This window comes from Ochotona curzoniae, unplaced genomic scaffold (assembly GCF_017591425.1).
Source record: "Ochotona curzoniae isolate NIBS_2020 unplaced genomic scaffold, NIBS_Ocur_1.0 scaffold_3890, whole genome shotgun sequence".
In the NCBI taxonomy this organism is placed as follows: Eukaryota; Metazoa; Chordata; class Mammalia; order Lagomorpha; family Ochotonidae; genus Ochotona; species Ochotona curzoniae.
The window spans coordinates 28,824,029-28,894,217 of NW_024467115.1; the positions used below are offsets into that span (position 1 = coordinate 28,824,029).

The following is a 70,189-nucleotide window of genomic DNA, read 5'->3' on the forward strand; positions in this document are numbered from 1 at the left end:
GCAGGAAAGAATTTTCGTGCGGACACAGTTTCGTTTTAAAGCAAGATTTATTGGAAAAGCTGAGAAAGGAGGCTCCGGTCTTAGTGATGGGAGGGGGCTTTGAGACAGAAAGAATCGGTACCTCCTGCCATAGTGGCAGGAGGAAATGTGGATAAAAACCCCATATTAATGGTGGGCAAAGCATCTTTCAAAGGTTTACTTCAAAGATGATTCTCCATAAACAAGGAGAATTCCTGGCTTCCATGGTGCCTGGCCTTGGGACAAAAGGCCCAGAAAGGTGTCACCAGCCAACTTCCTTGGTCCCTTTCTAATGATAAAGAGACCAGTCTGAGACCCTCCCTGTGGGCAATGGCCAGAGACAGAATGGGGCTGGCACTTCAGGTGGGGAGCTGGTATGTTAATGTCACCGTTGTCTCTTGGGGAAACATGTTCCTGGTATGTTAAAATATGCACTTGTCTCAGGAGAGCCGTGCTCTGGTGAATCCAAGACATGGTGGGGAAAATACCCTTTTATATTTGAGAAAAAAATGATGACTTAGGGACCCAGAATACTCTAAATGACTACTCTCCAGTCTAACTCCTCTCTCAAAACTGTTGGCAGAATCTCATCCTTCCAGGGACTGTTGGCACAACGACAGAAACAGGGGAATATTTTATATTGACATTCTTACTTTTAGATGTAGAAGTGATTGATCAATAAGTTTGCTCTGATGCCACTCCTACCATGCGACGGACCTGCTTGGCCGGGAGCAATCAGTCCGACGGGAACAGGACCCCGGGAACAGTGGGCAAGGATTCGGCGAGTGACAAATAGACACGACAACTCAAGGAAGTTGTATCTGAGTGCATTTTGCAAAAGCAAGGCATCAGCTTATATACAATAGATTATTGCAAAAGAACGTTTTCTTTGTTTATACATGTGGTTACATTTCCAGGGAGGTAAGCAGGTGTGTTGAGTAAAGATTGTTCTCTAATAGCCTGGTGACAGCCTATAGTTGCTATTTCTTGTGGACGCAGTTTGGCACCAGTTGCAGTTTTGTTTTGTTTTTTTTTTTAAAGATTTATTTTTATTGTTTTTTCATTGGAAAGGCGGATATACAGAGAGGAGAGACAGAGAGGAAGATCTTCCGTCCGATGATTCACTCCCCAAGTGAGCGCAACGGGCCGATACTATGCCGATCCGAAGCCAGGAGCCTCTTCCGGGTCTCCCACGCGGGTGCAGGTTCCCAAAGCTTTGGGCCGTCCTCGACTGCCTTCCCGGGCCACAGGCAGGGAGCTGGAAGGGAAGCGGGGCTGCCGGGATTAGAACCGGCGCCCATATGGTATCCCGGGCGTGCAAGGCGAGGACCTTTAACCACTTGCGCCACCGCGCCGGGGCCCAGTTGCAGTTTTAACCATTAAGTAGTTAGCCCTCATTGTGTTTTGTGCCTTAAACTGGTTTTAATATTAACTTGCCTATATTTCTAGTTTTTCTTCCTGTATGGCTTTTTAAGCTATAGATTTTTACTATAATCTTCTTTTTAGGAATTCTCAAAAATAGTCCTAAATAGGTTCATTAAAGCTAGTAACTTGATAGTTTTTATCTCAGACTGCTTGCTACCCTTGTCCAGTCTCCTGTCAGAAGGCTTCATAGAACTATAAAGGAACATTGAGCCTTTGCCGCACATAAATAGTATTATTCCAGTCATAAAGATAAGAGCAAAGAGAGTACAGCTAGGAACGTCAAGACCACTAGAGATGCAGCAAATTCCAGGAGGCAGCCTTCCTGGAATCAAGATATTGATCTCCATCTCTTAGAGCAAGGAGACTGGGCTCATACCAATCTCATCTCGGGGTCACTCTCAAAGGAATGGTGCCTTGGTTTTCCGCTTCTACTCAGGATTAGAGAAGGAAACCACAGGGTCACCCTTTACTTTCTGGCCCAGGTGGCAGAGCTCACAGCCCGTTGTGAATAAGTTTTTTCTTTCTGCCCTTGGAGTGATTCATGTGAAGCCCCTCCCTTTCCACCATTACTTCAGTCTTTCTTCTCTTGGAGTCCCCTCCTGCTGTTGGGACAGCAGCCTCTTCCCTTTGCTTAAATAAAGCCTGCTTTGCAAACTAGAGTGATCCGAGGATGAAACTTCTTTCCTGTGAGACAAGAAATGAGATTGTGTTGTGCCGGCTTCCAGGCAGCTGGATGGATCCACAGTCCCCCAGGCAGTGATAATCCCAAGCTGGGAAGCAGGTGAGCTGCGAACAAGCAGGGCTTCCTGGACCACAGCACAGCTGGCAGGTGAGCTGTGAATGGGCGGGGCTTCTTGGGCCTCAGCACAGCCGGCACCACAGGTGGGCGGCAAGCGTGGGAAGGTGGGGTGGGGTCTCAGCTCTTCAGGTTGCAGTTGGTCGCCAACAGCTCAGCGGGCACTAGCCCGTAGCAGGCCAGTCCGCATGCAGCTCTGCAGGCCTCTCGTCTCTTGCAGCTCAACAGCCGGGGACGACCTGTGGCCGTCACTGTCCACTGCTTGGAGCAATGGCAAGTCTCCACGGCTGCGGTCACGGTCATGGTCACTGCTGCTGCCTGCACCTTCGCTTCCTTCTCTGCCGCCATGACTTCTGCTGCTGCCACGTCTGCCACAGACCCCCCCCCCTTTGTAGTTGCCGCGGTTGTCATGGTCACAGTCACCACCGCAGCTGCTGTTGCTGCTGCTGCTACTGCGGGTGCTTCCCCGAAAAATCACAAGGAGTCAGAGGTGGACAGAAACGTTTATTCAGGGGTGCCCGAGGTCCGAAGAAAAGGAAGACTCCTAGCCTCCGAACTTTAGGGTTTTTATACAAAAATCAGCCAATCAGAGGGTTAGTTTTCAGTATGCTACATTTGTAGGGGACCTTTACACTATTGGTTAGTTCAAAAGGTAGGTGTGGGCTTTCTATAGGGATGATGTGACAGGTGTCACATAGGCAGGATAGTCCCCTCAGGGTCCCTGGGCAACTGCCCCTAAATTGCCAGGCCTGGTGTCACACAATCTCTTAGCAGAACAAGCAAAGCAGAAGTTACAGAAGCAGGAATACAGCAATTAGCAACGGGCAGGGGCAAATGGTAAGTGTTAGTTATTTAAGGTGTTGTGGGGCAGGGATTGGGAGGGATCCAGGGCAGGCCCCAGGGAATTGGTGCCTGCAGGTGAATGCCTGGGGATGATTGGTGAGTGGGTGGGGTTGGGCAAGGGGCTGGAAGATTGGGGGTGGGATTCTCAGGTGGAATGCCGGGTTACATCTGATTGGTGGTTGGCTAGACCAGTGCGAATTTCCTGAGCTGTGAGGAAGAGAAAATGGTGCCAGGTTCAGGGTAGGATATTCAAATAATTCCTTACATTCCTCCCTTTTGTTATATATAAAGGAAGAGGGGCATTGTTCTCTATGGCTTCTAGGAGCTGTTTTGTCTTGGCAGTGGTTGCAGCCTGGTGGGAGGAATGAGAGATGGAGGTATGCTTCTAGTCCTGCAAAAGAAACTGGTTAATGCTTTGATTAGAAAAACATTTTACATTTCAGTGGATGGGAATGGAGGAAGGGTTATTAAGAGTCCTTTTGAAAAGCTGGCTTGAGTTCATTTTCTCTTAGCCAGGCCTTCTTGTACTGGATTCTTCATTACTCCTGAATGGTCAATGCAGACAGGGGAGCTTCACCAGGAACCAGAGGCCCTGACTGCCTATCATCCTATCTAACTCCTCACATTTCCAAACAGAGGAGTGAACAGGGATAAGGGGGCGATGACCGCTCTAGCTTCTTCGAGCTGAAAGGGGGCGTTGTTGAGTAACTGCAACAGTAGGGGGTTCTAGAGGTTCCTGGTAGAAGGCAGAAGTCATCAGATGTCTGAAGTACTGCTTGGCACTTGAAGGCTTCTCTTTGTTGAAGTCTAGATAACAAAATATATCATAATTGTAATCTTTCCCAGCCTAGCAGGTCATGAGTTCAGTTAGAAACCCAGTTGGAATACTTGGGCTTTCAACTTAGATATAAAAGAATTGTCAGGGTTCAACCTTTGTCAGAGTAAACATTACATTAGATTAAAACGATGGACTAGATTTAGATCAGTTTAACTTAACTATGTCAAGTCCCAAATTTTGAAACATACCCAATGAATGCAATGGAACAGATGAAACCTTTTGGGTTGTATGAAATTGTTATCTGAAATAATGAAAGGATTAGTTTGTGGCATCAGAATATAAACCTGTCATAGGACAGGTAAATGCAAGCGTACTTCTTGACTAACCTTAAGAATTATTGCATTTGAACTTTGAAAATACTGTAGTCACTTTGAATCTAGCTAGGAAACAGGCAAGTGCTAGATTTTCTAAAAAAATTATACTTTACCAATCGTCGCAAGCCCTAAGAGTTTCAGGAAAACATCTAGCCTAGAACATAAAGCACAGCACTCAAAACATTTTGTTACAAGACCTGCTAGTCACACTGTAGATGGCACAAGATTTAACTAGTTTTCATTTACAATAACCCAGCAGTTTATAGTCTTCCAACACGATTTTACAGAGGCAAGCAATTTACTAACTTATAGGCTAACAAGCTATACACTGGCAATTGAAGAACACAAGAATCTTAAGTAGATGAGCTAAGAAGACTTGAAATCTGCCTCAGGGCAGTGAGGGTATCCTACTTCAGTGAAGTCTAGCAAAAACTGAAGAGGGAGATGGCAAACATGTCTATCAGGAACCTTGTCGTTGATGCAGGCTGAACAGTTCCAGGTTAACTAATTTTTCTCTAGAAAAGCTTCTTTTCTGAGCTTCTAGATTAGTCTGTCACCTAAGCTAACTTGGGGCTCCTGAGAGACCCTGATGGTCATTGTAGGAGAGGGAATAAGCCCAGGCTAGCTAGGACAGAGGAAGCAGTGTCCAGACGGAACCTCTAGAACCCCCTACTGTTGCAGTTACTCAACAACGCCCCCTTTCAGCTCGAAGAAGCTAGAGCGGTCATCGCCCCCTTATCCCTGTTCACTCCTCTATTTGGAAATGTGAGGAGTTAGATAGGATGATAGGCAGTCAGGGCCTCTGGTTCCTGGTGAAGCTCCCCTGTCTGCATTGACCATTCAGGAGTAATGAAGAATCCAGTACAAGAAGGCCTGGCTAAGAGAAAATGAACTCAAGCCAGCTTTTCAAAAGGACTCTTAATAACCCTTCCTCCATTCCCATCCACTGAAATGTAAAATGTTTTTCTAATCAAAGCATTAACCAGTTTCTTTTGCAGGACTAGAAGCATACCTCCATCTCTCATTCCTCCCACCAGGCTGCAACCACTGCCAAGACAAAACAGCTCCTAGAAGCCATAGAGAACAATGCCCCTCTTCCTTTATATATAACAAAAGGGAGGAATGTAAGGAATTATTTGAATATCCTACCCTGAACCTGGCACCATTTTCTCTTCCTCACAGCTCAGGAAATTCGCACTGGTCTAGCCAACCACCAATCAGATGTAACCCGGCATTCCACCTGAGAATCCCACCCCCAATCTTCCAGCCCCTTGCCCAACCCCACCCACTCACCAATCATCCCCAGGCATTCACCTGCAGGCACCAATTCCCTGGGGCCTGCCCTGGATCCCTCCCAATCCCTGCCCCACAACACCTTGCAGACAAATTGGGCTCCAAGGTGTGGCTCTCTTGTCTCTCTGTCTCTCTGTCTCTCTCTCTTCCCCTCTTTTCTCCTTTAGGCCTCCCTTCTCCTCTTCCCCTTCCACTTTTCCCCCTTTTTCTGATATCCACCACCTCCACCCTGTTCCTGCCCCGCTGGCATAAATCTCCTAAGATACCTCGTTGTGTCTGGGGTTTTCAGCTCAGTGTAAAGAACCAGGTCGCGCATAATAATATCGTAATATCGTATGAACTAGAACTCTACCACCTTTTAAAATAACAGATTTTTGAACTGTATGTTCTTCAGTTGCTGCCAAGTTTCACGCCAAATTCCCTGCAACTTTTGTCCCAGGCTTTAGCACCAAAAGTGGGAGCTGCAATGGGTGTGGGCCAGTCAGGCAAGGCTGCTGTGCAGTTTCTTGAGAGCTTTCCTTTGCAATCACTCTTCTCCTCACATTTACTCTCTTTTTGCACTTGTGCAATAAATTGGTCTTCCAGGCTAAAGAGAGAGGAGAGAGAGACAGAGGGAGAGAGAGTGTGAAAGAAAAATGCATGCTTAGATCAAACCTTACAGCATTTCTCTCATTCTCCCAAATCCAGCCCTTCTACAGCAGGGTCTCTGGGTCAGTTACCAGGGAAACTGACTCCTTCGGTAGGTTTGGTGCACATCCCTACTCAGCCTGATGAGGTTGCAGAAGACAGATGCTCCCCATGTTTCCCACGATAGGACATAGGAGTTCAGGTTCCCTAACGAGGGGGTTGGAGATGGTTGTGTAGGCAGACAGCTTACTATGAGCACAGCCTGGAGCTTCCCAGGGGTTCCCAGGAGTTCCCACATCTTAACAAGTGCTGAATATCCCACAAGAGGAAGCTTTGTGTCACATGTAACTTTATAACTGCAACCCACCTGTGGATTGCCAGCCCAGATGGGAAGGACCTTTTTGTAAAAAAGCTAGGCAACAGCCCCAGGTCTCCAGGGCAGAAGTTCTTCCCCAAGCCTGTCCACTTTCCTACTCCAGGGAGTGGACTTTAGCTGACAACAAGCCTTGTTTGTTCATTTTAGCCTCGATGACTCCTGTAGTTTTTTGCTGCCAGGGTATCGAGAACCTGGCCACATCCTGCTAGGACAGGAATGTAGCATGACCTGAAGCCGTAGGAGCTGGGTTGGCAAAGGCCTACTCTCCTGCTCACCCTGCCATGCACTGGTGATGACATCGCAGTGACACTGACTCATCATGTGGAGCTGCTATGGATGCTGGCTGCCCCACCTGCCCCATGGGACACACATCCCACGCCCCACTCAGCCTTTATTAAACGGGACTCCTGGCTAACACAGGACTGAACTGGTGAAGCCTTCTTCACACTAATATGCTAGGAGCTAGTTGCTGAAACCAAGCTTGGGAAAGGGTCTCTCTGCCTTTGCCTACACCAGCCTTGCCTGTGACAGCGAGAACTTCTCAGAACTCAGAGGCTGAGCTTGCATATGAATGAATGCTGTTGAGTGACATGTGGTCTGATTTTCCTTGTCTCATTTCTAGACTGAACAGGTGTAGTCCAGGAAATAGGGGGACGCTCAGTGATGTCCCTCTTCTATCACCCTCTTTGCTTCCCTCCTGGTGTAGCTTTCAGTGTACCACGCAGAAGAGATCCCTTTACATACCAGTTAGGATGCAGCAGACAAGGAGAAGGAAGAGAAGGGCCCAGGTGCTGCCATTGATGGTCATGGCCATGTCCTTGGATTGGACTGCTTTTGGGGTCATGGTTGATGGTGCTGAAATGGAAGCAGAAAACTGGAAACCCCTGTCCAGACCCCAAGCCCCAGGAGTTGCCTCCCCTGCACACAGCTGGCACTCTCTTATGTGCTGGGCCGAGGGTAGGAGGGAGGCAGATGGGTCCTGTCCTCAGGGAAACATGTGCCAGAAAGGGAAGCTGGGCTGACCAGGCTGACTGTCCTTCCTGCTGTAGCCAAGAGGAGCAGAGCCTGGGAATGGTGGTGGGGAGGGGCCACAGGAGCTGATGTTGTGGGAATCTGAAGGATCTCAGAGAAACAGCAGCTGAGATGGGGGAAAGGGAAGAGTGTTACAGAATGTCGGGAAACAAAGTGCAGCCACAGTATGGGGGCGGGCAGGAAAGGCAGTGGGAGGGACTGACATGCACATGAACACAGGCCTACACCCTCATGTACACACACATGCACATGCCACAATAACACACACAAAAACACTCACAGATACACACTCACAGTATCTGCACTTTCATGCACACACACGCAGAGCACACTCATGCAGCACACAGCACAACCGCACTCACAGCACACACATCCCAGCCCTAGTGAATACCTCTCCCTCCCAGCCCTCCTCCTAGTTACCTGTGGTCCCCAGCATTTCCTTCCTGGATGGCAAGAAACCCAAAAGCCACTTCTGACAGTCTCCTGCTGAGACTTTCTGCAACAACGTGGTCATGTGCTCATCATTCTCCAAGGCTGTCTTCAGCCATGTGGCTCCAGGATGAAGCTCTGTCCACGTTCTGTTGTCTGAGCTGAAGAGCAGGTTTATCTGTCCATTGAAGCCAAACTGCCAGGACATGTGTGTTTTCCCACTGGCTTCGTTTTCACAGCGCATCATGCCCTGCAGGGTGGGGACATCTGTCCCCATTGGGAAGAGATGGGCCAACATCAGTCTTGACAAATACTTCGTCCCACCTGCTATCCACTGCTTCTGTCCCTCTGGTGTTTCCTGGCATGCTCTGTGCTTCTTACCCTGCCCTTATCCCTGGCTAGCAAAAATGTTGCTTTGATCTATACACAATAAAATACCCATGTTTATAGGCTATGCCCTCCTCAGGGTGCCTTTTCACACTTACCGCTGGTTGGGAAGATCTCTGGCTTAGGGTCCAGCAGCTTGTTCCGAAGTTCCTCAGTAACATCTTTCAGCATTTCAATCTGTGGCTCCCAGGTCTTTGTGCTGTTGAGCTTCCTTCCCAGGGTTCCCACAGGGTTCACCTCACCACCACAGCAAAAGGAGAGAAACACCATCTGATCCATTTGCCCTTGAATTTCACGCCATGGCTGTTGAGGCTTGGGCTGAGCAGTGATGCTGAAGTTATAGCTCAGACTGTGAGTGTCTGTGAAAGAATAACACAGGTGAGTGTCACCCAGGCACAGGCTCTGTGCCAGCAGGAACATCCTTCTCAAGGGTAAGGGAACTTGAGAGCACTTTCCTGGGCTCACCTCTGCATCTCCTTCTGCCTCTGGAGGATCTTACTCCCCATATTGCCTCACCTCCACTCTGCCCACCAACCCGTGCATGAGCCTGCTAGGGCAGTGCCAGGCGTGGATGGCAGAAAATCTGCTCACATGGATGGCAGGGTGATGGGACAGTGCACGGGGGCTTCCTTGAGGGTGCTGATCACCATGGGACAGGGTTGGGACAGCACAACAGGCAACAGGGCTGATGAGCCCGCACAACATGCACTACAAAACTCACAACTTCCATGGATATGGAATAGGGTGGGAACACAAAACATCCCAGGGTGGAGATAAAATGAAGATTCAGGAAAAGATCCAGTGCTCTCTGTGCCTCCGGAAGGTGTGGAAGAAGCCTGTTCACCAATGAACAGAGAGGAGCTCTTCCATCATCAGAGGCACAGTCACAGCTCCTGCTCAAGCCTGGGGTTGGGCACTGTGGAAGATGACCCCAACGTGATAATGGAGTGAAAAATCTCAATACAAGGGATGCTAAGTACAGGTGCAGAACTGGGAAGACATCATGATTGCATTTCTGGGAAAGGCACCATGTCTGCCCGGCCCTGTACACAAAGATCTGAGCCTGTGAAATTCAGAGCACGGGGATCCTACAGGCCAGCCAGATGTGCAGACAACCTGGATAGTGCCTGATCTGAATAACAACAAGGTCCACAAAGAGAAAGCACAGGCGGTCAGGAGGCTGATGCAGCCACTCCAACAAGAATGTTGGAATCTCTGTCCCATTTCCAATTTTGGCCACCCCTCTGAGCCAGACCCCCTAAGCAGAAAAACTAGGCTCTTTTCCAAATGACCCATGGCCCACAGCAAGTGCATAGCTTCCGGTGGCCTTTCCCAGAGGACATAAGACCATCTGTTGGGGGAGCTACATGGCAAAAAGGAAAGTGCAGAGAAGTGGGTGTCTGAGGCAGTGCTCAAGCCTTGGCTTGGGCTGCCCGTATCCCACATCAGAGTGCCTGGGTTGAGACCAGGCTCTGCTACTCATTCTAGCTTTCTGGGAGGCAGCAGGTAGCCATCCATGTGGAAAACCCTACAATACTCCAGGCTCTTGGCTTGGGCCTGCTCCTACCCTGGCCACTGTTGGCCTCTCTCTCTCCCTCTTCTTCCCTCACTCCCCCTGCTTTCCCTCTCCCCTGCCTTTCTCCCTTTCCCTGCCCTCCCTGGGCCTCTCTCATCTTGTTCTTGCTCTGTCTGTCTCCTTGCCCTTGTCTCCATCTCCTTATAACTCTCCCTCCTCTCAGTCTCCCTCTCACTCCTCTCTCCCTCCCTCCTCTTCCCTCACTCTCCTGCTTTCCCTCTCCCCTGCCTTTCTCCCTCTACCTGCCCTCCCCCTTCCTCCCCTCCTCATCCCTTCCCTATTACCAGCTCAGGGCCCTTCTTCCCAACTTTCCCTCCTCTTCCCCTTCCTCTCCTTCTCCCACCTTCTCACTCTCCCCCGTCTGACTCCTTTCCTTTCACCTCCCCCCTTCACCTCTCCTCTCCCTCTAATCTCTCTCCTCTCCCACTCCCTGCTAAGCATCTCTCACCCACCTGCTCTGACCACTGCTCCAGCTGCATGCTCTGCCCCAGGACCTAGGCTGCTCAGGCGCCACCCTGACCTTGGAACAAGACCTGTGGTCCTTGCTGCTTTCACTCCCAGACACTCTGAAGAGAGCTCCCTTCTTCTCCTTTCTGGCTCCCCTGGCTTGCAAAGCTACTGAGCTGGACCCAGAGGGGGCTGAAGACAGGGTTGCACACACAACCAAGGTGAAAATTCCCTTGGGTCATATACTTACCTGCATGTGCCGCAAGGGGAAGAGAGAGCAGAACGCAAAGAAGGAGCTTGATGAATTCCCGAAGCACCATGACTGAGCAGTGCAAGAAGCCGTCCCCTCTTCGCGGCACAAGGAGGAAGAGTGGCTGATCAGCTGCACACCCAAGACTTCTGCAGCTTCCAGGACGGCCCGAGGAAATGCTGCTCTGGAAGGAATCTGCTGTCACAGGAATATTGCATGGAGCTGCAGGTTCATTCTGGTGACGAATATGAGTCTGCTTCCCTTTCCCTGCTCTCCATGGGCCTCTCTCAGAGGCTTCCTGCCCCCTTCCCAAAAGTGCACAAGCTAGTGCAGGTCAGGCTCTCCCTGGCCCCCGCAGGTGGTTACAAGCAACAGGACCTTCCTGCACCCCAACACCCTGGACTCAACTCTGCAGACGACAGGCTCCCGTCTACCTTGCAGTCATCCTGTAGGACAGGAGCAGGGCTCAGTTCACATTCCCTAGTCCAGGAGCAGGGCTGTTGGGGTCAGAAGCCACAGTACCCCTTGGACTCTCCTCACAGGACCCGAGGAAGAGACCATCCACATCACACAGCCTGGGGAAGCAGCAGAAAATGACCCAAAGCCTTGGGATCCTATATGCTTACAGGAGACCCGGAAGCTTCTGGCTCCTGATTTAGACTCAACTCAGCTCCAGAGATTGCTGCACATGGGGAGTGAACCAGCAGACAGATGTTTCTCTTTGTCCCTCATTCTTTTATGGGTCTTCCTTTCCAATAAAAGTGGATGCTTCTTTGTTTTATTGTTATTTTTTTTTAAAAAAGCTGAATTAATGATGCAACTGGGTGTGGTGCAGTGGCCTAGGAACACAAGTCCCTGCCTTGCATGCGCCAGGATAACATATGGGCACCGGATCTAATCCTGACAACCCTACTTCTCATTCAGCTCCCTGATTGTGGAGGACGGCCCAAAGCCTTGGGACCCCATGCCCCTGTGGGAGACCTGGAGGAAGTTCCTGGCTCCTGGCTTCAGATCAGCGCAGCACAGGCTGTTGCAGCCACTTGGGGAGTGAGTCATCAGAGGGAAGCTTTTCCTCTCTGTCTCTCCTCCTGTCTGAATTTGCAATAAAAATAAATAAATAAACATTTAAGGAAAACAAATAGTGAGACTCATAATAAGTGAATAACCGTAGTGTTATTTTCCTTGTAACTTGATGCTGTCCTCAGTATTTCCTCCAGAGGAGTGTGGATTTAGGGATCACGGTGTAGAGAAGGAAAGCCAGACACAGTGGTTCACACTCTTAGTCAGCATTAAAAAAAAAAAAAAATGCTTTAAAACATGGTGTGTGTTGGGGGGTGCTGGCTGCTCACTGTCAGAATTGGCTAATCCTGCTTATGGCCTGGGAAAGTAATGGAAGATGCCTCGAAATTTATATCCTCCTTTTCACTCTGTAGATTCTGCCACAGAGTGAGCCCATCCCCCTTCCAGCGTTGAGGCGGGGAGCCCATCTCGGGTCCTGCGGGGAGGGTGCGGGGAAGGTGTGGGGAGGCTGCGGGGAGCCCGTCCTGCTCCAGCGGGGAACGGCGGTAAGCCCGTGCCGAGTCGTGGTAACTGTGCCCTGTCGCGGTAAGCCTGTGCCTTTTCCGGCGGAAAGCAGCGGTAAGCTCGTGCCGAGTCGCGGTAACTCTGTGCCCTGTTGCGGTAAGTGCGTGCCGCGTCCGGTGCAAAGCAGCCGTAAGCCCCTGCCGTGTCTGGCGGGGAGCAGCGGTAAGCCCTTGCCCTGTCGCGGTAAACCCTTGCCCTGTCGCGGTAAGCCCCTGCCCTGTCGCGGTAAGCCCTTGCCCTGTTGCGCCCTGCTGTCGGTAAACCCGTGCTGTGTCGGCTAGGCACGTAAGCCCTGCCTGTCGCGGTAAGCCCTGTCGCGGTAACCGTGCGTGTCCGTAGCCGTGCCGTGTCGGGCTAGGAGCAGCGGTAAGCCCGTGCCGACCGGTAAACTGTCCGTGTCCCGGTAAGCCTGTGCGTGTCCCGGGAAGCGACGGGGAGCCGCTCACCAGTTGGGCGGGAAAGTGGCAGGGAGCGGCGTGGAGCCCCCCAGTGCACTGTGGAGTTGTAGCTTAAAATAGAAAACAAACAAACAAACAAAAACCCTCCAAAAACTAAACTGCCCTTCTTAAAACTTTGAGCCCTTCCCAGCTCATTCTGCCTGTAAGTCTCATCCCAGCACTTGACCCCTCCGCTTGCACTGATTCCAGCTCCTGCCCAACTCACCAGCGCAGACAGGAGGGCAGCCGTAGATCGGGGTCTTCCAGGCACAACCGCTCACTCCTAGCTGCTCTCGGCCAACACCGCTGCTGCTCGCCGTGCGGAGCCGCTTCCGAGTCGCAGGCAGCTGCAGGGAGGCCGACGGCGAACTGGACAGGACGGGGAATCCGGCAGGCAGGCAGAGAGCAGAAGTGAACTCTCTGGTGCGCTGCCCGGTGATATTTATATGTCGGGCTTACGGTGGTGAGAAGTGATACTTCCTTTCTAGACATGCTAACCGCAAACACAACCGCGGGCACGATTAACCACAAATACGATTTGCCTCTCGAGATCCGTTTCGGATTACTAACCCCATAGGAAATATTGGCCAGAGTCAAGAGCCCGAGAGAACAGGGGCCGGCTCACTACAATACCATTTCTGGCATCCATGTCGGTAGAGTAAACCGAAGGGAGCCTAGACCTGAGCAAGGAGCCCAGGCAGACCGGGCACGGCTCACCACGGAGACATCCTGTCTCACTATACTCACACGGAAAGAGGCATGCCTAGGTGCCTGCAACCCGTGTAAACCCGGGCACGGCTCACAACAAATACGAATTTTCGGACCGGTATCGGTATACTCAAGGAAAGCGAGCCCAAAGCCCGGCGCGCTGGCAGACCAGGGAACGGCTCACCATGGAGCTTCCCGGATCATTATACTCACCCGAAGGGAGCATTGGCTGGAGTCCGGTGCCAGGGTAGACCCTGGAAAGACTCACCACGGAGACTTCCTCTCTAGGCATACTCACTCGGAAGGGAGCATGCGCTGCTGCTCGCTGGCCGGGCAGAACTGGGACAGTTCACAACAAATACGATTTTTCAGATCGGTATCGGTATACTCAAGGAAAGCGAGCCCAAAGCCCGGAGCCTGGCAGACCTGGGAACGGCTCACCATGGAGCTTCCCGGATCATTATACTCACCTCAAGGAAGCATTGGCTGGAGAAAGGAGCCTGGATATATTCGCGCGAGGCTCAGCACGGAGACTTCATTTTTCGCATCTCAGCAGAAGGGTGCATCCACCAGTGCCCGCTACCCGGGCTGACCCGGGCACAGCTCACCACAGAGACTTCCTATCTCTGCATACTCACTAGAAAGGGTCATGCCTAGGTGCCTGCAACCCGTGTAAACCCGGGCACGGCTCACAACAAATACGATTTTTCAGATCGGTATCGGTATACTCGGATCGTTATACTCACTCAGAAGTGAGCATTGGCTGGAGAAAGGAGTCTGTGCAGATTCGCGCAGGGCTCACCTCCGAGACTTCCTCTCTGGGCATTCTCACTCTGAACGGAGCAGGCGCCGGTGCTCGCAGCCCGGACAACACCGGGGCCGGCTCACAACAAATACGATTTTTAGGATCGGTATCGATATACTCAAGGAAAGCGAGCCCAAAGCCCGGCGCCCTGGCAGACTGGGCACGGCTCACCACGGAGACTTCCTCTCTCAGCATACTCACTCGGAAGGGAGCTTGCGCAGAGCCCGCAGCCCGGGCAGCACCGGCGCCGGCTCACAACAAATACGATTTTTCGGATCGGTATCGGTATAGTCAACGGAAGGAAGCATTCACCGGAGAATGAAGGCCAGGCAGACCGGGCAAGGTTCACCACAGAGACCTCCTCTGTCTGCATACTCACTTGGAAAGGGGCATGCCTAGGTGCCTGCAACCCGTGTAAACCCGGGCACGGCTCACAACAAATACGATTTTTCGGATCGGTATCGGTATAGTCAACGGAAGGAAGCATTTACCGGAGCATGGAGCCCAGGCCAACCGGGCATGGCTCACCACGGAGACTTCCTCTCTCGGCATACTCACTCGAAAGGGAGCATGCGCCGGTGCCCGCAGCCCTGGCAGCACCGGGGCCGGCTCACAACAAATACGATTTTTCGGATCGGTATCGGTATAGTCCACGGAAAACGAACCCAAAACCCGACGCCCTGGCAGACCAGGCGCGGCTCACCACAGGGACTTCGTCTCTCGGCATACTCACTAGAAAGGGTCATGCCTAGGTGCCTGCAACCCGTGTAAACCCGGGCACGACTCACAACAAATACGATTTTTCAGATCGGTATCGGTATACTCAAGGAAAGCGAGCCCAAAGCCCGGCGCCCTGGCAGACCTGGGAACGGCTCACCATGGAGCTTCCCGGATCATTATATTCACCCCAAGGAAGCATTGGCTGGAGAAAGGAGCCTGGATATATTCCAGCGCGGCTCAGCACGGAGACTTCATTTTTGGCATACTGAGCAGAGTGTTACATGCACCAGTGCCCTCCACCCGGGCTAATCCGGGCGCGGCTCACCACAGAGACTTCCTCTCTCAGCATACTCACTCGGAAGGGAGCATGCGCCGGTGCCCGCAGCTCTGGCAGCACCGGGGCCGGCTCACAACAAATACGATTTTTCGGATCGGTATCGGTATAGTCAACGGGAGGAAGCTTTGACCGGAACATGGAGCCCAGGCAGACCGGGAATGGCTCACCACCAAGACTTCCTCTCTCAGCATACTCACTCGGAAGGGAGCTTGCGCAGAGCCCGCAACACGGGCAGCACCGGGGCCGGCTCACAAAAAATACGATTTTTAGGATCGGTATCGGTATAGTCAACGGAAGGAAGCATTGACCAGAGAATGAAGGCCAGGCAGACCGGGCAAGGTTCACCACTCACTTGGAAAGGGGCATGCCTAGGTGCCTGCAACCCGTGTAAACCCGGGCACGGCTCACAACAAATGCGAATTTTCGGATCGGTATCGGTACATCCAAGGAAAGCGAGCACAAAGCCCGGCGCCCTGGCAGACCGGCACGGCTCACCACGGAGACTTCCTCTCTCGGCATACTCACTCGGAAGGGAGCAGGCGCCGGGGCCCGCAGCCTAGACAGCAGCGGAGCCGGCTCACAACAAATATGATTTTTCGGATCTGTATCGGTATAGTCCACGGAAAACGAACCCAAAACCCGACGCCCTTGCAGACCAGGCGCGGCTCACCACAGGGACTGCCTCTCTCTGCATACTCACTAGAAAGGGGCATGCCTAGGTGCCTGCATCCCGTGTAAACCCGGGCACGACTCACAACAAATACGATTTTTCGGATCGGTATCGGTATACTCGGATCGGTATCGGTATACTCGGATCGTTATACTCACTCAGAAGTGAGCATTGGGTGGAGAAAGGAGTCCGTGCAGATTCGGGCAGGGCTCACCTCCGAGACTTCCTCTCTGGGCATTCTCACTGGGAAGGGAGCATGCGCCGGTGCTCGCAGCCCGGACAACAGCAGGGCGGCTCACAACAAATACGATTTTTCGGATCGGTATCGGTATACTCAAGGAAAGCGAACCCAAAGCCCGGCGCCCTGGCAGACCGGGCACGGCTCACCACGGAGACTTCCTCTCTCGGCATACTCACTCGGAAGGGAGCATGCGCCGGGGCCCGCAGCCCTGGCAGCACCGGGGCCGGCTCACAACAAATACGATTTTTAGGATCGGTATCGGTATAGTCCACGGAAAACGAACCCAAAACCCGACGCCCTTGCAGACCAGGCGCGGCTCACCACAGGGACTGCCTCTCTCTGCATACTCACTAGAAAGGGGCATGCCTAGGTGCCTGCAACCCGTGTAAACCCGGGCACGACTCACAACAAATACGATTTTTCAGATCGGTATCGGTATACTCAAGGAAAGCGAGCCCAAAGCCCGGCGCCCTGGCAGACCTGGGAACGGCTCACCATGGAGCTTCCCGGATCATTATATTCACCCCAAGGAAGCATTGGCTGGAGAAAGGAGCCTGGATATATTCGAGCGCGGCTCAGCACGGAGACTTCATTTTTGGCATACTGAGCAGAGTGTTACATGCACCAGTGCCCTCCACCCGGGCTAATCCGGGCGCGGCTCACCACAGAGACTTCCTCTCTCAGCATACTCACTCGGAAGGGAGCATGCGCCGGTGCCCGCAGCTCTGGCAGCACCGGGGCCGGCTCACAACAAATACGATTTTTAGGATCGGTATCGGTATAGTCCACGGAAAACGAACCCAAAACCCGACGCCCTTGCAGACCAGGCGCGGCTCACCACAGGGACTTCCTCTCTCGGCATACTCACTAGAAAGGGTCATGCCTAGGTGCCTGCAACCCGTGTAAACCCGGGCACGGCTCACAACAAATGCGATTTTTCGAATTGGTATCGGTATACTCGGATCGGTATCGGTATACTCGGATCGTTATACTCACTCAGAAGTGAGCATTGGGTGGAGAAAGGAGTCTGTGCAGATTCGCGCAGGGCTCACCTCCGAGACCTCCTCACTTGGCATACTCACTCGGAAGGGAGCAGGCGCAGGTGCTCGGAGCCCGGACAACACCGGGGCCGGCTCACAACAAATACGATTTTTCGGATCGGTATCGGTATAGTCAACGGGAGGAAGCTTGACCCGAACCTGGAGCCCTGGCAGACCGGCACGGCTCACCACCAAGACTTCCTCTCTCAGCATACTCACTCGGAAGGGAGCTTGCGCAGGAGCCCGCAACACGGGCAGCACCGGGGCCGGCTCACAACAAATACGATTTTTCGGATCGGTATCGGTATAGTCAACGGAAGGAAGCATTGACCGAGAATGAAGGCCAGGCAGACCGGGCAAGGTTCACCACAGAGACCTCCTCTGTCTGCATACTCACTTGGAAAGGGGCATGCCTAGGTGCCTGCAACCCGTGTAAACCCGGGCACGGCTCACAACAAATACGATTTTTCAGATCGGTATCGGTACATCGAAGGAAAGCGAGCCCAAAGCCCGGCGCCCTGGCAGACCGGGCACGGCTCACCACGGAGACTTCCTCTCTCGGCATACTCACTCGGAAGGGAGCATGCGCCGGGGCCCGCAGCCCTGGCAGCACCGGGGCCGGCTCACAACAAATACGATTTTTAGGATCGGTATCGGTATAGTCCACGGAAAACGAACCCAAAACCCGACGCCCTTGCAGACCAGGCGCGGCTCACCACAGGGACTGCCTCTCTCGGCATACTCACTAGAAAGGGGCATGCCTAGGTGCCTGCAACCCGTGTAAACCCGGGCACGACTCACAACAAATACGATTTTTCGGATCGGTATCGGTATACTCGGATCGGTATCGGTATACTCGGATCGTTATACTCACTCAGAAGTGAGCATTGGGTGGAGAAAGGAGTCTGTGCAGATTCGCGCAGGGCTCACCTCCGAGACTTCCTCTCTGGGCATTCTCACTGGGAAGGGAGCATGCGCCTGTGCTCGCAGCCCGGACAACACCAGGGCGGCTCACAACAAATACGATTTTTCGGATCGGTATCGGTATACTCAAGGAAAGCGAACCCAAAGCCCGGCGCCCTGGCAGACCGGGCACGGCTCACCACGGAGACTTCCTCTCTCGGCATACTCACTCGGAAGGGAGCATGCGCCGGTGCCCGCAGCCCTGGCAGCACCGGGGCCGGCTCACAACAAATACGATTTTTCGGATCGGTATCGGTATACTCAAAGAAAGCGAACCCAAAGCCCGGCGCCCTGGCAGACCGGCACGGCTCACCACGGAGACTTCCTCTCTCGGCATACTCACTCGGAAGGGAGCATGCGCCGGGGCCCGCAGCCCTGGCAGCACCGGGGCCGGCTCACAACAAATACGATTTTTCAGATCGGTATCGGTATAGTCCACGGAAAACGAACCCAAAACCCGACGCCCTTGCAGACCAGGCGCGGCTCACCACAGGGACTGCCTCTCTCTGCATACTCACTAGAAAGGGGCATGCCTAGGTGCCTGCAACCCGTGTAAACCCGGGCACGACTCACAACAAATACGATTTTTCAGATCGGTATCGGTATACTCAAGGAAAGCGAGCCCAAAGCCCGGCGCCCTGGCAGACCTGGGAACGGCTCACCATGGAGCTTCCCGGATCATTATATTCACCCCAAGGAAGCATTGGCTGGAGAAAGGAGCCTGGATATATTCGCGCGCGGCTCAGCACGGAGACTTCATTTTTGGCATACGGAGCAGAGTGTTACATGCACCAGTGCCCTCCACCCGGGCTAATCCGGGCGCGGCTCACCACAGAGACTTCCTCTCTCAGCATACTCACTCGGAAGGGAGCATGCGCCGGTGCCCGCAGCCCTGGCAGCACCGGGGCCGGCTCACAACAAATACGATTTTTCGGATCGGTATCGGTATAGTCCACGGAAAACGAACCCAAAACCCGACGCCCTTGCAGACCAGGCGCGGCTCACCACAGGGACTTCCTCTCTCGGCATACTCACTAGAAAGGGGCATGCCTAGGTGCCTGCAACCCGTGTAAACCCGGGCACGACTCACAACAAATACGATTTTTCTGATCGGTATCGGTATACTCGGATCGGTATCGGTATACTCGGATCGTTATACTCACTCAGAAGTGAGCATTGGGTGGAGAAAGGAGTCTGTGCAGATTCGCGCAGGGCTCACCTCCGAGACTTCCTCTCTGGGCATTCTCACTGGGAAGGGAGCATGCGCCTGTGCTCGCAGCCCGGACAACACCAGGGCGGCTCACAACAAATACGATTTTTCGGATCGGTATCGGTATACTCAAGGAAAGCGAACCCAAAGCCCGGCGCCCTGGCAGACCGGCACGGCTCACCACGGAGACTTCCTCTCTCGGCATACTCACTCGGAAGGGAGCATGCGCCGGGGCCCGCAGCCCTGGCAGCACCGGGGCCGGCTCACAACAAATACGATTTTTCGGATCGGTATCGGTATACTCGGATCGGTATCGGTATACTCGGATCGTTATACTCACTCAGAAGTGAGCATTGGGTGGAGAAAGGAGTCTGTGCAGATTCGCGCAGGGCTCACCTCCGAGACTTCCTCTCTAGGCATTCTCACTCCGAAGGGAGCATGCGCCGCTCCAGGCAGCCCGGGCAGAACTGGGACAGCTCACAACAAATACGATTTTTCGGATCGGTATCGGTATAGTCAACGGAAGGAAGCATTGACCGGAGTATGGAGCGCAGGTGGACCAGGCAAGGCTCACTACAGTGACTTCCTGTCTCTGTACAGTCACTCGGAAAGGGGCATGCCTAGGTGCCTGCAACCCGTGTAAACCCGGGCACGACTCACAACAAATATGATTTTTCGGATCGGTTTCTGTATAGTCAACGGAAGGAAGCATGACTGGATCATTGAGCCCAGGCAGACCGGGCTTGGCTCACCACAGAGACTTCCTCTCTGGACGTACTCACTGGGAAGGGAGCACACGCTGGTGTCCGCAGCCTGGGCAGATATGAGGACACTTCACAACAAATACGACTTCTCAGGTTGGTATCGGTATAGTCAACGGAAGGGGTAGTGGCCTGATCAAGGAGGCCAGGGAGAGCCGGGCATGGCTAACTATGGAAACTGTGTCTCTGCCTACTTACTCAGGGAGCAACCGCAGGAGCCTGGTGACAGGGTATACCTGGACAAGTGTCACCACAGAGATTTCCCATGCGGCATACTCACTGGGAAGGGAGCTTTGGGTGGAGAAAGGAGCCTGGGTGGACTCGCGCGGCTCACCACGGAGACTTCCTTTTTGGCATGCTCAGTAGACTGTTGCTTCCACCAGTGCCCTCCACCCGGGCTCACCAGGGCGCGGCTCACCACAGAGACTTCCTTTTTGGCATGCTCAGTAGACTGTTGCTTCCACCAGTGCCCTCCACCCGGGCTGACCAGGGCGCGGCTCACCACAGAGACTTCCTCTCTCGGCATAGTCACTTCGAAGGGAGCATGCGCCGGTGCCCGCTGCCCGGGCAGAACTGGGATGGCTCACAACAAATACTGTTTCTCAGATTGGTATTGGTATACTCAACGGAAGGGAGAGCAAAGTCCGGATCCCAGGCAGACCTGGGAACAGCTCACCATGGGGCTTCCTGGATCATTATACTCACCTGAAAGGGAGCATGCCTCTGAACCTGGACTTTGGGCAGGTCCGCGGATGACTCACTATGGAGACTTCCTTTTTGGGCACATTCACTCCGAAGGGAGCATTGGCTGGAGCACGGAGCCTGGGCAGACCCGGCAAGGTTCACAACGAAGATGATTTCCCAAATCGGTATGGTATACTCAACAGAAGCGAGCATTGACAGGTCAATGAGCCCAGGCTGACCCGGGCATGGCTAACCATGGAGACTGTGTCTCTCTGCATACTTACTCCCTGGGAAGGAAGCATCCTCAGGAGCCTGGTGATAGGGCAAACCCGGGCATGGCTCACCACGTAGACTTACCTCTCAGGCATACTTACCCCAAGGGCGCATGTTCAGGTCCCTGCAGCCTAGGCACACCCAGGGACAGCTTACATACTCACCCCATGGGAGCATGTTCCTGTGCTCGCAGCCTTGGAGGACCAAGGGACAGCTTACCATAAAGATGATTTCCAGTATAGGTATACTCACCCCGAAGGGAGCATTGGCCAGAGCCCGGTGCCAGTGCAGACCCAGGGATACCCTCAGCACAGATCATTTCTCCGATTGGTGTCTGTATACTCACCAGGAAGGGAGCATTCGCTGGAGACAGGTGCCAGGGTAGACCTGGGGACGGCTCACCATGGAGCTTCCCCGAGCATTATTCTCACCCTAAAAGAGAATGCGTCTGAGCCCGGACAGGGGCTGGCCCGTGGATGGCTCACCATGGAGACCTCTCTGCTAGGTATACTCACCCAAAGGAGGCATATGCTGGAGGCCTGAACCCGGAAGCTAGGCAAGCCCAGGGACAGCTCCACCACAGAGACTTCCCTGCTCCTTATATTCATGCTGAAGGGCACATTCCCTGAAGCCCGGGCATGCCCTCGGACGGCTCACCACGTGCACGAGGTGGCTGAAGTCATGGATCCATGCACGAAGAAGCCCTGTCCTGACACCCATCTGAGACCCATCTACAGTGGTAGGCCGCAGGAAGTTTCAATCTCCATGGCCATGGTTGCGCCCTTCCCCAATCGCATCCACCACTCAATGAGGGTGGTGGGTGTCACAGAGACTTCCCCCCTTGGTGTACTTACCCCAAGGGAGCAGCCTCTGGAACCCAGGCAGGCCCGGGGACAGCTCACCATATGCACGTGATGGCTGAAGTCTGTGGGCGTAGATGCCCAGTCCTCAGACCCACCTGCAGCCTGGTGGGTAGTTTTGTATTTTAATGATCTTTGAAAGGCTGATTAGGGCTCAAAGGGTCAAGGACTACAGGAAAGTTGGTAAGAACATGGTTTCCACATTCTCTTTTTTTCCTTCCTGTATCTGGGTGAAGGGGAGAGACAAAGGGAGAAGCCACACTCACCCTCCCACCCATCCCAGGATCCCCGATGTGGGGCACTGGGCACTGTTCAAGTGGTTTGATAGTCTCACTGTTCCAAACATGATGATTTTTCTTCAGAATCCACTGGCTGACATAGTCCACCTTAGAATATCCTTTTGCCAAGATTTTCACTGCCAACACATGGCTGGGGTAGTTGATTGATTTGGTCTGTCCATTGTCCTCTGTTGTAGTAGCAGGTGTCTTCTGCAGGTTCTGATGATCTGCCATATCCTCCATGTGCATCTGGATATGCTGTCCACTGCTATTTCTGAACCTCTGAGGAGGCTCAGCTTTGACACATGCACTCCATGGTCAGATCATGGAACTTGCACTTCTCTTCATGGTTGGGGTCTGGGATCAGCAGTTCAGTTGGAGGGATCCTCAAAGAAACTTCGTCTGAGGTGATCCTAGGCCTGATTCTTGTGTGTGCTTGCCAGTACAGGGTCCAGCAGTCTGTTGCCCCATTCAGCTTATGCATATGCTGGTGGTTGCAAATGCTGGATCAGTTCTGTTTGCAGCCCTGTCTTCCATGTGAACCAATGGGTGTTGTAGTCCTGCCTGATCCTGCCAGCACACACTCAGCCCTCACTCAAATTAGTGGGAGCTGCAGCCTAGTTGGAGTGACTTGCAGTAACCCCCACGAGGCCCGTCTCCTGTACTGGTTTCCGTGCTTGCCACTGGACAGCAGACTGGACTAGTCTGTCCCACATTCCATTCAGCTCTCATATATGCCAATGGTATTGAAGTTTGGCTCAACCCAGCCAGCCCCACTTTCCAGCCCACACCCCTGCTGATGGGTGCCACTCTCTGTCTAGCCACCACTGCCCCAGTCCTGGTTTTCATGTTCTCCAGTGGGAGTGGTAACTCAAGAGGGAAGTGCCTACTATTTCCCTGCTGGGCCCACTCCTGGATCATGCACTCTCCAGGTGGTTCTGCAGTTTAACTTGACAGAACTTGAAGGAAATGTGATATCCCTATAGGAAAGTGTATAGATCTTAAACAAGCTTGATTGATTTTCATCTTGATAAAACTAAAAATGGAACTAATTGCATCATTAGCTGTAAGGTTACAGTTGGTTACACAAGAACTCCAGTATTCTGACTTAATTTTCAATATTTGTTTTGTTTCTTTGTGATGTTTATATGAATGGAATCATGCAACAATATTCTTTTGTGTCTGGTATTTTCCTTCTGTCTCTAAAATAATACATAATCTTTGTGAGTCATAGATCTTATCAATGATAGCCATTCACATTTTGTGTAGTAGTTTTTCTTTTTTACCATTTTATTTATTATTTTTTTATTAGATTTTTGACAATCTTTACATAGTTAATTGGGGTAAAAAGGTTCAAGGGCTATAGGAAAGTGGGTAAGACTATTATTTCCATATTGTTTCCTTCATGTTTAAAGGGGGGATTAAGGGAGAAGGCCCACCCAATTTCCTACCATCCCCAGGTCCCGCATGTAGGGTATGCGCCGAGGTTCTTGCTCTAGTGGTTTTGATAGTTCACCAGTTATAAATAGCTGCCAGTCTTGCCACTTCAAGCACTATGAGGTCTTTGAAGAATCCACTGATTAACACAGTCCATCATAGAGTCTCCATTTGCCCTGTGTTTCGCTGCCAACATATAGCTGAGATGGTTGATTGACCTGTTCTGTCTTCTCTCTTTTCTTGGTTAGGGTTCTGAGTCCAGCATTTCGGTTGGGGAAATCTCCAAAGAAACTTTGTCTGAGGTGTTCTCAGATCAGATTCTTATATGTACTAGCAGGTACAGGGCTTGGCTCAGTCCATGGCCCTGATCAGCTGGTGGCTGCGATCACAGGGTTGATTCTGTTTTCAGCCCTGACTTCCACTGGAATCAATGGTTCTTGCAGTCCAGCCTGGTGCTGCCCAGCACATTCTTGGCCCTCGCATAAACAAGTGGGAGTGCAGCCTCGTTGGAGCGACCCACAATAATTCCCACCAGGCCCGCCCCCTACCCTGGTTTGCCAGTATGTGTAGCAGGCTAGTCCAGTCTGTCGCACATCCCATTCCATGGCCTGTTCTGGGCCGTTTCCTATCATGTTTCTTGTGCTTACCTGCAGGGTCTACCAGAGGAGTTGCCCAGGCTCCTCCATCAGAACTTCCAATGCCAGATTTTGCGCATACCACTGGGTCCAAGAGCCAGCACTACTCAGTTCACCTCCTGTGCTAGCAGGAACAGCGGCTTTTCCTGACTGGCCTTCAACCCAATCTGGTTCTTGCTCTTGGATGTTTCAGCCCAGCCATGGCTCGTCCATAACCACATATGGCTCACACATGGCTCAGTAGGGGTTGAGACCTAGCCTAGTCCATCCCACATCTACCCTGGCCCTCCAGGACACCAGACGGTGTTGGAATCTGGCCCGGCTTGGTGCATCCAGTCCCAGTCTACACTTGTGCCAAGGGAGACTACAACTGTATCCTGATCAGAACGCAGCCCCATTCCAGCACATGTGTCCCTTGGTGGGAATCTCAACCCAGCTAAGGTTGTCCCCTTAACTCTCCAACCGAGCCTGTTCCCACCCATAGTCACATGCATGGGTTGCTCTGACTCAGCTTGGCTTAGCCCCTCACCTGTCCCGACCTCTGCCTTAGACACTGTGGCTTAGCGTCCCTGGCTCACACAGACCAGTAGGTGCAAGAGCCTAGCTCGGCATGACCTATGCTCTCTCCTGGTCTCTAGTTTCGCTTGTGGGCTAAGGTTTGCTCAGTCCTGTCCGGTATATCCCATTCCATTACCAACCCACACATTAGCCAGCTGTTGGAGCTACTTTGCCTAGCTTGTCCGACTACCAGGTCTGGACCACATGTTCACCAGCAGAAGCTATGACTTGCCAGGGGAGTTTCCCAAGTTCTTCCACTTGATCCACTCCCAGACCCAGTTCTCATACATGCCATTGGGTTTAGGCCAGGTTCTGGTGAAGTCTTGCCTTCCATTTGGCCTTCTATGAGCTGGTGAACATTGCAGCCCGACCTATCCCACACCTTATTCAGGATGCACATTCAGGTGCTGCTGCCTTGACCAGTCCAGACTGTTGTTGGTTCCTTTAGCTGTGGTTGATGGCAGACTCCTTGGTCACACCTAGCTTAGTCCATTACCATCCCAACTCTTGAGATAACCAGTGAGGCTAGAATTTCCACAGGGTTTGGTCAACACATCTCCCATAGAATCTACACCCAGATATGGTTCTCAAGTGCTAGTTAATGTCATGGCCCTAATGTCATGGCCCTGCCTAATGTGACCCGTGTGCTGATCCATCATCATGTCGGGTAACAGGAGATGATTCTGTTGGACAAGCCCTGAGCCTTAACTTTTGCATGGACTGTTGTTTGGTGGTCAGCATTATTCAGTGATAACAAGTTATTCAAAGGAAGAGTTACTGTCATTGGGAATCTTTAGGGTTGATTCAAATCCCAGAAGCACAGTGGGTTTAACCTGGAGCTACCTAAGCAGCGATTCAAATAACCAAAATTCCAGAGCTCCCAACCGTGCGGCCAGCATGAGGAGCTGGCACCAAATGGCACACTGGTAGGCCCGAGGACAGCTCACCACGTGCATGCCGTGGCTGGCGTCTGGGATACAGGCATGAGACACCCATCCTGAGACCCACCAGCAGCCAGGAGGCTGCAGGAAGTTTAAACTCCCAGGCCCAAGGTCGAGCCCCTCCCCAATCCCTTTCACTACCCAATAAAGGCAGTGGGTGAGCCCTGGACCTGCCCAGTCACGGAGACTTCCCACCTCGGTGTACTCACCCCAAAGGCAGCAGTCCCCGGAGCCTGTGGGACAGCTCACCATGTGCACGTGGTGGCTGGTGTGTGGGATCCAGGCATGAGACACCCTGTCCTGATACCCACTCTTATTTATTTTAAAGGGAGAAAGAAATTGTGTTTGGATTGCTGCATGGTATTTCCTGAGATCAGGTGAGGTGGGAGATGATGACATGAATGTGAGGCAGAGAGGCAGCCATGACACAAAGGAGGGTTGGAGGTATGAAGAGGGGCTTAAGTTGAGGCCAGTGAGCAGGCTGGGGGTAAATAAACCATTGTTCACTAGGATGAAGTAGAAAAGGAAAGGGAGCAGGAAGCCCCAGGGCCAGCCCTGTTTCCGTCCACAGCAAAGCAGCCAGAAAATCAAGGAACTATTCACATGTGAGTGTACTCACACATTCCTGGGGACAGTGCTCAGCTCAGGAGTTGGCAGGCTCCGCACGCCACACCCTGTCCTCCCCTCTGTAGAGACAGAGGCTGAGACACAACCTAAGCCAGGCAAGGGCAGCCTCACTGTGTGATCTGAAACTCATGCAGCCTCTCCCTGTGATGTGTCTCCTTGACCCCCTTGGCTCTGGGAGGAACCAGTGCCCAGTGGCTTGCCCTTAATGGATCAAGAAGAGAGCAATCTGTCCAGAGTGCTGGACTGCTGGGCCACCAGGGTAGCCACCTGCTGCTTGTGGCCAACATAACATCTGGATTACAGAATGGAAAAACTATCCCTTTCCAAGGAGACCACTTTGTACCTGTGTGGTCCCCTCATCCTTTACCTTGTCTTTAGTGAATAGCTGTGGTTTTCAATCTATGTGCTAAGAAGCTCTGGGAAGAAACCCTGGGAATATTGGAATATTTGAGTGACATACAGTGACCTCTGTTGGATACTATGAGAAATACTGGATTTTGTTGAGGTTTGGGAGTGTCTTACACTGTGGCTGTGTTACACTGTCAAGAGGGGCTGGACCCAGGACAGTCAACAAATGGTGAGCAGCCAGGACATCCTGGGTGGTGTGGGACATGACCAGTGACTCATGGTGGGCAGAGCACTCCTGGGGACAATATAGAACTTGGAGAGTGATGGGGCCAAGGTTGGAGGGAACATTTCAGAACCAAGTTGTTTGTGGAATATCTGGGGAATGGGAAAGCAGTCTGGGAGTGGAGGCTCCTGCCTTGGTGCTTAGAGACAAGACTGGGATGTAGATCTGGCTGTACAGGACTGCAGGAGCATCCCGTTCCCCTCCCCATCTAATACATGAGCACCCTAGGCCCTATATAGGCCCAAACACACACACACACACACACACACACACACACACACACACACACACACACACACACACACAGTTGTGCAAAGACTCAGACAACGCTCCAAGCACCCGGGCCACCCACAGGGCCCAGTAAGGGATAAAAGTGGATTGCCAATTTGCTCCTACAGACTCCATTTGGGACAGGTGGAGGCAGCCCTAGAAGCAGGAACAATGCAGTAGAGAAAAGGGACAGTGTGTGTAAACAGCATTTCACAAGAGGGCTTGAGTCCAAGGCAAGAGAAGAGCATCAGCTAGGAGTCAGCAGAGGGGTCATAGAGTGTGAGAGAGACACACCTGAAGCCGCTTTTCCCTCCTGAACTTCAGGGCCCCATGTCTCCTAGGAGTAGGTGGGAAACAAAGAGCAGCGGAAGCAGAAAGGAAAGAGGGGCTTCTGGGCTTGAGTCCAGCCTTGGTCATGTCTAGGAGGAACACACATTTTCCTGAGTGAACAGGTGAAACCAGATGTGGGAATTTAAAAGCCAAAAACAGGGGACTTAGCTCCCTCAGTGCAGTCCTGTGCAGGCTGCAGTGTGGTATCCCAGGATTTTGATCAACTTTCTTGGACAGTGAAGTGATGGGTGCAAATTCCTCTAACCTTTTTCCCTAGGCTTGTTATTATCTTGTTGGAGAGGATGAGTGAGGCAGGGAGAGAGAAAGCAGGCGAGCACGATGTTCCCCCCTGAATGCTACCAACATCTGGCAGCTGGAGGTTAGAGTCAGGAGCTGGGAACTCAGTCTGGATCTTCCATGTGGGTGTCAAGGACCCAGCCACGTGAGGTGTCCCTGCTGTCCTCAGCGTCCACATTAGCAGGAAGCAGGAATCAAGAGTCAAACCAAATGAGGGGCATGGGCTCATAACTGGTGGTTAAAACCGCTAGGCTATGGTTGACCTTGTTTCATGGCTTCTCAATTATGGAAGTGTATAATGATGGAGTACTGGGGTCTACCATATCCAGATGTGGGGGTATAATGCAACATGCATTCCTGCTTTCAGACGAAAGATGGATTCCCAATGAAACTGCTGGACAAGTGTAGATAATGGGATTCTGGACTGTCTGACTTTGTATCAGCAATGTTGGGGTACACTTAATAAGAGACTGATGAAATTCTAATTCCTTGTGCAGGATTATACCACTGTAGTAAAATGGGGAAAAGCTTTCAAGGGGGTGGTGAGAGTTTGGGGGGGGGGCGGAAATCGCAATCTACACGAAATTATGTCAAATAATTTAAAAATTTATAATAAAAAATATATATCTTAAAAAATTTAAATTGTTGAAACTCTAACAACAACAACAATAAAAAACCACCAGGTCAAACGTCTGTCCCTCCAAGGAGTTTATAATGTATCTGTTTATTTGAGATGGAGAGAGGGGAGAGACAGATACACACACACATAGAGCTCACATCTATTGGTTTACTCCCCAAATGGCTGCAGTAGCTGGATGGTGCCAGACCAAAGCTGGGAACCATGGATTCAATTTGGGTCTTCTACAAGAGTGGTAGGAACCCAGTCACCTAAGCTATCGTTGCTACCTCCCAGGGTCTGTGTTAACAGGAAGCTGGAGTCAGGAGCTGGAGGTAGACATTAAGCCCACCTAATGTGGGACATGGGTGTCCTAACTGCTAGGACACCCATTTATTCTCAACCCATTAATATCTCTGGAGCTAAGTAAGTCTCTTGGAGATAGCACACACACACACTTGAAATTTATTTATTTTAAAATGTTTGTTACATAGGTGTTAGGTGAGAGGATTGTGAACCCATGCATGTGTCTGGGTCGGATGGGAAAGGATGGGGATGGGAAAGGTGGGTGAGAGAAAAGACTCTGCTTTCCCTCCTGTGATCATGAGGGGGAGAGGGAGGAAGGCAAATGTACTGCTCCTTGTGCCAGATCATGTCAGTGCCAGGGAACAGAGATAATCCAGTCCCCTGGTTTCATCCTAGGGACCCTGATGGGCAGAACAACGTCCTGAGGGTGTTACTTCAATACTAGTCTCAGTTGGTCTGAGGTGATGTTGGCTTTGTTACGCTGGGTGTGAGGTACTGTTTTCTATCCTTGCTGGCTGCCTGTATCTATTTCAGTATCCATAGCCTTAGATGCTTGGTGGAGAGTTTGTCCTGTAGCATTATTCAACCTGCTCTTCTTTCTGTCTGTTGGTGAGACACTCGAGGTCCTTTGTTGAAGATAGGCCAGCTGTCTTGTGTTTCATGTGCATCCTGGTATGTTGTCTTTCCTTACACAGAGTCAGCAACAGGGGCAGCCCAGTCCCGCACATGCTCTGAGGCCAGACCAAATGTCCATGCGGTGTTCCCAGGGTTGGAGACTAGGTGGGGTGGACCCGTCAGGCCAGCTCCTAAGAGCCCCTTCTAACTTGCGCCCTGGATCAGAACTCAATGGATGCTCTAAGCCCAGCCAGGCCCAGCCTCCCGCCAGACCCAGTCTTGTGTGTTGTGACAGGTGCTATTGCCTCATCAGGATGACCCTATAGGCCCCAGTCAGGCCTGGCCCAGCCCTCCTCCAGACCTGGCTGTTGCATGTACTGGAGGGTGCTGTGGCTAGTTGGGAGACCCCTGAGGATTCTAGTTCCTCCCCTAGAAATGGTTCTCAAATGGGGTGTCAAGTGCTGCAGCCTAGCCTGGCTGAACCACCTCCACCTGGCTCATGTGCGCTGGCAGGTGCTGCAGCCCAGCCTGGCCCAGCTAGCTCCCAGACATGGCTCTGATACACAGAAGCAATTGCTGCAGCCGGGCTCAGCCTGCCAGCAAACCCAGCACTTGTACTGATGGATGCTGTGGCAACTGTGATAGCAGTGGGGTGACACTGACTGGCATGTGCTCACAGTGGCATGGTGGACACTTCACCCTCTCTGCCCAGATCTTAAAAATATATATATAGAAAAAATAGGATAAGAGTGTATGGCTGCCAAGGTGGTGCTCTACAGCCCCGGGCCCTGAGAACGCACCAACGGTGCCTTGAAAATTACCACGCCCGGCAACACCACGCCTACAGGCTCCAATCTCTACAGGAAAGCACCTGACAGCCCCTCAACACACGGGTCCATTTGCCTCACCAGAATACACCAACGCAATGGGAAAAACCACCAGAAAGAGTTGTGCTCCAGATGAAAGAGCCAGCACCCCACCAAACAAGGGCCAAAAGCCATTATCAATATCGACGATACGAGATGAAGACATGGAAGTGTTACCAACAAAGGAATTGATGAAAATAATGCTAAAATCTCTCAGAGACGTGGACACAAAGCTGGAAGACCTCCAGAACCACATAATCACCGAAATACAACAAATCAAAACCAAACTGGATGCCCAAGATAATAAGATTGAAAGCCTCATCAACAGAATAAATGCGGCAGAGGAAAGGATCTCTGAAACAGAAGACACACAAAATGAAAGTGCCCAGCGAATTAAACAGCTGGAGACAAACCTCAGCAAAACTAATAAAATGATGCAAGAGATGAAGGATTACCTTAGAAAATTGAATATTCGGATCATCGGCCTCCCCGAGGGAGTAGAAAGAGAATCTGGGATGCAAGCAGTGCTCGATGAAATTATACAGGAAAACTTCCAAAACACTTGGAACACGAATCCACCCCGCATACAGGATGGACAGAGAACTCCCAACAGACATGATCCAAAGAGATCTTCACCCAGACACACGGTGCTCAAGTTCTACTCCAATGAAGACAAAGAAGGAATCCTGAGACAAGTACGAAGTAGAGAAAAGATCACATACAGGGGAAAACCCATCAGAATCACTGCTGACTTCTCCGAAGAGACCCTACAAGCAAGGAGAGAATGGACAAAGATCTTCCAAGTCCTGAAACAAAACAACTGTCAACCAAAAATAATCTACCCAGCAAAGATCTCATTTGTATATGAGAACGAAATCAGATACTTCAATAGCAAAGAAAAACTAGAAGAATATGTCTACACAAAACCAGCTCTGCAAAGTCTCCTTAGAAATGCGCTAGTCCCGGACAAAAAGGAGGCAAATCACAAACAAAGTTGGCAAATAAGAAGGTCTCCAAACTAAAGGCCGCACCAACAAGACAATTACATAGGCAACAACACACACACAACACAATCACATGGCAGGGCAAAATTGCAACCTCTCAATTTTAACTCTCAACACAAATGGTCTAAATTCACCAATCAAAAGACAGAGATTAATAGAATGGATCATCAAACAAGACCCAACCATCTGTTGCCTACAAGAAACGCATCTAACCAGAAAGGATGCAAAGAAACTGAAAGTGAAGGGATGGAAAAAGATATTTCACGCCAATAGACGAGAAAAAAAAGCTGGGGTAGCTATCCTAATTTCAGACGAGATAGATTTCATTCTAACTAACATCAAAAGAGACAGGGAAGGCCATTTTATACTGGTGAAAGGAATGATCCATCAAGAAGCAATCACCATCATTAATGTTTATGCACCGAATCTTAATGCACCTACTTACGTAAAGCAATTACTTACAGACTTAAGGGAAGACATAGACACCCGCACAATTCTTGTAGGCGATCTCAACACACCTCTAACAACAATGGACCGGTCTACGAAACAAAAACTCAACAAAGAAACAACAGAGCTCACACAAACAATAGAACAACTGGACTTAGTAGACATATATAGAACTTTTTATCCTAAGGCCACAGACTATACCTTCTTCTCAGCGGTGCATGGCACCTTCTCCAGAATCGACCACATGATAGGACATAAAGCGAATCTAAACAACTTCCAAAACATTAGTATCATACCATGTACCCTCTCAGACCACCATGGGATGAAACTGGAAATCAACAACTCAAAACTCCCCAGGAAGTATAGGCACTCTTGGAAATTGAACAATATGCTATTAAACGAACAATGGGTCAGAGAAGAAATTAAAGATGAGATCAAAAAATTTATGGAAACCAATGAAAACTCTGATACAACATTCCAAAACTTGTGGGACACCGCCAAAGCAGTGCTACGAGGTAGATTCATCGCAATCGGAGCCCATGTCAAGGCCCAAGAAAGACGCCAAATACAGGAACTAACCTCACACCTCCAGGATCTGGAAAAACAGCAGCAGAAGAGTCCCACACACAATAGGAAACAAGAAATCATCAAAACAAGGGAGGAGATAAACCAAATAGAAATCAAAAAAACTATACATAAAATCAACAAATCAAAAAGTTGGTTTTTTGAGAAAATAAACAAAATAGACACTCCACTGGCCCGATTGACCAAAAAAAAACAAGAGAAAGTGAGAATCAATAGCATTAAAGATGAAAAAGGCAACATAACAACAGACACTGCAATCATTAAGAAAATAATTAGAAATTACTACAAAGAACTGTACTCCCACAAATTTGAGGACCACCAAGAAATAGAAAAGTTCTTGGACTCCCACCACTTACCAAAACTCAGTCCGGAGGCAACTGCAGAATTAAATAAACCCATAACCGAGGTAGAGATTGAAACAGTCATCAAAGATCTCCCAACGAAAAAAAGCCCAGGCCCAGACGGCTTCACTACAGAATTCTACAAAACATTCCGAACAGAACTAACCCCAATCCTCTACAAGCTCTTCAAAACAATAGAGGAGGAAGCAACCCTCCCAAACTCATTCTATGAAGCTAACATCACCTTAATCCCAAAACCGGACAGAGAACCATCAGAGAAGGAAAACTACAGACCTATTTCTCTGATGAACATTGATGCTAAAATTCTCAACAAAATCCTAGCCAATAGAATTCAAAAAATCATCAGACAGATCATTCATCCGGATCAAGTAGGATTCATCCCTGGAATGCAGGGATGGTTCAACATTCGGAAATCCATAAATGTTATAAACCACATCCAAAAACTGCAAAACAAGAACCACATAATAGTTTCAATAGATGCAGAAAAAGCTTTCGACAAAATCCAACACCTCTTCATGCTAAAAACTCTAGCCAAAGTAGGCATAGATGGGAAAATCCACAACATAATCAAAGCAATTTATGAAAAACCCAATGCCAGTATCATACTGAATGGAGAAAAGCTAGAACCCTTCCCACTGCGATCTGGAACAAGACAAGGGTGCCCGCTATCACCACTGCTATTCAACATAGTCCTAGAGGTACTTGCAGAGGCCATAAGACAAGAAAAAGAAATCAAAGGCATACGTATAGGAAACGAAGAAGTCAAGCTTTCACTATATGCAGATGACATAATCCTGTACATAGAAAAACCAGGAGACTCAATACAGAAACTGCTAGAACTTATACGAGAGTTTGGCAGAGTGGCGGGGTACAAAATTAATGAACGAAAATCAACAGCCATAGTGTACGCAAATAACACCAAGATGGAAGAAGATCTAACCAACAGGATACCATTCAAAATAGCAGAGAGAAGTATGAAGTATTTGGGAATAAATTTAACCAAAAGCGTAGGAGACCTATTCGAAGAAAACTACAAACTATTTAAAAAGGAAATTGAACAAAACCTCAAAAGATGGAATAACATCCCGTGCTCCTGGATAGGCAAAATCAATATCATTAAAATGTCTATACTACCACAAGCAATACACATTTTCAACGCAATTCCAATCAAATTGCCCAAAACATTCTTCACGGAACTGGATACAATGATTCAAGAGTTCATCTGGAAACACAAAAAACCACGAATAGCTAGAACCATCCTGAAAAATAAGAAGTTAGCAGGGGGAATCACAATCCCGGACCTCTGGACATACTATAGAGCAGTGGTTATCAAAACAGCCTGGTACTGGCACAAAGACAGAAAGGAAGATCAATGGAATAGAATAGAAGCACCAAAAGGGAACCCACACAAATACAGCCAATTAATCTTTGACAAAAAGACCAATGACAACTCAAGCAAGTGGGAAGGCCTCTTTAGTAAATGTTGTTGGGACAACTGGCTGATAGCCTGTAGAAACAAAAAGATAGACCCACATCTATCACCATACACTAAGATCCAATCTACATGGATAAAAGACCTAAACCTACATCCAGAAACCTTCAAACTCTTGCAGGAAAATGTAGGAAATACCCTGCAAGACCTAGGAGTAGGTTCCGACTTTCTAAGAAGGACACCAAAAGCAATAGCAGTTGAGAACAGAATAAACAAATGGGACCTCATCAAACTAAGAAGCTTCTGTACAGCAAGGGAAACAATCAACAAAGTAAAAAAGCAACCCACAGAGTGGGAGAAGATCTTTGCACACGATATAGGCGATAGGGGGCTAATTTCCAGGATATACAAAGAACTTCAAAACAACCAAAAAACCAAAACAAACAAACCACTCAAGAAATGGGCACGGGAAATGGGCAAACATTTCACAAAGGAACAAGTCCAAATGGCAAACAAACATATGAAAAAATGTTCCAGCTCCCTAGCAATAAGGAAAATCCAAATTAAAACATCGATGAGGTACCACCTAACACCAGTAAGATTGGCCCACATAAACAAGAACACCAACGACGCTTGCTGGCGAGGATGCGGGGAAAAGGGAACCCTACTCCACTGCTGGTGGAGCTGCAAATTGGTACAGCCTTTATGGAAATCAGTCTGGAGAACACTCAAACAACTCAAAATCTGCATACCATATGACCCAGCAATAGCACTCCTAGGAATATATCCAAAACACCTGTTTTACGACAAACCAACATGCATCCCTATGTTCATTGCAGCACAATCAGTAATTGCAAAAACATGGAAGCAACCGAAATGCCCATCAGCAGAAGATTGGATAAGAAAGCTTTGGTTCATCTACTCCATGGAATACTACTCAGCTATTAAAAAAAACAAAATGCAGTTCTTTGTGGCTAAATGGGCACAACTGGAAACTATAATGCTAAGGGAAATGAGTGAATCCCAAAAGATTAGATACCACATGTTTGCCTTGATTTAACCTGTAATTTTTTGTTTGGTTGTTGGTTATTTTTTTGAACCTGTCATTGATACTGTCTCAACCCAGATGTTTCGAAGAATGGAACTTGCATTATTTTTAACATATTGTCTACCCATTACTATGTCAATTAATTCCATAATGTTGTATATTGATACTGAGGCCTTGTTGGGGCTTTTAACTGACCGGATCTTTACTCTGTTAGACCTATCTTCAGACCATAGAAGGTCTCCCCAAGAGGCCACTGAACTTATCTGGACAATAAGACGCTGAACTTTATGCTAGGCATGTGTTTGCAAGCAATGAATCTCAACTGAACTTGAACTATGGTTATGCAACAAGGTGGAGGAATCCACCATGGGGGGAGGGGTATGGGAGGGGTGGGGGGAATCCCCAGCGCCTATAAAACTGTACTACATAATACAATGTAAGGAACAATAAAAAAGAAAAAAAAAAAAAAGAGTGTATGGCTGGCACACTGTTATAGTTAACATAGGATTAGCATTAAACGGCCCATAAGCCAGCAAGCTATTGGTACAAGGTACAGTGTTGGGCATTTCCTGAACAGCTGACCTGAGGTCACTGAGGGTAAGGCAACAGTGTTTGGCTGCAGGACCACCGGAGACCAACTGGTGAGGAATGTCTGTTTATTCAGCAGCAATTTAAGTTTTTGAAGGTTAAGAAAGGGGAGTGCAGGAGGTCTTCTTCTAGTAGTCTCCCACCCACCAAAGACACTGTAATTGGCTGGGCAAAGCAGAGAGGCAGGGTGGGGAGGGGGGTCAGCGCTCAGGGATCATCTCCAAGTGGGTCTGATCCCCCTGCCTGCAGGCTGTGTGTGTCCACCCATCTGGTCACCCTGCAAATGCAGCATCATACGTTCCCGAGAAAGCTGCCCTTGATGCTCTAGTCAGAGGACACTGAATGCCTCACCAGAGCATAGAAAACAAACAAACAAACAAACAAACAAACACATTGGACAACTGTCTAGGCCAAGCTTTGCACCAAATATCTGGTCTATGAATTCTCTGCCCCTCCAGTCAGGTCAGAGGTCGTGTTCTGCATGCAGGGCTGAAAGCTGTGCCTCAGGTCTTGGGCAGATAAGCTCTAAATCATGCCCACCAGATAGCAGACAGAGTCCCAGGGGTGATTGCCCACACTACCAGGCAACCTAGACAGTCCCTGAAATTATGCAAACCACAGCTGAAGTAACCACAGATTTTGAACTGCCAGTAGTTTACCTTAGAGACACTGATGTGGTAAAGAAAGTTGAGTGGTTTTGATAGTTTTGAGATGTTGTCAGTTACATTGGACCAGCATTGAGAAGCTCTTTCTAACTCTATTGGCTGACCAAGTCCACCTTAGTGTATCCTGAGACCAGATACGTGGTACAAAGCTTGGCCAAGAGAGTTGTCCAGTGTGTTTGTTTTCTGTCCTCTGGTGAGGCATTCAGTGTCCTCTGCAGGCCTAGATGAACTGGCTGCCATGTCCCCTGCGTGCATCTGGGAATGTTGTCCATTGCACAGCCATCAGCAACTAATGAGACCTAGCCCTGCTACATGCACTCAAAGATAAGGCCACATATATTGTGATTTTCCCTATAGTTGGGGTTTGAGTCCAGCAGTCTAGTTGGTGAGTCCCCCGAGGAAACCACACTTGGAGTGACCTCAGAGTTGAGTCTTGTGTGTGCCAGCTAGTGTGGGTCAAGTTCAATGTTTCACCTGTATCAGCCAATCCACATAACAGTGAATGCAGCTGCCTGGTCAGTTTGGTCCCCAGCACCATCTCTCATAGGAACCAATGGGTGCTGCGGTCTAACCCAGCCTTGCCCACTACAGGTTTGGTCCTTCCACACACAAGCAGGTTTCATGGCCTAGTCAAGGCATTTCCCTATAATTCACAACAGGACCACCCCTCAGCCAGTTATTGTATGTTCTATCATATGCCGTGGCCTAGCCTGGCCCATCCTGCATCTCAACTGGCTCTCACGCATACCCATGGTGCTAAGGTTTAGCTCAGCCCAACCCATTCCTTGACCCAACGAATACATATGCTGACAGATGCTACTGTCTAGTCCAGCCTAACCCACTCCCAGCCCTGGATCTTGTGCTCAGCAGCAGGAGCTCCAGCCAGCAGGGCATGCCCACAGTTCTTTTACCAGGTCCATTCCCAGTCCTGGATGTGGTGATTGCAGGGCTTACTGCATTCCAGCCTGACTTGACTTGCACCTAGTTTTGGCACTTGCTCGCTGATGCTGTAGCCTCACCCTGCTGTCTTACACTCATTTTGGTGGTCTTGGGTGCTAGAGGTGTGGCAGTGGGGCCCAGCCTGGCCCACTCCCAGACCCAGCCCACATGTTGTCATCTCCGGCAGAGGCTTACCCTGTAGAACCACAACACCTGCCCCAAACTGAGTTCCACAGATTTCCCTACCATGCCTCCTTCTGTGGTTCTGGCGTGTGCCATGACCTGGCCCACCCCTAGTCCAGGCACTCACCAGTAAGTACTGCAGCCTAACCCTGACATTTCACACATGAAACTCTGGCATTTGCAGCAGAATGAGTGGAATTGGAGATCACTGTGTGAAGTGAAACAAGGGAGGCACAGGAAGACAAATATTGTATGTTCTCTGTCATCTGTGTAAGTTAACAATACTTTAACCCAAAACATTGGACCTAAAACAGGCATTGAAAGCTAGCAGGTTGCAGTCATCCAAGTGTAAGGATGTGACACAGCCCACACTAATTTCTTGTATATAGGCACTAGAGGAGAAGGCATGGTAGGTGCAAAACCTGGGGCAAGAATATGGAGAACAGAAGCCTGCTTGCCAGGCTTCACTGCTTTGCACTATGAATATATCCTCAAGTGTTGCAATGTGTTTCATCAAACCTAACGGGTATTGCATGCTAATCAGAATTTTCAAATTGGGGTAGGTGTTGTGGTTCAGTAGGTTAAGCCTCTACCGGTGATGCTCACATCCCACATGAGCACTAATTTGAGTCCCAGGTGCCTTGTTTCCCACCCATCTACCTGCTAATGTGCCTGGGAAGGCAATTCACAATGAGGCTGGGATGAAATTCTTGGCTCCTGGCTTAGAGCTGGCCCAGCCTTGGCTGTTGTAAGCATTTGGGGTGTGAGCCAGTAGATGGAAGATCTCTTTCTGTATCTCTCTCTCTGTCTCTGTCATTGTGCCTTTCAAATAAATACATCTTTTAAACAAATATTTCTAAAAGTTTAAACAAAAAAACGGAAAAGAAATAAGTGTCCTCATATATGTGGTTGCTTTTGAATAGCATAGCTTTTTAGTATCTAGTTCTCCAACAAAAAGGAGAGAGAAAAATGTGGGTGAGTAGTTAGGAGGATGAAATGCTTGGGCCTTTAACTCCCTTCCAAGTAGTGTCAACTGGAGAGGAGGGGCTGGCACAGTGGGGATGAGCAGTGCAGCAGCATCTGCCCACATCTGCAGTCGCACCTGCAGAGTCGGAAGCAGTGGTGGTAAACAGATCCCCCAGATGTGGAGGACAGAGTTCTCAGTGCCCACTTGCCCAGCCAAGCCGTGTACGAGCTGCTGCAGTGACAGCAGCCATGTCCTGGTCCTGGGAACGAGGCCTTCTCTGTGCTAAGAGCATAAATTCATCACAGTTCAGAGGACTGCAAACCTAGGCTTAGATCCCAAAGTTCCAAGATAGTTAACATCTCACAGACTTTGCCAGGGTGATTGTTGTCTGAGTGGGGTGCCTGTTGCTTCCTGTGTATTAGTTCCCAGCTGAATTCCTTATTCCCCAGAATGAGTACAGAGAGAGAGCAACCTGATTTCATTGTTACACCCTTCCATCCTTGTCCATCACACAGTGCCCATGAAGCACTGTCAGTAATGCACACCTCCAGCAGTGAGCTCGGGACCCTTAGCTGCGACATGCGTAGAGCACTGGGATTCATTTGCTTACCCTGATCCAGAAAATGTGACTTGGGCCTGGCGCAAAAGCGTTGTGGTTAAAGTCCTTGCCTTGCACACACCGGGATCCCATATGGATGCCGGTTCTAATCGCAGCGGCCCTGCTTCCCATCCAGCTCCCTGCTTGTGGCCTGGGAAAGCAATTGAGGACAGCCTAAATCCTTGGGACCCTGCACACATGTGGGAGACCTAGAAGAGCTCCTGTCTCCTGGCTTTGGATTGTCTCATCTCCAGTCGTTGTGGCTGCTTGGGGAGTTAAACACTGGACAGAAGATCTTCCTCTCTGTTTATCTGCCTTTCCAATAAAAAAAAAAAACAAACAGATCTTAAAGAAAAAAGAAAAAAGAAAAAGTGACCTGAGAATAGTGACAATTCTGATCTTAGATACTGCTACCATTTGCCAAGGTTTGTTCTTTTTCTGTGGTTTATTCTGACCTACAGATTTGAAAGAACTATGTAAATTCAGTATAACTTCACTCAGGAACTTGAGTTTTACTTGATTTCAGGGTTTGTACACAAGTATGGATACATTTATTTACAACTATGATTACAGGGACTGGCGTTGTGGTACAGGAAGTTGAACTGCTGCTTGTGACAATGGCCTCCTGTGCTGGAGTGCTGGTTCAAGTCCAAGGTCTGTGGTGTCTGACCCCACTCCCTGCAGATTCACTCGGGAAGGTAGAGGATGATGTCTTGAGTGCGTGATTCCAGCCACCTGTGTGGGAGACCCAAATGAAGTTCTAGGCTCCTGGCTTCAGCTTGGCTCACACCAGTATGTTATGGCCTTTCCCAAGTGAAACAGTGGATGGAAGCTTGTTGCATGCCAGCAGGCAACATTCCTGCAAGAGACCAGGCTGAAGGACAAGAGCTGATGGACCTACAAGATGTAAGAGAAATCGTGAGGGGCAGGCGATTCCACACACTCTCAAGGGATGAATGAGCAGGGCGCTCCCTGACATCGGCTTTATGCAGTTTCTTCTTTTTTTTTTTTAGTTCAATTCATCAAGGCTTTAATGAAATATAGAATCACCCCGAGGGATGTGTTTGGCCCAGAGAGGAAAGGAGGCACATGGCAGTTCAGCTTCAGCCTGAGACAGGAGCAGCAACAGAACACCTCCTCCTTTGCTGTGCTTCACTTCGCTGCAGTGGCTGTCACAGTTTTGCTTCATAGCATTTTTCTTAGCAGGCCGGTTACATGTGATCTTCCTGAGTCCACCGCCAGAGGTCACACCAGAGCTTCACATCCAGGAGATCTGTTAGTGCCTTCTGGCTCTGCTAGGCTCCGGGATTCCAGTGAGGACCTCGCACTGGACACCAAACTCACATAGTTCTTCCTGGCAGTTTCCTGGGGCAGGCTGCCCAGGGCATGCCACACCTCTCACCTGGCTTTATTGATGGAGTCAAATGCACCTGGGCTGGGTGCATTGCCGGGTCCTTCAGTTCCATGTTTGCAGAGTGCAAACTCTGAGCTTCGGGTCATTTCCTGGAAGCTCCTTCAAGCGTTTCACTTGATTCTGGGTATTTTCATAGTCCTCTTCGCTGGCACTCATGGCCCTGCTATTTGGGCGCAGTGGGCATCTGGGTAAACCCCAAACCTGCAGAAGGCTTGCACCTCAAGCTCTGTGCTACTCTTCCAGACCTCTGCACCATAGTGAGCTCGGATCATATTAGGATTCTTCCAATACATCATTAGAGGATTGATGATATTTATAGAAAAAAGAACATGTAAAGATCACAGAAACATAATAACATAATTTATCCTAACTGTTCAGGTGGTCAACTTCCGCCTATCTCCTGATTAGCCACACAGTTGACAATAAAAGGCTCCTTGACTTTCTGGCCATAACACACGTCCTCCTGTTTATCAGCACCATTCTCAGGCTGTCCCACTCAGAGCTTAGGAGTTCTCATGCATATGGTAAGATTGTCAAGGGCAACCCTGTGAAGAAAGAATGTTTAACCTTGAGAAGGCTAAGAGGCCTCACACCCACTGCCATTTGCCCCGGCCTGCTTAATACCTAAGCAGCTGAACTGCAAAGAATTCCTGACACAAGCTCTCTCTCTCTCTGTCCCCTCTCTCTGTGTTGTTCCTCCAAGTAAATTAATTAATTTAAAAAATCATAATGATAATAATCAACACTGTCAAGGAGCTGCATTGGAAACTGAGGAGCTGGGGCTCGCACTGAGGCCCACGGCACATGCCAGTGTTGCAGGCAGCAGTGTAATCTGAAGGGCCACAACTTGCTAAGCCACAACACAACCCCCTGAGCATTGTAGTTTTTCAGGCCTATGTACATTTTGAAATGATTGTTTTGAATCATCTAATTGGTCAGGATATAGATGCTGTCTAGAGTGATGATGGCGATAAACACATTTGTGCTTGAATATCTATTTCCTTAAAAGGGAATGGACTGGATTATGCAATTGGGACATTCTAAATTCTTTTTAATAGATGCACAGTTTGCAATCAAAACATTGGGCAAGGCGGTCTCTGAGGACCTCATCAGCACACCCATGGGTCACTGGCCTCTGCTCTCTTTGGCCTTAAACTCAGCACTGACACTGTTGGCAGAATCTCATCCTTCCAGGGACTCTTGGCACAATGACAGGCACAGGGGAGTATTTTATATTGACGTTCTTAGTGTTAGACGTGGCTGTGCTTGGTCAGTACTGCTTGCTCTGGTTCCACTCCTACTACAATACATATCTCACTCTGGTTTGGTTTAACAAAAGTATTGAGTGGCTTTAATTTGGAAGAGAAGGAGAGCTGAGGAGTAGAAGAGGGAGATGTAGATTCTGGAATTTTTGCCTGCCTGGTTGGCAGTGGCCAAGGAGGTCCGTAGCAGCACATCTGGGGCAGTTGCCAGTTCTACCAGGGTCTGTTGTGTGGGTGGCAGGGCCCGCCCTGACTTGGATTTGGACAAGTAGCCAGGGACACAGCTTAACGCACATGATGCTGTGTGGCAACAAGACAGGAGCTGGGCTGCTTCCCCTGGCCACACCCAGCGCCCTCTGGTGTATGGAGTGAGTCATAACTCTGCCCCAGTCCTGCAAGCCCTATCACTGTCCTCATTCCTGCACGTTCCTGTATTCCCCACTAGGAGGCAGCACCCAGCCTGGCCCTGGATGGCCACAATGGCCCCCTCACCATGCCCTGCTGCCCAGCTTAGTTCTGGCACCACTTTGACCTCTGCTACAGTAACGATGGGGGTGGGGGCAAGGAGGAGGGTAGTCTGTGCTTCATAACTAGAGAAGAGATTTTGTGATGTGGTCATCTCAGGAAGTGTTATGCGAAAACTAAAAGGAAGAGTGCATCTACATGTGCTGATCCTCAGGATGGCCTAGGGGTTCTGACCTGGGTGCTTCAGGGCGTGCAAAACTGCTGAGGGCAGCAAAGTAAACACTCCTGCCTGTGCACACACAGCTTGTTTAAAAAGGCAAGAGGAGAGGCAAGGATTCCTTATGTCAAGTTTGTTTATGCACGTCTAGTAAACATACCCTTGAAAAACCAGAAGAAGGTGAGAATGAGTCATAAGTGAGTCCTGATATGAGTGTGTTTTGCAATAGTCCAACTGTGGCCTGGCGCAATAGTGTAGTGGTTAAAGTCCTTGCGTTGCATGCACCACCAGGATCCCATATGGGGATCTAATCCCGGTGGCCCCGCTTCCCACCCAGCACCCTGCTTGTGGCCTGGGACAGCAGTCAAGGACGGCTCAAAGCTTTGGGACCCTGCACCTGCATGGGAGACCTGGAAGAAACTCCTGGTTCCTAGCTTTGGATTGGCTCAGCTCCAGCCATTGTGGCTGCTTAGGGAGTGAAGCATTGTATGGAAGATCTGAGCCAGGAGCCCAGAGCCTCTCTTAGGTCCCACATGTGGGTTCAGAGTTGCTGGGGTCCGTGCAGTATGTGTGAATGACGCCAAAGTGTGAAGAGAACAGCTCCCCTGTTTGACAGGGCCCAAGTGAGCAGGGCCCAGCGGCTTTCTCTCTGACCACCTTGATGCAGTCTCACGTCCATTTACATGGACACTCCAGCACCCCACTAAGAATTCTGTAATCCATTGAGGCATTGTTGTTTGCCCCTGTGAGGTAGTGTTTGCCTCCGATGAGTGTGGAGTGCAGAGCCGCGCCTCAAAGATGGCACTTGTTGATGATTTTTTCGTGGCACAAAGGTGATAAACAGGTTTTGGGAAGTTACTGAGGATTGGGCCGAGCACGTAGGGAAGCTACCTGACCTAGGTCATGATTGGTGTGCTTACTGCATGATGTGAGGAGCTGTGGATTTGTTTGTGTAATGTAAAAAAAGTCTCTGTAAAAACTAATTAAAAGAGAAGATTGGCCCAGGCGCGCCGCTAGAGCTAAGGCTGTCGCTCCAAGGCTATCGCTAGCGCTAGGCTGTAGCTGCTTTCACTTCGCTGCAATAAATCTTACAACTGTTGTAACTGCTTTGCCACTACGCTTGAAGTCCACAGAAATAAACTTTTTAAAGAATCTTTACCGTATCGGGGTCTTGCTCGCGGGACGAGGGACCACCATAGATGAGAACTTGAGAATTAATGTCACTGCTGATGTCTTGGTTAGTGGACCTTTGACAATTTACACAGGAGCACAATTAAGCCCATGCCATTTCTGCACACCTTATTGTGTGCTAAGCATTGCCTCAGAATCTGGCCCAGACATGTAGCACACCTTCTGGGAAAGGGCCCAAAAATCTCCTAAATATTAATGCAAGTGATGGGAGTGAGAGCTGAAACTGGTATGGCAATAAATATAGTTATCGTTATCTCAAAGGCTAGCCTGTCTTTGCAATTTTTTTGGAGCCTAGAAAATGTAATTGTTTTAGCCGCTTTTATACTTTTTATCTAGAGAAATTAAGGATGCTTTTATTAGAGAAAATGCTTTTCATTATTATTTTATTGTTTATGGGGTTGTAGAGCCTATAGTTGTAGGGGGATTTAACATTTGAAACTTCTGTTTTGGAGTTTACATTTTTCCCCCTGTAACCTATTTTCCCATTAAATAGTAGGTAAGTTGTAGAAATAGAAATGTGTTAGGAATGTACTACTGATTAACAGGTAATTGCATGTGCCTTGGCCTTGGGGTCCTGGCTGTCGCTCCATGACCCTCCAGATTTTCTCTTCTCCACTGGGCTTATTCTGCTCCCCAGGCCAGGATCTACGGGCAACTTATGCAGCTGGTTTCCCACCAGACAGCCTACAGCACACGGGACACTCAGTCACAGCAATTCTCCAGCACAGAGTGTCCACAGTGATGAGTGGGTATACCTGATTTCTTTGTCACACACTTCTCTCATTGTCTGTAGCACAGTGCTCACAATGCACTAACACACACCTCCAGCAGTGGGATCAGAAACCCTATCAGATGCATACTGCTCAGAGCCTGGACTGTGATTCATTTGAGCCAGAAAATTTGACCTGAAAATAGTGAGAATTCTTATCTTGGCTACTGCTGCCATACTCCCTTTTGTAAGGTTTGCTCTGTCCTCACATATGAAAAAAGAAAGTAGAATCGGTATAAATTAACTCAGATAATTTATGCTTGCTTTCATGGTCCTTACACAAGTATGGATACATTTATTTACAACTATGATTATAGGAATTGACGTTGTGGTACAGGAAGTTAAACTGCTACTTGTGACAATGGCATCCTATGCGGACTGCTGGCTTGAGTCCCAGGTACTCAGCTTCTGACCTGGCTCCCTACAAATACACTTAGGACAGTATTGGAAGACACCTCAGTGCTTGGACCCTGCCACCTGTGTGGGAGCTGCAGCTGGACTTCCAAGCTCCTGGCTTCAGCCTGGCCCAGAACAGGTTGTTATGGCTGTTCAGGGTGTGAAACACCAGATGGACGCTTCCTCTCTCTCATCTCTCTGTGTTGCTCTTTCAAAGAAATAAATTCATTAAACATAATAAAAATTAGCATGGTATGTGTACTTAGTGGCATAACGTTTCCACTGAACAATACATGTTTGTTTTAAAGATTTATTTTTTGTTTGAAAAACAGATTTGCCTAGAGATAGAGAGGTAGAAGTCCTCCATCTTCTGGCCCACTGCCCACACGTCCACGAGGGCATGACCAGGGCTGGGTTAAGCGGAAGCCAGGAGCATGGGCTCCCATCCAGGTCTCCCCCCAGGGTGGCAGGGGCTCAGGGACTTGGACTGTCTCCCATTGATTTCCCAAGCACACTGTCAAGGAGCTGCATTGGAAACTGAGGAGCTGGGGCTCGCACTGAGGCCCACGGCACATGCCAGTGTTGCAGGCAGCAGCTTAACATTCAAAGCCACAACTTGAGGGTGGGTCTCAGGACGGGGCGTCTCATGCCTGGATCCCGGACGGCCGCCATGGGCACATGGTGAGCCGTCCTCCCCGGACCTGCTGGGTTTCGGGGGCCGCTTCCTTCGGGGTGAGTAGACCGAGGGGGGGAGGCCTCCGGGACTGGGCAGGTCCGGGGCCCACCCGCCGCCTTCATGGGGCGGTGAATGGGATTTGGGAGGGGCGCGACCTTGGGCCTGGGTTATTTAAACCTCCAGCAGCCTCCTGGCAGCTGGTGGGTCTCAGGACGGGGCGTCTCATGCCTGGAACCCGGACGGCCGCCATGGGCACATGGTGAGCCGTCCTCCCCGGGCGGCCAGTGCTCCATTGGTGCCAGGCTCCGCCTGCTGGCCTCCCGGCTGGGGAGCTCTGGGGATTTGGTTCTTTGAGTTGCTGCTTAATTAGCTCCAGGTTGAACCCATTGTGCTTCTTGGACCTGAAACAGGCAGTAACTCTTCCTTAGCAAAACTTGTAATCACTAATAATTCTGAGCACCAAATACCAGTCATGCAGAAGCTATGGCTTGGGGCTTGTCCTGCACAAGTAGCTCCAACAGTTGGCCAATGTGTCAACTGGTAATGGAACAGAGTAGATTAGGCACGACTGAGCAAACCTTAGCGCACAAGTAAAACTAGAAACCAGGAGGAAGCAGAGGTCATGCCGAGCTAGGCTCTTGTACCTGCTGGTCTGTGGGAGCCTGGGACGCTAAGCCACAGTGTCTAAGGCAGAGTTCGGGACAGGGGAGGGGCTGAGCCAAGCTGAGTCAGAGCATCCATTGGCAGGCATGTGATCTATGGCTGGGAACAGACCCGGTTGGGGAGCTAAGGGGACAACCCTAGCTGGGCTGAGGTTCCCACCAAGAGGCGTGTGGCCTCGATGGGGGGCTGCGTTCTGATCTGGAAACAGCTGTAGTCTCCCTTGGCACAAGTGTGGACTGGGATTGGATGCACCGAACTGGGCCGGACCCCGACTCCCCCTGGTGTTCTGGAGGACCAGGGCAGATGTGGGATGGACTAGGCAGGGTCTCAAACCCCTACTGAGCCATGTGTGAGCCATACGTGGGTATGGACAAACCATGGCTGGGCTGGAACATCCAATAGCAAGAACCAGATTGGGTTGAAGGCCAGTCAGGAAAAGCCACAGTTCCTGCTATGACAGGAGGTGGACTGAGTAGGGTTGGCTCATGGACTCACTGGTAAGCGTGAAACCTGGCATTGGGAGAGGTTCTGATGGAGGAGCCCGGGCAACTCCTCTGGCAGGACACAGACCCAGCAGGTAAACGCAAGAAACATGATAGGAAACAGCCCAGAAAAGGCCATGGAAAACTACCCACTGGCATACAATTGGCAGACGTGGGGGCAAGACCAGGCTGAATCTGTCCACCTCACGCACTGGCAAATCTAGGCACCAGTGTGGGTCGACCCAGGATCGGTCGCAACAAAGACTAGTGCACATTATGGAATGCCGAGGTGAGGTTGCCTGTACCAGAAGGGACCGCAGCGCCCAACCAGCCTGAGAACGAGAAAGGAAGTGGGCAGAGCTGGCAGGGGAATAAGGGAGGGTTCCTTTGCTGGACAGCTACTTCCGCAGGAGAGCATGGGCTGGGATGGGGGCAGACCAGACTAGGCAGAGCTACCACACCTGTGTGCCACATGTGGACTAGATCAGGGAAAAGCCAGGCTGGGTGGATTATTCCTACTGGTGCAAACAAAATTAAAGTGGGCGAGGTTTGTTTGGGCAGCATCAACTGGAATCTGGGAGTGGGAGAGGCCTGGGAGGGAAATAGTGGGCTCATCCCTCTTGGGTTACCACTTCCACGGGTGGACATAAAACTAAGACAGCGGCTGGGGTGGAATGGGATGTGGGACAGACTGGATTACTGCTACACTTACTGGCAAACCAGGGTAGGGGGTGGGCCTGGTGGGGGTTATTGTGGGTCGCTCCAACCTAGGCTGCAGCTCCCGCTGGTTTATGTGAGGGCCAAGTATGTACTGGGCAGAACCAGGCTGGACTGCAACACCCATTGGTTCCAGTGGAAGTCGGGAGTGAAAACAGAACCAACCCAGGAATTGCAACCACCAGCTGATTGGAGCGATGGACGGTGCCAGGCCCTGTACTTGTTAGCACATACAAGAAGTTTCTTTGGAGATCTTCCTAATCTAAATGCGGGAGTCAGAACCCTAATGAAGAAAAGAGAGAAGACAGAACAGGTCAACCAACCATCTCCGCTATGATGGACTATGTCAATCAGTGGATTTTTCAAAGATCTCATAGTGCTTGGAGTGGCAGTGATTCATAACTGTGGCAATATCAAAACCACTTGAGCAAGAACCTCAGAGCATGCCCTATATCCGGGACCTGGGGAGGGTGGGAAATTGGGTGGGCTTCTCCCTTAAATACCCCCCTTTAAATATGAACCTAACAATATGGAAAACATACTAGTATTATCCACTTTCCTGTAGCCCTTGAACCTTCTTACCCTAATTAACTATGTAAAGAATGTCAAAATAAAATTTATTAATTAAAAAAAAAAAAACAAAGCCACAACTTGATAAACACAATGCGATCCACTCTGACCATTGTAGTTTTTTATGCCTATGCACATTTTGGATAGATTGTTTTTAATAATATTGTATTTGGTCATGATATAGATGCAGGGTACTTTGATGACTATGATAAACACTATGTAGTTGAATATCATTGCAGTGATCACACCTTAACAATGAACTCACAGAAAGGAATGACTGGATCACGCAACTGGGACATTTTACACTCTTCATCTTAAGAATTGCACATTTTATAATCAAAACATTGGGCATGGCAGGCTCTGAGGACCTTATCAGCACAGCCACAGGCCACTGGCCTCTACTCTCTTTGGCCTTAAAATCAGCACTGAAACTGTTGTAGGGTTTTGACCCCAAATACAGCAGCAACCTCAATTCTTGTCTCGCAGGAAAGAAGAATTTGCGTGCGGACACAGTTTCGTTTTAAAGCAAGATTTATTAGAAAAGCTATAAAAGGAGGCTCCGGTCTTAGTGATGGGAGGGAGCTTTGAGACAGAAAGAATCAGTACCTCCTGCCATAGTGGCAGGGGGAAAAGTGGATAAAAAAAACCCGTATTAATGGTGGGCAAAGCATCTTTTAAAGGTTTACTTCGAAGATGATTTTCCATAAACAAGGAGAATTCCTGGCTTCCATGGCGCCTGGCCTTGGGACAAAAGGCCCAGAAAGGTGTCACCAGCCAACTTCCTTGGTCCCTTTCTAATGATAAAGAGACCAGTCTGAGACCCTCCCTGTGGGCAATGGCCAGAGACAGAATGGGGCTGGCACTTCAGGTGGGGAGCTGGTATGTTAATGTCACCGTTGTCTCTTGGGGAAACATGTTCCTGGTATGTTAAAATATGCACTTGTCTCGGGAGAGCTGTGCTCTGGTGAATCCAAGACATGGTGGGGAAAATACCCTTTTATATTTGAGAAAAAAATGATGACTTCGGGACCCAGAAATCCCTAATGCCTACTCCCCAGTCTAACTCCTCTCTCAAAACTGTTGGCAGAATCTCATCCTTCCAGGGACTGTTGGCACAACGACAGAAACAGGGGAATATTTTATATTGACATTCTTACTTTTAGATGTAGAAGTGATTGATCAATAAGTTTGTTCTGATGCCACTCCTACCACATATACATATCTCACCCGCATCTTGCTTAAATATTTACGCATCTGTCCCAAACAAGTAGGAGAGGGAGATCTAGGTTCTGGAATCTTTCATCTGCCTAGCTCACTCCCTACAGGAGTGGTAATGGCGAGGGCTGGGGCAGCTGTTAGTCCTGTCGGGGTCTCCCATGTGGGTGGCAAGGCTCAATGGATTTGAACTTTCACAAGGGGTCAGGGACATGACAGAGCAGCACAGGAGGCTCCCTGGCAACAGGTCAGGAGCCAGGCTGCTTGCCCTGGCCACACCCAGGTCCTGTGGCTGTGTGATCAAGTCACATCTCTGCTGCAGACTCCAAAGCCTCGTCTTTGGTGTGAGGAGTCAGATGGGAGAGTAGGGAGTTAGGGTCTCTGATGAAGTTACATTTAAATACAAAATTGTGCTTCTCCCTGGTAAATTGTCCTTTAAACTGTAAAAATGTAAAAAGGGGGGTTTTCCCCTGTTTCCATACCCTTCTTGGAGCACAGTTCTCCCTCTGGGGAGGGAACAAAGAGACAGAATCAAGATATTGATCTCCATCTCTTAGAGCAAGGAGACTGGGCTCATACCAATCTCATCTCGGGGTCACTCTCAAAGGAATGGTGCCTTGGTTTTCCGCTTCTACTCAGGATTAGAGAAGGAAACCACAGGGTCACCCTTTACTTTCTGGCCCAGGTGGCAGAGCTCACAGCCCGTTGTGAATAAGTTTTTTCTTTCTGCCCTTGGAGTGATTCATGTGAAGCCCCTCCCTTTCCACCATTACTTCAGTCTTTCTTCTCTTGGAGTCCCCTCCTGCTGTTGGGACAGCAGCCTCTTCCCTTTGCTTAAATAAAGCCTGCTTTGCAAACTAGAGTGATCCGAGGATGAAACTTCTTTCCTGTGAGACAAGAAATGAGATTGTGTTGTGCCGCTACTGGCTTCCAGGCAGCTGGATGGATGCACAGTCCCCCAGACAGTGATAATCCCAAGCTGGGAAGCAGGTGAGCTGCGAGTGGCGGGGCTTCCAGACTGCAGCACAGCCAGGCACCACAGGTGGGGGGCAAGCCGGCGAAGGTGGGGTCGGGGTCTCAGCTATTCAAGTCCCAAGTGGCCGCGACCCTGGAACAGTGAACAGCACAGTGGGCACTAGCCAGCAGCAGACCGATGCGCGTGCAGCGCTGCAGGCGTCTCCTCCTCTCTGGGTAGGCCTTGCAGCTCTACAGCCAGGGACGACCTGTGGCTGTCACTGCTTGGAGCAATGGCAAGCCTGCACTGCTGTGGTCATGGTCACTGCGGCTGCTTCTGCCTTCACTTCTGCTGCTACCACCTGCTCCACAGCCACCCCCTTTCTAGGTGACGCTGCGGTCACGGTCACACCCTCGGTGCAGTGGCTGCTGGCGCCATTGCAGCTGACCCGGTGTCAGAGGTCAACAGCAACTTTTATTGTAGCATGCCCAGGACTCCAAAGAAAAGGAAGACCCTGAACCTCCAAACATTAGGGCTTTTATACAAAAATCAGCCAATCACAGGCTTAGTTTTCTTTTTTCTTTTTTTTTTTTTTTTTTAAAGATTTATTTTTATTATTTTTTCATTGGAAAGGCGGATATACAGAGAGGAGAGACAGAGAGGAAGATCTTCCATCCGATGATTCACTCCCCAAGTGAGCGCAACGGGCCGATACTATGCCGATCCGAAGCCAGGAGCCTCTTCCGGGTCTCCCACGCGGGTGCAGGTTCCCAAAGCTTTTTGGGCCGTCCTCGACTGCCTTCCCAGGCCACAAGCAGGGAGCTGGAAGGGAAGCGGGGCTGCCGGGACTAGAACCGGCGCCCATATGGGATCCCGGGCGTGCAAGGCGAGGACTTAACCACTTGCGCCACCGCGCCGGGCCCAGGCTTAGTTTTCAGTATTCTACTTTTGTAAGTGACCTTAACACTATTGGTTAGTTCAAAAGGTAGGTGGGGGCTTTCTATTGGGGTGCTGGGACAAGTGTCCTGTGGGCAGGATAGTCCCCTCAGGGTCCCTGGGCAACTGCCCCTAAATTGCCAGGTCTGGGGTCACAATTCTGAGGAGAACAAGCAAAGCAGAAGTTAGAGAAGCAGGAATACAGCAATTAGCACCGAGCAGGGTGTTTGAACTGTATGTTCTTCAATTGCTGCCTGTCTCACACCAAATTCCCTGCAACTTTTGTCTCTGGCTTTAGCACCAAAAGTGGGAGCTGCAATGGGTGTGGGCCAGTCAGGCAAGGCTGCTGTGCAGTTTCTTGAGAGCTTTCCCTTGCAATCACTCTCCTCCCCACATTTACTCTCTTTTTTTTTTTTTTAAGATTTATTTTATTTTTATTGGAAAGGCGGATATACAGAGAGGAGAGACAGAGAGGAAAATCTTCCGTCCGATGATTCACTCCCCAAGTGAGCGCAATGGCCGATACTATGCCGATCCGAGAACAGGAGCCTCTTCCGGGTCTCCCACGCGGGTGCAGGGTCCCAAAGCCTTGGGCCGTCCTCGACTGCTTTCCCAGACCACAAGCAGGGAGCTGGACGGGAACAGGGGCCGCTGGGATAGAACCGGCACCCATATGGGAACCCGGACGTGCAAGGTGAGGACCTTAACCACTGTGCCACCGTGCCAGGCCCACATTTACTGTCTTTTTGAACTTGTGCAATAATTTGGTCTTCCAGGCTAGAGAAAGAGAGAGAGAGAGAGGAAAATGCATGCTTAGATCAAACCTTACAGCATTTCTCTCTTTCTCCCAAATCCAGCTCTTCCACAGCAAGGTCTCCTTGTCAGTTACCAGGGAAACTAACTCATTTGGCAGGCAGGGTGCACATCCCTACTCAGCCTGATGAGGTTGCAGAAGACAGACGCTCCCCATGTTTCCCATGATAGGACATAAGAGTTCAGGTTCCCTAACGAGGGGGTTGGAGATGGTTGTGTAGGCAGACAGCTTACTATGAGCACAGCCTGGAGCTTCCCAGGGGTTCCCAGGAGTTCCCACATCTTAACAAGTGCTGGATATCCCACAAGAGGAAGCTTTGTATCACATGTAAATTTATAACTGCAACCCACCTGTGAATTGCTAGTCCAGATGGGAAGGACCTTTTTGTAAAAAAGCTAGGCAACAGCCCCAGGTCTCCAGGGCAGAAGTTCTTCCCCAAGCCTGTCCACTTTCCTACTCCAGGGAGTGGACTTTAGCTGACAACAAGCCTTGTTTGTTCATTTTAGCCTTGATGACTCTTGTAGCTTTTGCTGCCAGGGTATCGAGAACCTGGCCACATCCTGCTACAACAGGAATCTAGCATGACCTGAAGCCGTAGGAGCTGGGTTGGCAAAGGCCTACTCTCCTGCTCACCCTGCCATGCACTGGTGATGACATCGCAGTGACACTGACTCATCATGTGGAGCTGCTATGGATGCTGGCTGCCCCATCTGCCCCACACATCCCACGCCCCACTCAGCCTTTATTAAACGGGACTCCTGGCTAACACAGGACTGAACGGGTGAAGCCTTCTTCACACTAATATGCTAGGAGCTAGTTGCTGAAACCAAGCTTGGGAAAGGGTCTCTCTGCCTTTGCCTACACCAGCCTTGCCTGTGACAGCGAGAACTTCTCAGAACTCAGAGGCTGAGCTTGCATATGAATGAATGCTGTTGAGTGACATGTGGTCTGATTTTCCTTGTCTCATTTCTAGACTGAACAGGTGTAGTCCAGGAAATAGGGGGACGCTCAGTGATGTCCCTCTTCCATCACCCTCTTTGCTTCCCTCCCGGTGTAGCTTTCAGTGTACCACGCAGAAGAGATCCCTTTACATACCAGTTAGGATGCAGCAGACAAGGAGAAGGAAGAGAAGGGCCCAGGTGCTGCCATTGATGGTCATGGCCATGTCCTTGGATTGGACTGCTTTTGGGGTCATGGTTGATGGTGCTGAAATGGAAGCAGAAAACTGGAAACCCCTGTCCAGACCCCAAGCCCCAGGAGTTGCCTCCCCTGCACACAGCTGGCACTCTCTTATGTGCTGGGCCGAGGGTAGGAGGGAGGCAGATGGGTCCTGTCCTCAGGGAAACATGTGCCAGAAAGGGAAGCTGGGCTGACCAGGCTGACTGTCCTTCCTGCTGTAGCCAAGAGGAGCAGAGCCTGGGAATGGTGGTGGGGAGGGGCCACAGGAGCTGATGTTGTGGGAATCTGAAGGATCTCAGAGAAACAGCAGCTGAGATGGGGGAAAGGGAAGAGTGTTACAGAATGTCGGGAAACAAAGTGCAGCCACAGTATGGGGGCGGGCAGGAAAGGCAGCGGGAGGGACTGACAGACACATGTACACAGGCCTACACCCTCATGTACACACACACGCATGCACATGCCACAATAACACACACAAAAACACTCACAGATACACACTCACAGTATCTGCACTTTCATGCACACACACGCAGAGCACACTCATGCAGCACACAGCACAACCGCACTCACAGCACACACATCCCAGCCCTAGTGAATACCTCTCCCTCCCAGCCCTCCTCCTAGTTACCTGTGGTTCCCAGCATTTCCTTCCTGGATGGCAAGAAACCCAAAAGCCACTTCTGACAGTCTCCTGCTGAGACTTTCTGCAACAACGTGGTCATGTGCTCATCATTCTCCAAGGCTGTCTTCAGCCATGTGGCTCCAGGATGAAGCTCTGTCCATGTACTGTTGTCTGAGCTGAAGAGCAGGTTTGTCTGTCCATTGAAGCCAAACTGCCAGGACCAGTGTGTTTTCCCACTGCCTTCCTTTTCACAGCGCATCATGCCCTGCAGGGTGGGGACATCTGTCCCCATTGGGAAGAGATGGGCCAACATCAGCCTTGACAAGTTCTTTGTTCCTGTGGTATCCACTGCTTCTGTCCCTCTGGTATTTCCTGGCATGCTCTGTGTTTGGTACCCTGCCCTTATCCCTGGCTAGCAAAAATGTTGCTTTGATCTATACACAATAAAATGCCCATGTTTATAGGCTATGCCCTCCTCAGGGTGCCTTTTCACACTTACCGCTGGTTCGGAAGATCTCTGGCTTAAGGTCCAGCAGCTTGTTCCGAAGTTCCTCAGTCACATCTTTCAGCGTTTCAATCTGATCCTCCCAGGTCTTTGTGCTGTTGAGCTTCCTTCCTAGGAGGCCCAAGGGGTTCACCTTACCACCACAGCGAAAGGAGAGAAACACCATCTGATCCATTTGCCCTTGAATTTCACGCCATGGCTGTTGAGGCTTGGGCTGAGCAGTGATGCTGAAGTTATAGCTCAGACTGTGAGTGTCTGTGAAAGAATAACACAGGTGAGTGTCACCCAGGCACAGGCTCTGTGCCAGCAGGAACATCCTTCTCAAGGGTAAGGGAACTTGAGAGCACTTTCCTGGGCTCACCTCTGCATCTCCTTCTGCCTCTGGAGGATCTTACTCCCCATATTGCCTCACCTCCACTCTGCCCACCAACCCGTGCATGAGCCTGCTAGGGCAGTGCCAGGCGTGGATGGCAGAAAATCTGCTCACATGGATGGCAGGGTGATGGGACAGTGCACGGGGGCTTCCTTGAGGGTGCTGATCACCATGGGACAGGGTTGGGACAGCACAACAGGCAACAGGGCTGATGAGCCCGCACAACATGCACTACAAAACTCACAACTTCCATGGCACATTGCATAGGATGGGAACACAAAACATCCCAGGGTGGAGATAAAATGAAGATTCAGGAAAAGGTCCAGTGCTCTCTGTGCCTCCGGAAGGTGTGGAAGAAGCCTGTTCACCAATGAACAGAGAGGAGCTCCTCCATCATCAGAGGCACAGTCACAGCTCCTGCTCAAGCCTGGGGTTGGGCACTGTGGAAGATGACCCCAACGTGATAATGGAGTGAAAAATCTCAATACAAGGAATGCTAAGTACAGGTGCAGAACTGGGAAGACATCATGATTGCATTTCTGGGAAAGGCACCATGTCTGCCCGGCCCTGTACACAAAGATCTGAGCCTGTGAAATTCAGAGCACGGGGATCCTACAGGCCAGCCAGATGTGCAGACAACCTGGATAGTGCCTGATCTGAATAACGACAAGGTCCACAAAGAGAAAGCACAGGCGGTCAGGAGGCTGATGCAGCCACTCCAACAAGAATGTTGGAATCTCTGTCCCGTTTCCAATTTTGGCCACCCCTCTGAGCCAGACCCCCTAAGCAGAAAAACTAGGCTCTTTTCCAAATGACCCATGGCCCACAGCAAGTGCATAGCTTCCGGTGGCCTTTCCCAGAGGACATAAGACCATCTGCTGGGGGAGCTACATGGCAAAAAGGAAAGTGCAGAAAAGTGGGTGTCTGAGGCAGTGCTGAAGCCTTGGCTTGGGCTGCCCGAATCCCACATCAGAGTGCCTGGGTTGAGACCAGGCTCTGCTACTCATTCTAGCTTTCTGGGAGGCAGCAGGTAGCCATCCATGTGGAAAACCCTACAATACTCCAGGCTCTTGGCTTGAGCCTGCTCCTACCCTGGCCACTGTTGGCCTCTCTCTCTCCCTCTTCTTCCCTCACTCCCCCTGCTTTCCCTCTCCCCTGCCTTTCTCCCTTTCCCTGCCCTCCCTGGGCCTCTCTCATCTTGTTCTTGCTCTGTCTGTCTCCTTGCCCTTGTCTCCATCTCCTTATAACTCTCCCTCCTCTCAGTCTCCCTCTCACTCCTCTCTCCCTCCCTCCTCTTCCCTCACTCTCCTGCTTTCCCTCTCCCCTGCCTTTCTCCCTCTACCTGCCCTCCCCCTTCCTCCCCTCCTCATCCCTTCCCTATTACCAGCTCAGGGCCCTTCTTCCCAACTTTCCCTCCTCTTCCCCTTCCTCTCCTTCTCCCACCTTCTCACTCTCCCCCGTCTGACTCCTTTCCTTTCACCTCCCCCCTTCACCTCTCCTCTCCCTCTAATCTCTCTCCTCTCCCACTCCCTGCTAAGCATCTCTCACCCACCTGCTCTGACCACTGCTCCAGCTGCATGCTCTGCCCCAGGACCTAGGCTGCTCAGGCGCCACCCTGACCTTGGAACAAGACCTGTGGTCCTTGCTGCTTTCACTCCCAGACACTCTGAAGAGAGCTCCCTTCTTCTCCTTTCTGGCTCCCCTGGCTTGCAAAGCTACTGAGCTGGACCCAGAGGGGGCTGAAGACAGGGTTGCACACACAACCAAGGTGAAAATTCCCTTGGGTCATATACTTACCTGCATGTGCCGCAAGGGGAAGAGAGAGCAGAACGCAAAGAAGGAGCTTGATGAATTCCCGAAGCACCATGACTGAGCAGTGCAAGAAGCCGTCCCCTCTTCGCGGCACAAGGAGGAAGAGTGGCTGATCAGCTGCACACCCAAGACTTCTGCAGCTTCCAGGACGGCCCGAGGAAATGCTGCTCTGGAAGGAATCTGCTGTCACAGGAATATTGCATGGAGCTGCAGGTTCATTCTGGTGACGAATATGAGTCTGCTTCCCTTTCCCTGCTCTCCATGGGCCTCTCTCAGAGGCTTCCTGCCCCCTTCCCAAAAGTGCACAAGCTAGTGCAGGTCAGGCTCTCCCTGGCCCCCGCAGGTGGTTACAAGCAACAGGACCTTCCTGCACCCCAACACCCTGGACTCAACTCTGCAGACGACAGGCTCCCGTCTACCTTGCAGTCATCCTGTAGGACAGGAGCAGGGCTCAGTTCACATTCCCTAGTCCAGGAGCAGGGCTGTTGGGGTCAGAAGCCACAGTACCCCTTGGACTCTCCTCACAGGACCCGAGGAAGAGACCATCCACATCACACAGCCTGGGGAAGCAGCAGAAAATGACCCAAAGCCTTGGGATCCTATATGCTTACAGGAGACCCGGAAGCTTCTGGCTCCTGATTTAGACTCAACTCAGCTCCAGAGATTGCTGCACATGGGGAGTGAACCAGCAGACAGATGTTTCTCTTTGTCCCTCATTCTTTTATGGGTCTTCCTTTCCAATAAAAGTGGATGCTTCTTTGTTTTATTGTTATTTTTTTTAAAAAAGCTGAATTAATGATGCAACTGGGTGTGGTGCAGTGGCCTAGGAACACAAGTCCCTGTCTTGCATGCGCCAGGATAACATATGGGCACCGGATCTAATCCTGACAACCCTACTTCTCATTCAGCTCCCTGATTGTGGAGGACGGCCCAAAGCCTTGGGACCCCATGCCCCTGTGGGAGACCTGGAGGAAGTTCCTGGCTCCTGGCTTCAGATCAGCGCAGCACAGGCTGTTGCAGCCACTTGGGGAGTGAGTCATCAGAGGGAAGCTTTTCCTCTCTGTCTCTCCTCCTGTCTGAATTTGCAATAAAAATAAATAAATAAACATTTAAGGAAAACAAATAGTGAGACTCATAATAAGTGAATAACCATAGTGTTATTTTCCTTGTAACTTGATGCTGTCCTCAGTATTTCCTCCAGAGGAGTGTGGATTTAGGGATCACGGTGTAGAGAAGGAAAGCCATACACAGTGGTTCACACTCTTAGTCAGCATTACAAAAAAAAAAAAAAATGCTTTAAAACATGGTGTGTGTTGGGGGGTGCTGGCTGCTCACTGTCAGAATTGGCTAATCCTGCTTATGGCCTGAGAGAGTAATGGAAGATGCCTCGAAATTTATATCCTCCTTTTCACTCTGTAGATTCTGCCACAGAGTGAGTCCATCCCCCTTCCAGCGTTGAGGCGGGGAGCCCATCTCGGGTCCTGTGGGGAGGGTGCGGGGAAGGTGTGGGGAGGCTGCGGGGAGCCCGTCCTGCTCCAGCGGGGAACGGCGGTAAGCCCGTGCCGAGTCGTGGCAACTGTGCCCTGTCGCGGTAAGCCTGTGCCTTTTCCGGCGGAAAGCAGCGGTAAGCTCGGGCCGAGTCGCGGTAACTCTGTGTCCTATTGCGGTAAGTGCGTGCCGCGTCCGGTGCAAAGCAGCCGTAAGCCCCTGCCGTGTCTGGCGGGGAGCAGCGGTAAGCACTTGCCCTGTCGCGGTAAACCCTTGCCCTGTCGCGGTAAGCACTTGCCCTGTCGCGGTAAGCCCTTGCCCTGTTGCGGTAAACCCGTGCAGTGTCGCGGTAAGCCCGTGCTGTGTCGGGCTAGGAGCAGCGGTAAGCCCGTGCCGACCGGTAAACTGTCCGTGTCCCGGTAAGCCTGTGCGTGTCCCGGGAAGCGACGGGGAGCCGCTCACCAGTTGGGCGGGAAAGTGGCAGGGAGCGGCGTGGAGCCCCCCAGTGCACTGTGGAGTTGTAGCTTAAAATAGAAAACAAACAAACAAAAACCCTCCAAAAACTAAACTGCCCTTCTTAAAACTTTGAGCCCTTCCCAGCTCATTCTGCCTGTAAGTCTCATCCCAGCACTTGACCCCTCCGCTTGCACTGATTCCAGCTCCTGCCCAACTCACCAGCGCAGACAGGAGGGCAGCCGTAGATCGGGGTCTTCCAGGCACAACCGCTCACTCCTAGCTGCTCTCGGCCAACACCGCTGCTGCTCGCCGTGCGGAGCCGCTTCCGAGTCGCAGGCAGCTGCAGGGAGGCCGACGGCGAACTGGACAGGACGGGGAATCCGGCAGGCAGGCAGAGAGCAGAAGTGAACTCTCTGGTGCGCTGCCCGGTGATATTTATATGTCGGGCTTACGGTGGTGAGAAGTGATACTTCCTTTCTAGACATGCTAACCGCAAACACAACCGCGGGCACGATTAACCACAAATACGATTTGCCTCTCGAGATCCGTTTCGGATTACTAACCCCATAGGAAATATTGGCCAGAGTCAAGAGCCCGAGAGAACAGGGGCCGGCTCACTACAATACCATTTCTGGCATCCATGTCGGTAGAGTAAACCGAAGGGAGCCTAGACCTGAGCAAGGAGCCCAGGCAGACCGGGCACGGCTCACCACGGAGACATCCTGTCTCAGTATACTCACACGGAAAGAGGCATGCCTAGGTGCCTGCAACCCGTGTAAACCCGGGCACGGCTCACAACAAATACGAATTTTCGGACCGGTATCGGTATACTCAAGGAAAGCGAGCCCAAAGCCCGGCGCCCTGGCAGACCAGGGAACGGCTCACCATGGAGCTTCCCGGATCATTATACTCACCCGAAGGGAGCATTGGCTGGAGTCCGGTGCCAGGGTAGACCCTGGAAAGACTCACCACGGAGACTTCCTCTCTAGGCAACTCACTCGGAAGGGAGCATGCGCTGCTGCTCGCTGCCCGGGCAGAACTGGGACAGTTCACAACAAATACGATTTTTCAGATCGGTATCGGTATACTCAAGGAAAGCGAGCCCAAAGCCCGGAGCCTGGCAGACCTGGGAACGGCTCACCATGGAGCTTCCCGGATCATTATACTCACCTCAAGGAAGCATTGGCTGGAGAAAGGAGCCTGGATATATTCGCGCGAGGCTCAGCACGGAGACTTCATTTTTCGCATCTCAGCAGAAGGGTGCATCCACCAGTGCCCGCTACCCGGGCTGACCCGGGCACAGCTCACCACAGAGACTTCCTATCTCTGCATACTCACTAGAAAGGGTCATGCCTAGGTGCCTGCAACCCGTGTAAACCCGGGCACGGCTCACAACAAATACGATTTTTCAGATCGGTATCGGTATACTCGGATCGTTATACTCACTCAGAAGTGAGCATTGGCTGGAGAAAGGAGTCTGTGCAGATTCGCGCAGGGCTCACCTCCGAGACTTCCTCTCTGGGCATTCTCACTCTGAACGGAGCAGGCGCCGGTGCTCGCAGCCCGGACAACACCGGGGCCGGCTCACAACAAATACGATTTTTAGGATCGGTATCGATATACTCAAGGAAAGCGAGCCCAAAGCCCGGCGCCCTGGCAGACTGGGCACGGCTCACCACGGAGACTTCCTCTCTCAGCATACTCACTCGGAAGGGAGCTTGCGCAGAGCCCGCAGCCCGGGCAGCACCGGCGCCGGCTCACAACAAATACGATTTTTCGGATCGGTATCGGTATAGTCAACGGAAGGAAGCATTCACCGGAGAATGAAGGCCAGGCAGACCGGGCAAGGTTCACCACAGAGACCTCCTCTGTCTGCATACTCACTTGGAAAGGGGCATGCCTAGGTGCCTGCAACCCGTGTAAACCCGGGCACGGCTCACAACAAATACGATTTTTCGGATCGGTATCGGTATAGTCAACGGAAGGAAGCATTTACCGGAGCATGGAGCCCAGGCCAACCGGGCATGGCTCACCACGGAGACTTCCTCTCTCGGCATACTCACTCGAAAGGGAGCATGCGCCGGTGCCCGCAGCCCTGGCAGCACCGGGGCCGGCTCACAACAAATACGATTTTTCGGATCGGTATCGGTATAGTCCACGGAAAACGAACCCAAAACCCGACGCCCTGGCAGACCAGGCGCGGCTCACCACAGGGACTTCGTCTCTCGGCATACTCACTAGAAAGGGTCATGCCTAGGTGCCTGCAACCCGTGTAAACCCGGGCACGGCTCACAACAAATACGATTTTTCAGATCGGTATCGGTATACTCAAGGAAAGCGAGCCCAAAGCCCGGCGCCCTGGCAGACCTGGGAACGGCTCACCATGGAGCTTCCCGGATCATTATATTCACCCCAAGGAAGCATTGGCTGGAGAAAGGAGCCTGGATATATTCGAGCGCGGCTCAGCACGGAGACTTCATTTTTGGCATACTGAGCAGAGTGTTGCATGCACCAGTGCCCTCCACCCGGGCTAATCCGGGCGCGGCTCACCACAGAGACTTCCTCTCTCAGCATACTCACTCGGAAGGGAGCATGCGCCGGTGCCCGCAGCTCTGGCAGCACCGGGGCCGGCTCACAACAAATACGATTTTTCGGATCGGTATCGGTATAGTCAACGGGAGGAAGCTTTGACCGGAACATGGAGCCCAGGCAGACCGGGCATGGCTCACCACCAAGACTTCCTCTCTCAGCATACTCACTCGGAAGGGAGCTTGCTCAGAGCCCGCAACACGGGCAGCACCGGGGCCGGCTCACAACAAATACGATTTTTCGGATCGGTATCGGTATAGTCAACGGAAGGAAGCATTGACCAGAGAATGAAGGCCAGGCAGACCGGGCAAGGTTCACCACTCACTTGGAAAGGGGCATGCCTAGGTGCCTGCAACCCGTGTAAACCCGGGCACGGCTCACAACAAATGCGAATTTTCGGATCGGTATCGGTACATCCAAGGAAAGCGAGCACAAAGCCCGGCGCCCTGGCAGACCGGCACGGCTCACCACGGAGACTTCCTCTCTCGGCATACTCACTCGGAAGGGAGCAGGCGCCGGGGCCCGCAGCCTAGACAGCAGCGGAGCCGGCTCACAACAAATATGATTTTTCGGATCTGTATCGGTATAGTCCACGGAAAACGAACCCAAAACCCGACGCCCTTGCAGACCAGGCGCGGCTCACCACAGGGACTGCCTCTCTCTGCATACTCACTAGAAAGGGGCATGCCTAGGTGCCTGCAACCCGTGTAAACCCGGGCACGACTCACAACAAATACGATTTTTCGGATCGGTATCGGTATACTCGGATCGGTATCGGTATACTCGGATCGTTATACTCACTCAGAAGTGAGCATTGGGTGGAGAAAGGAGTCTGTGCAGATTCGGGCAGGGCTCACCTCCGAGACTTCCTCTCAGGGCATTCTCACTGGGAAGGGAGCATGCGCCGGTGCTCGCAGCCCGGACAACAGCAGGGCGGCTCACAACAAATACGATTTTTCGGATCGGTATCGGTATACTCAAGGAAAGCGAACCCAAAGCCCGGCGCCCTGGCAGACCGGGCACGGCTCACCACGGAGACTTCCTCTCTCGGCATACTCACTCGGAAGGGAGCATGCGCCGGGGCCCGCAGCCCTGGCAGCACCGGGGCCGGCTCACAACAAATACGATTTTTCAGATCGGTATCGGTATAGTCCACGGAAAACGAACCCAAAACCCGACGCCCTTGCAGACCAGGCGCGGCTCACCACAGGGACTGCCTCTCTCGGCATACTCACTAGAAAGGGGCCTGCCTAGGTGCCTGCAACCCGTGTAAACCCGGGCACGACTCACAACAAATACGATTTTTCAGATCGGTATCGGTATACTCAAGGAAAGCGAGCCCAAAGCCCGGCGCCCTGGCAGACCTGGGAACGGCTCACCATGGAGCTTCCCGGATCATTATATTCACCCCAAGGAAGCATTGGCTGGAGAAAGGAGCCTGGATATATTCGAGCGCGGCTCAGCACGGAGACTTCATTTTTGGCATACTGAGCAGAGTGTTACATGCACCAGTGCCCTCCACCCGGGCTAATCCGGGCGCGGCTCACCACAGAGACTTCCTCTCTCAGCATACTCACTCGGAAGGGAGCATGCGCCGGTGCCCGCAGCTCTGGCAGCACCGGGGCCGGCTCACAACAAATACGATTTTTCGGATCGGTATCGGTATAGTCCACGGAAAACGAACCCAAAACCCGACGCCCTGGCAGACCAGGCGCGGCTCACCACAGGGACTTCCTCTCTCGGCATACTCACTAGAAAGGGGCATGCCTAGGTGCCTGCAACCCGTGTAAACCCGGGCACGGCTCACAACAAATGCGATTTTTCGAATTGGTATCGGTATACTCGGATCGGTATCGGTATACTCGGATCGTTATACTCACTCAGAAGTGAGCATTGGCTGGAGAAAGGAGTCTGTGCAGATTCGCGCAGGGCTCACCTCCGAGACCTCCTCACTTGGCATACTCACTCGGAAGGGAGCAGGCGCCGGTGCTCGCAGCCCGGACAACACCGGGGCCGGCTCACAACAAATACGATTTTTCGGATCGGTATCGGTATAGTCAACGGGAGGAAGCTTTGACCGGAACATGGAGCCCAGGCAGACCAGGCAAGGCTCACCACCAAGACTTCCTCTCTCAGCATACTCACTCGGAAGGGAGCTTGCGCAGAGCCCGCAACACGGGCAGCACCGGGGCCGGCTCACAACAAATACGATTTTTCGGATCGGTATCGGTATAGTCAACGGAAGGAAGCATTGACCGGAGAATGAAGGCCAGGCAGACCGGGCAAGGTTCACCACAGAGACCTCCTCTGTCTGCATACTCACTTGGAAAGGGGCATGCCTAGGTGCCTGCAACCCGTGTAAACCCGGGCACGGCTCACAACAAATACGATTTTTCAGATCGGTATCGGTACATCGAAGGAAAGCGAGCACAAAGCCCGGCGCCCTGGCAGACCGGGCACGGCTCACCACGGAGACTTCCTCTCTCGGCATACTCACTCGGAAGGGAGCATGCGCCGGGGCCGCAGCCTGGACAGCAGCGGAGCCGGCTCACAACAAAAGGATTTTTCGGATCTGTATCGGTATAGTCCACGGAAAATGAACCCAAAACCCGACGCCCTTGCAGACCAGGCGCGGCTCACCACAGGGACTGCCTCTCTCGGCATACTCACTAGAAAGGGGCATGCCTAGGTACCTGCAACCCGTGTAAACCCGGGCACGACTCACAACAAATACGAATTTTCGGATCGGTATCGGTATACTCGGATCGGTATCGGTATACTCGGATCGTTATACTCACTCAGAAGTGAGCATTGGGTGGAGAAAGGAGTCTGTGCAGATTCGCGCAGGGCTCACCTCCGAGACTTCCTCTCTGGGCATTCTCACTGGGAAGGGAGCATGCGCCTGTGCTCGCAGCCCGGACAACAGCAGGGCGGCTCACAACAAATACGATTTTTCGGATCGGTATCGGTATACTCAAGGAAAGCGAACCCAAAGCCCGGCGCCCTGGCAGACCGGGCACGGCTCACCACGGAGACTTCCTCTCTCGGCATACTCACTCGGAAGGGAGCATGCGCCGGTGCCCGCAGCCCTGGCAGCACCGGGGCCGGCTCACAACAAATACGATTTTTCGGATCGGTATCGGTATACTCAAAGAAAGCGAACCCAAAGCCCGGCGCCCTGGCAGACCGGCACGGCTCACCACGGAGACTTCCTCTCTCGGCATACTCACTCGGAAGGGAGCATGCGCCGGGGCCCGCAGCCCTGGCAGCACCGGGGCCGGCTCACAACAAATACGATTTTTCGGATCGGTATCGGTATACTCGGATCGGTATCGGTATACTCGGATCGTTATACTCACTCAGAAGTGAGCATTGGGTGGAGAAAGGAGTCTGTGCAGATTCGCGCAGGGCTCACCTCCGAGACTTCCTCTCTAGGCATTCTCACTCCGAAGGGAGCATGCGCCGCTCCAGGCAGCCCGGGCAGCACCGGCGCCGGCTCACAACAAATACGATTTTTCGGATCGGTATCGGTATAGTCAACGGAAGGAAGCATTGACCGGAGTATGGAGCGCAGGTGGACCAGGCAAGGCTCACTACAGTGACTTCCTGTCTCTGTACAGTCACTCGGAAAGGGGCATGCCTAGGTGCCTGCAACCCGTGTAAACCCGGGCACGACTCACAACAAATATGATTTTTCGGATCGGTTTCTGTATAGTCAACGGAAGGAAGCATGACTGGATCATTGAGCCCAGGCAGACCGGGCTTGGCTCACCACAGAGACTTCCTCTCTGGACGTACTCACTGGGAAGGGAGCACACGCTGGTGTCCGCAGCCTGGGCAGATATGAGGACACTTCACAACAAATACGACTTCTCAGGTTGGTATCGGTATAGTCAACGGAAGGGGTAGTGGCCTGATCAAGGAGGCCAGGGAGAGCCGGGCATGGCTAACTATGGAAACTGTGTCTCTGCCTACTTACTCAGGGAGCAACCGCAGGAGCCTGGTGACAGGGTATACCTGGACAAGTGTCACCACAGAGATTTCCCATGCGGCATACTCACTGGGAAGGGAGCTTTGGGTGGAGAAAGGAGCCTGGGTGGACTCGCGCGGCTCACCACGGAGACTTCCTTTTTGGCATGCTCAGTAGACTGTTGCTTCCACCAGTGCCCTCCACCCGGGCTGACCAGGGCGCGGCTCACCACAGAGACTTCCTTTTTGGCATGCTCAGTAGACTGTTGCTTCCACCAGTGCCCTCCACCCGGGCTGACCAGGGCGCGGCTCACCACAGAGACTTCCTCTCTCGGCATAGTCACTTCGAAGGGAGCATGCGCCGGTGCCCGCTGCCCGGGCAGAACTGGGATGGCTCACAACAAATACTGTTTCTCAGATTGGTATTGGTATACTCAACGGAAGGGAGAGCAAAGTCCGGATCCCAGGCAGACCTGGGAACAGCTCACCATGGGGCTTCCTGGATCATTATACTCACCTGAAAGGGAGCATGCCTCTGAACCTGGACTTTGGGCAGGTCCGCGGATGACTCACTATGGAGACTTCCTTTTTGGGCACATTCACTCCGAAGGGAGCATTGGCTGGAGCACGGAGCCTGGGCAGACCCGGCAAGGTTCACAACGAAGATGATTTCCCAAATCGGTATGGTATACTCAACAGAAGCGAGCATTGACAGGTCAATGAGCCCAGGCTGACCCGGGCATGGCTAACCATGGAGACTGTGTCTCTCTGCATACTTACTCCCTGGGAAGGAAGCATCCTCAGGAGCCTGGTGATAGGGCAAACCCGGGCATGGCTCACCACGTAGACTTACCTCTCAGGCATACTTACCCCAAGGGCGCATGTTCAGGTCCCTGCAGCCTAGGCACACCCAGGGACAGCTTACATACTCACCCCATGGGAGCATGTTCCTGTGCTCGCAGCCTTGGAGGACCAAGGGACAGCTTACCATAAAGATGATTTCCAGTATAGGTATACTCACCCCGAAGGGAGCATTGGCCAGAGCCCGGTGCCAGTGCAGACCCAGGGATACCCTCAGCACAGATCATTTCTCCGATTGGTGTCTGTATACTCACCAGGAAGGGAGCATTCGCTGGAGACAGGTGCCAGGGTAGACCTGGGGACGGCTCACCATGGAGCTTCCCCGAGCATTATTCTCACCCTAAAAGAGAATGCGTCTGAGCCCGGACAGGGGCTGGCCCGTGGATGGCTCACCATGGAGACCTCTCTGCTAGGTATACTCACCCAAAGGAGGCATATGCTGGAGGCCTGAACCCGGAAGCTAGGCAAGCCCAGGGACAGCTCCACCACAGAGACTTCCCTGCTCCTTATATTCATGCTGAAGGGCACATTCCCTGAAGCCCGGGCATGCCCTCGGACGGCTCACCACGTGCACGAGGTGGCTGAAGTCATGGATCCATGCACGAAGAAGCCCTGTCCTGACACCCATCTGAGACCCATCTACAGTGGTAGGCCGCAGGAAGTTTCAATCTCCATGGCCATGGTTGCGCCCTTCCCCAATCGCATCCACCACTCAATGAGGGTGGTGGGTGTCACAGAGACTTCCCCCCTTGGTGTACTTACCCCAAGGGAGCAGCCTCTGGAACCCAGGCAGGCCCGGGGACAGCTCACCATATGCACGTGATGGCTGAAGTCTGTGGGCGTAGATGCCCAGTCCTCAGACCCACCTGCAGCCTGGTGGGTAGTTTTGTATTTTAATGATCTTTGAAAGGCTGATTAGGGCTCAAAGGGTCAAGGACTACAGGAAAGTTGGTAAGAACATGGTTTCCACATTCTCTTTTTTTCCTTCCTGTATCTGGGTGAAGGGGAGAGACAAAGGGAGAAGCCACACTCACCCTCCCACCCATCCCAGGATCCCCGATGTGGGGCACTGGGCACTGTTCAAGTGGTTTGATAGTCTCACTGTTCCAAACATGATGATTTTTCTTCAGAATCCACTGGCTGACATAGTCCACCTTAGAATATCCTTTTGCCAAGATTTTCACTGCCAACACATGGCTGGGGTAGTTGATTGATTTGGTCTGTCCATTGTCCTCTGTTGTAGTAGCAGGTGTCTTCTGCAGGTTCTGATGATCTGCCATATCCTCCATGTGCATCTGGATATGCTGTCCACTGCTATTTCTGAACCTCTGAGGAGGCTCAGCTTTGACACATGCACTCCATGGTCAGATCATGGAACTTGCACTTCTCTTCATGGTTGGGGTCTGGGATCAGCAGTTCAGTTGGAGGGATCCTCAAAGAAACTTCGTCTGAGGTGATCCTAGGCCTGATTCTTGTGTGTGCTTGCCAGTACAGGGTCCAGCAGTCTGTTGCCCCATTCAGCTTATGCATATGCTGGTGGTTGCAAATGCTGGATCAGTTCTGTTTGCAGCCCTGTCTTCCATGTGAACCAATGGGTGTTGTAGTCCTGCCTGATCCTGCCAGCACACACTCAGCCCTCACTCAAATTAGTGGGAGCTGCAGCCTAGTTGGAGTGACTTGCAGTAACCCCCACGAGGCCCGTCTCCTGTACTGGTTTCCGTGCTTGCCACTGGACAGCAGACTGGACTAGTCTGTCCCACATTCCATTCAGCTCTCATATATGCCAATGGTATTGAAGTTTGGCTCAACCCAGCCAGCCCCACTTTCCAGCCCACACCCCTGCTGATGGGTGCCACTCTCTGTCTAGCCACCACTGCCCCAGTCCTGGTTTTCATGTTCTCCAGTGGGAGTGGTAACTCAAGAGGGAAGTGCCTACTATTTCCCTGCTGGGCCCACTCCTGGATCATGCACTCTCCAGGTGGTTCTGCAGTTTAACTTGACAGAACTTGAAGGAAATGTGATATCCCTATAGGAAAGTGTATAGATCTTAAACAAGCTTGATTGATTTTCATCTTGATAAAACTAAAAATGGAACTAATTGCATCATTAGCTGTAAGGTTACAGTTGGTTACACAAGAACTCCAGTATTCTGACTTAATTTTCAATATTTGTTTTGTTTCTTTGTGATGTTTATATGAATGGAATCATGCAACAATATTCTTTTGTGTCTGGTATTTTCCTTCTGTCTCTAAAATAATACATAATCTTTGTGAGTCATAGATCTTATCAATGATAGCCATTCACATTTTGTGTAGTAGTTTTTCTTTTTTACCATTTTATTTATTATTTTTTTATTAGATTTTTGACAATCTTTACATAGTTAATTGGGGTAAAAAGGTTCAAGGGCTATAGGAAAGTGGGTAAGACTATTATTTCCATATTGTTTCCTTCATGTTTAAAGGGGGGATTAAGGGAGAAGGCCCACCCAATTTCCTACCATCCCCAGGTCCCGCATGTAGGGTATGCGCCGAGGTTCTTGCTCTAGTGGTTTTGATAGTTCACCAGTTATAAATAGCTGCCAGTCTTGCCACTTCAAGCACTATGAGGTCTTTGAAGAATCCACTGATTAACACAGTCCATCATAGAGTCTCCATTTGCCCTGTGTTTCGCTGCCAACATATAGCTGAGATGGTTGATTGACCTGTTCTGTCTTCTCTCTTTTCTTGGTTAGGGTTCTGAGTCCAGCATTTCGATTGGGGAAATCTCCAAAGAAACTTTGTCTGAGGTGTTCTCAGATCAGATTCTTATATGTACTAGCAGGTACAGGGCTTGGCTCAGTCCATGGCCCTGATCAGCTGGTGGCTGCGATCACAGGGTTGATTCTGTTTTCAGCCCCGACTTCCACTGGAATCAATGGTTCTTGCAGTCCAGCCTGGTGCTGCCCAGCACATTCTTGGCCCTCGCATAAACAAGTGGGAGTGCAGCCTCGTTGGAGCGACCCACAATAATTCCCACCAGGCCCGCCCCCTACCCTGGTTTGCCAGTATGTGTAGCAGGCTAGTCCAGTCTGTCGCACATCCCATTCCATGGCCTGTTCTGGGCCGTTTCCTATCATGTTTCTTGTGCTTACCTGCAGGGTCTACCAGAGGAGTTGCCCAGGCTCCTCCATCAGAACTTCCAATGCCAGATTTTGCGCATACCACTGGGTCCAAGAGCCAGCACTACTCAGTTCACCTCCTGTGCTAGCAGGAACAGTGGCTTTTCCTGACTGGCCTTCAACCCAATCTGGTTCTTGCTCTTGGATGTTTCAGCCCAGCCATGGCTCGTCCATAACCACATATGGCTCACACATGGCTCAGTAGGGGTTGAGACCTAGCCTAGTCCATCCCACATCTACCCTGGCCCTCCAGGACACCAGACGGTGTTGGAATCTGGCCCGGCTTGGTGCATCCAGTCCCAGTCTACACTTGTGCCAAGGGAGACTACAACTGTATCCTGATCAGAACGCAGCCCCCATTCCAGCACATGTGTCCCTTGGTGGGAATCTCAACCCAGCTAAGGTTGTCCCCTTAACTCTCCAACCGAGCCTGTTCCCACCCATAGTCACATGCATGGGTTGCTCTGACTCAGCTTGGCTTAGCCCCTCACCTGTCCCGACCTCTGCCTTAGACACTGTGGCTTAGAGTCCCTGGCTCACACAGACCAGTAGGTGCAAGAGCCTAGCTCGGCATGACCTATGCTCTCTCCTGGTCTCTAGTTTCGCTTGTGGGCTAAGGTTTGCTCAGTCCTGTCCGGTATATCCCATTCCATTACCAACCCACACATTAGCCAGCTGTTGGAGCTACTTTGCCTAGCTTGTCCGACTACCAGGTCTGGACCACATGTTCACCAGCAGAAGCTATGACTTGCCAGGGGAGTTTCCCAAGTTCTTCCACTTGATCCACTCCCAGACCCAGTTCTCATACATGCCATTGGGTTTAGGCCAGGTTCTGGTGAAGTCTTGCCTTCCATTTGGCCTTCTATGAGCTGGTGAACATTGCAGCCCGACCTACCCCACACCTTATTCAGGATGCACATTCAGGTGCTGCTGCCTTGACCAGTCCAGACTGTTGTTGGTTCCTTTAGCTGTGGTTGATGGCAGACTCCTTGGTCACACCTAGCTTAGTCCATTACCACCCCAACTCTTGAGATAACCAGTGAGGCTAGAATTTCCACAGGGTTTGGTCAACACATCTCCCATAGAATCTACACCCAGATATGGTTCTCAAGTGCTAGTTAATGTCATGGCCCTGCCTAATGTGACCCGTGTGCTGATCCATCATCATGTCGGGTAACAGGAGATGATTCTGTTGGACAAGCCCTGAGCCTTAACTTTTGCATGGACTATTGTTTGGTGGTCAGCATTATTCAGTGATAACAAGTTA

General features: G+C 51.1%; 2 protein-coding genes and 3 long non-coding RNA genes across 10 annotated transcripts; all 5 read right to left on the bottom strand.

The window, feature by feature from the left end:
* Positions 1 to 5,842: 5,842 nt before the first annotated feature.
* On the bottom strand, positions 5,843 to 13,593 carry LOC121146177 (UL16-binding protein 1-like). Of its 4 annotated transcripts, none has more exons than XM_040965507.1 (6): positions 12,899 to 13,593; positions 10,652 to 10,846; positions 8,477 to 8,737; positions 7,983 to 8,258; positions 7,275 to 7,385; positions 5,843 to 6,113 (listed from the first exon to the last, which is right to left on the bottom strand). In XM_040965507.1, exons 2-6 carry the CDS (start codon positions 10,719 to 10,721, stop codon positions 5,935 to 5,937), a joined length of 897 nt encoding a protein of 298 aa, XP_040821441.1. In that variant the 5' UTR covers positions 10,722 to 10,846; positions 12,899 to 13,593; the 3' UTR covers positions 5,843 to 5,934. The 4 variants fall into 4 exon arrangements, with proteins under 4 accessions (XP_040821441.1, XP_040821444.1, XP_040821442.1 ...); XM_040965510.1 differs by having other exon boundaries at positions 10,652 to 10,849; XM_040965508.1 differs by having other exon boundaries at positions 10,652 to 10,886.
* Positions 13,594 to 13,843: 250 nt separating this feature from the next.
* Positions 13,844 to 15,328, bottom strand: LOC121146180. The gene is made up of 2 exons (XR_005882154.1): positions 14,970 to 15,328; positions 13,844 to 14,263 (listed from the first exon to the last, which is right to left on the bottom strand). It is a non-coding gene; the product is annotated as an uncharacterized LOC121146180 (long non-coding RNA).
* A 2,827-nt stretch (positions 15,329 to 18,155) lies between these two features.
* On the bottom strand, positions 18,156 to 19,540 carry LOC121146182. The gene is made up of 2 exons (XR_005882156.1): positions 18,726 to 19,540; positions 18,156 to 18,203 (listed from the first exon to the last, which is right to left on the bottom strand). It is a non-coding gene; the product is annotated as an uncharacterized LOC121146182 (long non-coding RNA).
* Positions 19,541 to 51,772: 32,232 nt separating this feature from the next.
* LOC121146178 (UL16-binding protein 1-like) lies at positions 51,773 to 59,260 on the bottom strand. Of its 3 annotated transcripts, none has more exons than XM_040965511.1 (6): positions 58,566 to 59,260; positions 56,388 to 56,582; positions 54,212 to 54,472; positions 53,719 to 53,994; positions 53,007 to 53,117; positions 51,773 to 51,874 (listed from the first exon to the last, which is right to left on the bottom strand). In XM_040965511.1, the coding sequence occupies exons 2-6, from the start codon at positions 56,455 to 56,457 to the stop codon at positions 51,801 to 51,803; spliced, it is 792 nt and encodes a 263-aa protein (XP_040821445.1). In that variant the 5' UTR covers positions 56,458 to 56,582; positions 58,566 to 59,260; the 3' UTR covers positions 51,773 to 51,800. The 3 variants fall into 3 exon arrangements, with proteins under 3 accessions (XP_040821445.1, XP_040821447.1, XP_040821446.1); XM_040965513.1 differs by having other exon boundaries at positions 56,388 to 56,585; XM_040965512.1 differs by lacking the exon at positions 58,566 to 59,260 and having other exon boundaries at positions 56,388 to 57,161.
* A 249-nt stretch (positions 59,261 to 59,509) lies between these two features.
* LOC121146181 lies at positions 59,510 to 62,866 on the bottom strand. Its single transcript, XR_005882155.1, has 2 exons — positions 62,222 to 62,866; positions 59,510 to 59,929 (listed from the first exon to the last, which is right to left on the bottom strand). It is a non-coding gene; the product is annotated as an uncharacterized LOC121146181 (long non-coding RNA).
* Between the last annotated feature and the right edge of the window lie 7,323 nt (positions 62,867 to 70,189).

What these genes read in the sequence shown, in the direction of transcription:
- LOC121146177 (XM_040965507.1), bottom strand. Translation starts at nt 10,721, where the DNA reads ATGGTGCTTCGGGAATTCATCAAGCTCCTTCTTTGCGTTCTGCTCTCT. An exon ending in TCCCCTTGCGGCACATGCAG is followed by an intron (nt 8,738 to 10,651) that starts GTAAGTATATGA and finishes ATTCTTTCACAG; the next exon opens with ACACTCACAGTCTGAGCTAT. An exon ending in TGTCTGCTGCATCCTAACTG is followed by an intron (nt 6,114 to 7,274) that starts GTATGTAAAGGG and finishes CTCTCTCTTTAG; the next exon opens with CCTGGAAGACCAATTTATTG.
- LOC121146178 (XM_040965511.1), bottom strand. Translation starts at nt 56,457, where the DNA reads ATGGTGCTTCGGGAATTCATCAAGCTCCTTCTTTGCGTTCTGCTCTCT. An exon ending in TCCCCTTGCGGCACATGCAG is followed by an intron (nt 54,473 to 56,387) that starts GTAAGTATATGA and finishes ATTCTTTCACAG; the next exon opens with ACACTCACAGTCTGAGCTAT. An exon ending in TGTCTGCTGCATCCTAACTG is followed by an intron (nt 51,875 to 53,006) that starts GTATGTAAAGGG and finishes CTCTTTCTCTAG; the next exon opens with CCTGGAAGACCAAATTATTG.